The sequence below is a fragment of the Mustela lutreola genome, chromosome 15, assembly GCF_030435805.1.
Source record: "Mustela lutreola isolate mMusLut2 chromosome 15, mMusLut2.pri, whole genome shotgun sequence".
Taxonomy (NCBI): domain Eukaryota; kingdom Metazoa; phylum Chordata; class Mammalia; order Carnivora; family Mustelidae; genus Mustela; species Mustela lutreola.
Genome location: NC_081304.1, coordinates 52,633,550 through 52,705,638, shown reverse-complemented (window position 1 = coordinate 52,705,638; position 72,089 = coordinate 52,633,550). Strand labels below are relative to the sequence as shown.

The following is a 72,089-nucleotide window of genomic DNA, read 5'->3' as shown; positions in this document are numbered from 1 at the left end:
GTGCCTTGGGTGTGGCTTTTTTCCTTAGTGAGACTATGTCTCTGCCTCTTCTATCCATCTTAGTACTGTCCCTTATTATGGAAACTCTGTTCATCCAGTTTCTAGGTCCCCTTCAGAGGTAATTTTCCCATATGTAGTTGTAGATCATTGTGTCCATGGGTGGATGTAAGCTCAGGATCTCCATACACTGCCATCTTGAACCCTCCCTGGTCATCACTGTTATTATTATGTTCTCTGGGTTATGGTACTCTTGTCTAACTCATCTCATTCTTACGCAATTGTTCCATGAGGCACAATATTGTTCTACTTGGACATCCAGAAATTGTATGCTAACTTCCTTGTGTTCAGACACATCTGCATCGTTTTAGCTTGTGTTCCCCCTTGAAGTCAGAAATTCACTTACCTAAACTCCCTGAGGCTAGGATACAGACATGTGATTCACCAAAAAATACCACCAAAAATACTTACTCACAAGAGACTTTGGGATTTCATAATGCAAAGGCATCATTCATTTGAAAACTATTTCTGGTGCAGGTTGTGGAAGCAACATCTAACTTTCACAAGCTACATTTGTTCTAGAGTTTATACGCAATGCCCAGTTTTAAGTAAAACATTGAGGTCTCTATGTTCAGCAGGGATAGTAACAGTATCTCCATGAACACTGTTCTCATGTGGTTTAAACTGATAGTAATTACTGACTCAATACTCTTGTTCTCTAGCTCTCTTGAAGAATGAGTGAGGTAGCTAAATTTTACAAGTTGCATTGTGTTTCTCCCAAACTTTGTATTGTTGAAGGCTTTAACCCCCCAGTACCCCAGAATGTGATTTCATTTAAAGACAAGGCCTTTAAAGAGGTGACTAAGTTGAAATGAGGTCACCAGAGAGGCCCTTAATCCAATATGACTGGTTTCCTTATAAGAAGAAGAGATTAGGACACAGACACACTGAGAGAGAAGACCATTTGAAGACATGGAAAGAAAATGGCCATTTGCAAATCAAGGAAAGAGGTCTTTCTTGAGGAAATGAATCCTGCCAACACCTTGGGCTTGGACTTTCAGACTCCAAAAAAGTGAGAAAATAAATTTCTGTTGTTTAATTCACCGAGTACATAACAGTTTTTTATGGTAGCCTTAGCAAACCAATACACTGATATTGGTCAATATACTTATTTCCTACTTGAATTTACTAAAATTGGCTTGGTTGTTTGAAGCTAAGGACATCAAGCCTGTGTATTATAGAATTATAAAAATGGTTTCCACTTCTGACATGACCAAGTAAGCTCTTACTGAACCAATTCTCTTGCAGATTACAAGTATAAACTCCAAACAAATCAAACAAAAGTTAAAAATTAAAAACAACTCCAACTAAAGACACTGGAAAGCAACCCAAAGCAGACATATTCTGGAAGAAACTTAGCACTTGACAGGTGGGAACAGCACTGAATGTTTCCTATTTTTACAATTTCTAACCTGAAATTAGGCCCCAGTCTTTGCCATGCAGGAATGGCTAAAACTTTAATAGAAAATCTGCCGAGTTTTGGCCCAAAAAACTGAAAGAAAGTGTTTGAGGAAAACCCAAGCACTGGAAAGTGAGGAAGGAAACTTAGAAAGGACAGAGCCAGAGGAGGGAGGCCCAAGTTCTGTATATATAGTTGGATCACATTTCTGGATAATTCCCAAACCACACATGTATGGGACAGACTCCAAATAGCTTAGCTAAGGATAAAATAACAACCGAAATTTGAGCTGCTGCCCAAGAGATATAATTTGCAGTTTTAGTCCAACCAAATTAATTGCCCGCTAAAATAAATGGAAAGCAATCCTCTTCAGAGGAGTAGTTTAAAAATCCAGAGTCTATTTAATACAACACTTCTAATATCCAAAATACATTTCAAAATAATTTACGTATGAAAACAAATGTGACCTATTCTCAAGAGACAAAACAATCAATAGAGACTATTTCAGGATGACCCAGATGTTTGAGTTAAGATTTTAAACCATTATTAACTATGCTCTAGGAAGTAAATGAAAATATACTAACAATGCATGAAGAGATAGTAATTTTCAGCGGAGAAGGAACAGTAATAAAATATCTAAAGGGAAATTCTAGAACTAAAAAGAAAAATTTTGAAATAATTATATAACACATATATTAAAAACACAGAGACATATATGGGAATCTAAGATAACAAAGTAAGCAGCACCTTCCACAAGAGAATGTTCCCTTTCAGTCCAGATTGTTACCCAGAACCTAGGAGAGAACACCTTGGCTTATGACTTTCAAAGGCTGTCAGATACTTCGTGAGAGGGTGAATTGAAAAGATGAGCTAGGTCTACTGAATTCATTAGCAATAACTGCCTTATTTTGACAAGCTAGAACATTTTTTAAAAAGTGAACTTCTATCCCTACTATCATTTCATTTAAAAAGAGAAACTTAGAAATGAAAAGCATATGATTTCAGAATATATGACAGCCCCTCCCCATAAAGCAATAGTTGGCCATCTCACACCGATATGTCAGAAAGTAGGGAGGGATGGAGAAGAGGATTTATTTGAAAAAATACTCGTGCAATAAAATTACAAACTGAAGTGTTATTTAATGGCACTGCATCATATGTAACTGTTTTCTTATACAAATTTGAGATCTAGGGAGTTGGTTAAGTGTCTGCCTTTAGCTCAGGACATGATCCCAGGGTTCTGGGATCAAGTCTCAAGAGTCCTGCATGGGGCTTGTTGCTCAGCGAGGAGTCTGCTTCTCCCTCTGCCTGCCACTCCCCCTACTTATGTACACTCTATCTCTCTCTAAATAAAATCATAAAAAAGAAATTAAAATCTACATTTTACATTATCCTGTGTTTTGATACTTCATTTTTATTTCAAGCCCGTTAAAAATATGAAAATTCAATTTCACAATGTCTTTTTTCATGAAGCAAAATTCTTAATACCATTTCACTTAATTTATAATAGTCTAAGTTAACAAAATTTTCAAGAAAAAAAAAACTCAACTTTTTCTTAGGTCTCATTACTTATGGGATGGGAAGAAAGAAGTGATGGCAGTAATGATTCAGATGATACGGTCTGCAGGAATAGTGTTAAAGATACACCCCAGTCAGTGGCTTTACCCTCACGCTCCCATACAGCTCAGAGCCCTGGAGACTTATGTGAAGCCAAAGGAGTTAATTACCTTGGTGAGAATTTTGGTAAGGGTCAGCATGGGGGAATATTTAGTACCCACTGATCTAGTGTCCTGAGAAATATGACACACAGGTTCTGACTTGGTCTGTGAAATATAAACCTTGAGCTTGCATCCTAGAATTCAGCTGGGCCACCAGGGCTGGTTAAAACTAATGAATTAGCGTCCAAGGACTTTTGGCCGAAGAGTGCTTCCAACTTTACTCAGGGTCATCCCTGTGATCCGTCAATCTTCCCCTGCCTACCAGACCTGAAATTGAGGTTTTAATTTTCTAGCATCAGCCAGGCCCACTTTGCTCAAGAGGCCTACATTTAAAATTTGTATTGCACTAAACCTCCTGAAATGGATGATTGCTTAATTTGGGGAAGATATATATAAAAACTCTCCTAGGCTAGTCACCTGTAGCATTTATCTATTACCTCATCATTATCGTATCTTCTAATTCATGTCATCTAATTCTGATGATTTTCAGCACAAATCAAAGTGTTTACTGCCTTCATTTTTTAACTTTGATAGTGGTTTCATCCTTATGCAATCTCACATTGTTGCCATAACTCAACGTTTTATGGATGTGATGCCATCATGAATCTTATTAAAACACCAATGGGAAGATTTTGTTTTTTGAATTTCTCTTCATTCCACAGGGTAATTCTGTTTTGAAGGAGAGAATTACTTTGTGCCATATTGCTTCCTTTCTTGAACAGCTATATATTTTCAAATGACTGTGATTTATATGTGTTTTTTCCAACTTTTCAAAGGGTGTTGATCTAGTATACGGAGTAGAGATGGATTATTTTCAGAAATTGCTTTTTTAATATTTCTTGCCTTTCTGAGAGAAAGCAACTATTTAAATTTACTCCAGTGTCACTTTGCCAGATCAGAGACCCAGGAATATGAAGAAATAAGGGAATTTTATCCCTTAGTAATATAATTTCTCCTTTGTATTTGTTGTGGTAGCTGGAACTTATCTGACCAATAATCCTCAGCTCTCATTAATACATCTTCCTTTGTTAGGACCCATTTGTGGGAGCACCCATGCTTTATGACAGCCAGGACCCCTAACCAAGTACATGCTAGAAGTAAACACTATGGAGTATTTCCAGCTGTGTGATCTCCTGGGGGTGGAGGTGATGTTTACATCCTAACCCCTCCTTCCATGACCACAGCTTTCCAATCTCTTAACCTCTCTGGTCTAAATTAGAAGGCATTAAAGGATGCTTTCAACTATTTCTTAAAAAACCATTGCTTTTTGCATGTAAAACATATATTAGTTGAACATTATCTTCAGTTCACTGGATACTGAGCAAATGTGCTTCAAGGTTTATAGTATGTGGTTGCATGCTCCGTAGATACAAATTTTTCTTCATTTTTAAGTAAATTTGATAATCAAAAAAAAATCAAACTTAAGGATGGACATAAAGAGAAGTAAATATATGTAACCAAGTCTCTATATTTACTCAATTGCACATATGATTTTGTCTGACAGCACCCCTTTTTTAAGCAAAAAACACCTTCCTTTTTTTATCCATCTAGTTTAGTGGGTTAGCCCCATTCCCACTACTCCAGAAGTGAACACGTGACCCAGGCCTGATAATCAGTTTTCCAGTCCCCACCCTCATTGGTCCAGGGTGAATACATGACACAGTCCTGGCCTGGGTCCTCCTCAGAACTTGGCTTTATAGGAGTCAGGGGCTCTAAGGACCATACGTGCCATCTGGCACCCACATGGCAGGAATCTATTAAAAGGTTTCCAAGCAGGGGCACCTGGGTGGCTCAGTGGGTTAAAGCCTCTGCCTTTGGCTCAGGTCGTGATCCTGGGGTCCTGGGATTGAGCCCCACACTGGGCTCTCTACTCAGCAGGGAGCCTGCTTCCCCTTCTCTCTCTCTCTCTCTGCCTGCATCTCTGCCTACTCGTGATCTCTGTCTGTCAAATAAATAAATAAAATCTTAAAAAAAAAAAAAAGTTTCCAAGCAGAGGCAGGAATTTTCAGAAGATGGGGAGAGACAGAATCCTGATGATGTTGTTAAACCTGTGTTATCGTATGTGCCTGTGTTAGAAAAACTTTAGTCTTTTCTCCTGTGTTTCTCAACTCTCACACAAGTACTACACATACAATACTCCTGACACTAAATACAGGGGGGTTGGGGGGGGGGGTTTCTCTCCACCAAACAATTCTCTGAGATACCATCAAGGTGTCCTAGAATTTAACTTAATGTGACACTATCTACCCAGAAAGAGCATCAGATCCCACAGGTTAAGGGTTCAATCCCCCAAAACTGCCCCCTACTTCAGATGTTAATCACGAGTAATACATCTCCAGGTTACCAACAACTTCTGTTCAACTTGGCTACAAATCAGAGGTTCCCATGACCCCATTCTTGGTTTTGACTAATTTACCAGAGTGGCTCCCAGGCCACAGGAAAATACTAAATTATGTTCACCAATTTATTAAAGGACATAATAAAAGATACAGATGAACCAACAGGTGAAAAGATAAAAAAGGATGAATTCTGGGCTGGTACCAAGTGAAGGAGCTTCTGTCCCTGCGAAGTTGGGGTATATGGATATATTCACCAATCTGGAAGTTTTGCAAACCCCAGATTCTTGGGATTTTTATGGAGGCTTCCTCACCTAGGCAAGACCAATTATTCATTCCATTTCCAGTCCCTCCCTCCTCTCTGGAGAACAGGAGATGGGACTGAAAATTCTAGGCTTCCAATCAGAGTTTGGTTTTCCTGTGACCAGCCCCTACCTGGGGGCTACTCAGGAACCCTCCCACAGTCACCTTATTAAAACAGAAGATCCCCTATCATCCAGGAAACTATCAGTGTTTAGAAGCTCTGTGCCAGGAACTCAAGACAGATAATTCTCTATTATCTCATAGCGCCTGATGCCAGGTTTGCTTTCTTGGATTTTCCAGATACAAATGCTAACCAGTTCTCCCATCTTATTTAAGTTACTGTGAGATAGATTTCTGTCACTTCCATCCAAAGTAGCTCTGACAATTATATACTCTGACCTACCTACTTCTCTTATCATCACTAAATATTTTAGTAAAATAACCTTTTCATATTCCTCCTGCTTTATACAAACTATACAGCCTACTCCGTATTTCTTCCTCTATCAATTATTCACTAGGAACTGATAACAGAATCGTGAGAAGTAGAAGTCTGAATAAAATATTTACTGAGCACATATGTGCCAGGACTATGCTAGGCCCTTTTTATCAAGTAATCGATTTAATTTTTGCAATTCTCTTTTGTTTCTACATTTAATTCTTATAACCCCTCTTAAGATTGTTGATAGCATTTTCACTGCATTACGGAAACCCCCAGAGTCTCTACGCTGAGTTCTAAAGCCTGTTAGCCACCACCATGGGCCCTCCTTCCCTCCCCCACCACTTAACTACCTCACAGAAATGAGGATACAGTGAAATCAGATTAATACAACAGGGTATAGAACATTATGTTGTCACCTTTAGGCTTCAAGAAAACCCCCGATTTTCATCACATCTTTCATTTATTTTAAATAGACATGTTAAAAAAATTTTGCATTTTTAAACTTTAAACGTTGGGATATACCTAAAATTGGTCATACATTTCAACAGATTACTCTTCTTTTTCTTGAGAGGTTTTCATTCATCCAGGGTGTATCACACAGTAGAAGTATGTGAGGATTAAGGACACGAGGCAGTAAATCTCCTACTTAAACCAGACCATGCCATTTATTTAGTCTTTGGAGTGCTTCAGTCTGCCTGATGGGTTTCTCAGACAGCAGTCCATTGAGGCTAGACACAGGAGACTTGGTAGAATAGAGAGTAAGGATATCAGATTTGCCACCCCAAAATATCCATCTTTTGGTATATTGATTATTTTGTGCTGGAAGCTCTTGAAAAACTGAAGAAGCTTTCTCTTTCTCTTTCTCTAAGCTTTCTGCTTAAAGACAGATTCTCCAAAGGAACTCAGTGTCATAAATCGGTTCCCCCAGGAGCGTCATCACCCCAGCAAGACTGATTCTTATCACAGAAGAGGAGCCTGGAAGTTGACCCCACACTCAAAGTTTGTCCCAGATTTTCCCACCTCGTATCTGTAGTCCGTAGGGCCCATTCACCTTTCCTGGAAAATCACTTGCTCTCCCCTGGGAGGCCGACATCCTCCTTTCCTTCCTCTTTTAAGATGATATTGTTGAATAACAAAAATTCAACTGAGTTTATTTTAAAGATCCAGTTGGCCTTCCTAATCGATTCACGAATCAGGCAGCATACCATCTAGCAAGCAGAGGGGAGCTCCAAATGGCTACAGATGGGGAAAGGTTTTTAAAGGCAGGACAAGGAGGTCATAAACAGAAAAGAATCATTTCGGGTGAGGTCACCTTCCTTTGGGGACAAAAGGATTTTAACAGGTGGATTAGTTCATCTCCCACTGGGGCAAAGGGGAGGGCCCATGTGACAAATTACCTCCTTGGTGCTGATCAGAAAAATTCCTCACGGAATGGTAAGACTAGATTTCTGGAGGGGGTTGAAGCTATAGTTTGTTTAGGTATTAAGTCTTGGTTTACTGGTTTGGGGCCTTAACCTAAGTGACACCATTTTGGAGCATTTGGTTTTCTTTTCAACAGTATTTAAATCTGGTTTCTTACGTCACCTGAGTGAGTTACTTATTTCTCCCTGGTCTCTCTCACGTATACATGAGGTATATATCTTAATAAGTTTGTTTGCTTTTCTCTTGTTAATTTGTCTTTTATTTGGTGGTTGCAGCTAAGAACTCATAATGGTAGAGGGAAAATTATTTTTCCTCCCTGACAAGAATAAAACATCCCCTAGCCAGGGCAAATCTTTGGTCACCATTATCATACAAAGGGTTTCCTGGAAGTACAAGGAAACTGAGAACTCAGAAAAGGAAGGAAACAGAGAAAGAGAAAGAAAGACAGAAGACAATACACCTGCTAGATCAGTATAACTCAAGGGCAATCATGCATGCTATTTCCTTTTGTGCTCTCTATGCAATATTCTAATCAAAAAGAGACTACAAACTTGGACTTAGAGCACCTCAAACTTCTTTTATATAAAATATTATCTACATGTACAGATTCAGGATGTTACAAAGGAATAAAACATCAAATCCAATACATGAATGGAAAGCCTACCATTTTTCTAGCTTTATTCCATAAGGTGTCCATGACCGAGATATGCTTTATTAGGCATATTCCACGGTACAAGGCCTGACTTTATATCACTATTGACGCTTAAATTTCCGTATGATATTACTTTAGATTAATGTGTTTTCATTTATCTCATCTGATCTTCCCTGTTCTGTTGTGAGATAAGAAGAAAATTTGATTACCCTCCTTTTCCAGCTAACATGCCTAGAGTAGATCTTCAATAACTGTTTATTGAAAAGATAAAAATGAAGAGATTGCAATTCAGAGATTGTGTGTGTGCTCTGCCCCAGGTCACACTGGGCATGAAAGATGGAATCCATGTTTTCTGTTATCAAGCCAGGATATTTTGCTTGCAAATGATAGTCTATCCTCAGTCCCTACTGACCTGTCCTCCTGGCAAAGGATCAAAGTGAGCCCCAGATCACCAGTCCCAAGGTGAAAATTTCAGGAATCACACAAAAGAGCAAGTAAATTCTTTCACAGCTCTGAGCCCAAGTTATATTTTGGGTGGGGTGTGTGAAATGATGACTTTCGGCTGGATCACCAGGCAGAAAAGAGGGAGGGCAGGAGAAGTCTCTATTCTGGAGAGCTGGATCTCTTGATCTTCTGGAAGACAGTACTTTTAATTTTCATCAGTGCAAGACTATGTCCCAAACCAGAAGGGGTTTGCCTAATTCATCATGCTCCCTGGCCACACAATGGGACCCCTGACAAGCAGAACATTGGGGAGTGAGAGAAATGAACATCATGAATACTCATGAATTGCAAATGTTTCTTCCTTAAAGGATGGTCTCTTGCTTGGGACCATCTGCTTGATGTAACTGGGCCCGGGTCCTCCGGCTAGAAACATCTGCCACTTTAATAATTTCACCTCTTAATTAAAGCACAACCATAAGGGGGCCAAGCATGGCTATGACCTCGGACATATCAGACGTTAACCAAACAGAGTAGAGAAGGCATCTGCGTCAGTTTGGCATGAATGAGAACACATAGGTGTGTCGTCCATCCAGTGTATGTGTTCACTACTGAGATAGAACAAATCCAGGCAAATAAGTCCCCTTCCTCCGTTGACTTTGTGTATTACTTCAAAAATACCTTCATATTTAATTGCTCTTGGACTGGTAAGGCTTCCTGATCAGTTGTCTTTATGCTGTTCTGCCTTGAAGCATCTTGGTCAAGTAGTTAATGACTTACAAATAAACAGTGTAAAACACTAAGAGCTTTTTTTTTTTTTTTAAGGGAACACTGCACAAATCCTTTTGTACCACAAAGAATTCTTTTATAATGCAAATCGTCACCCTTTCATTGATCTATTTTGTACGTTCAGATTTTCATGTTAATTTCACATGCATCATTACAGAAATAATATGTGAAACACTCCAGCGCATACACAGTAAAGCACTAAACAAACAGTAGTGACACTATTATATCTCACTTTGGGATGGACCCACGTTACCTTGAACTTAGGTCAAATTGCAAGCATGCCACTAAGACTCTGGGTAAACACCTGTCTACCCCATTAGTCTATGGTCTCTATGAGCTGGACTGCTACATTGCTTTTATTTTGTTTCTCCTCTAGGTGTCTTATACTGAGTTCTATATCTTGGTAGTAGATGCTGCCAAAGTGATTAAGTCAGAAAGAGGACCCATCACTTGTACACCGTTCATTCATTCAACAAATACTTATTCAGCATCATTTTGTGCATCAGGAACGTAGCCATAAGACAAGGTAATGCCTTTGTAGAGCTTTATTCAAGTGGAGTAGAGAGAATTAAATATATAAATAAATAGACTGCTCAATAAAATACCAGTAATAAATACTACCTAAGAGGAAGAATGAAGCAAAAGATAGAGATGGAGAAGGTGTTTTAAATAGGTTTGGTCACAGAACCCCTCACTAAGGAGCTGAGAAGAATACTGAAGTGTGCCATGGGGATGTCACATAGACAAAACAGCAGGAGGAGGGGCCCTGAGATTGAAGTGTGTTTGGTATCTTTGAGGAACAGCAAGATGGGACATACTGGGTGGGACAGAAGGAGTAAAGGAGATGATGGTAGGAAGCGAGGTTTAAGAGGTAGGTAGGTACCAGAGCATGTCAAATCTTGTGGGTACCAGGGAAAGGATGAATGCCATGTCTCACTGGACCATGAAAGATAAGACTTGTTATATTCCTTTCAGTTCCTTTTATGAAGGAAAAGAATATGGTTGGATGATCATGAAACCCACAACAGTATTTAAGAGCCTCTAAAAAGCCATCAGAACGTCTAAAACTACCAATGCGTCCATGAAGATCTTAATAGCCCAGAATCCTCACTTGACACTTATAACTTGAAAAAATTCTGGTATTTTATATGATCCCAGCTCAAGGAAATGTTTGGCAACAAAGAGAATTAAAAATTCATTCAAATATTTACTTGGAGAAGTGTAAGGGAGATTAAGTGTGTACTGAAAGACTTCTTAATGCCCCTTAATGGGCAAGTGTGAGCCCATTTGCTCACACTTCACCACTCTTTTATTATAGGATCTCCTTTCCTGGCTTCCTCAGCTTTCTCCCTGCCAAATCTCACAAGCACCCTGAATTTAAGTAGAGACCGTACTGTGTCTCAGCAAAGAATTCCTTCACCTCCACACAGCCTCCTAGCAAGAATGCATCAATCCTGCCCCCCGAGAAGGTACTCTCCCTGCCTGCTGGCTATTTAATGTCTGCAAGGGCCACAGAGACCCAGAAGCTCCACACCCCAATCCTCCTTCTTTCGATACTTCCAGGAGAGTATAGTTCTTCTTCCCTTCCAACTGCTTTTCTCATGGGAATACCTTGTAGAGAATCTGGAACAGAAAATCATTCATTCCATTCCATGAAGGAGAAAAGAGTATGCTCAGAACCAGAAAGCAGCCTACCTAAAGAGTAAGACTACCTAAAGAGTAAAACTAAGATCTTCCTGTGCTTTCAATACAGCACTTTTTCTAGGATGGGTGAAATACACCGTATATGCTAGATGCCAGGCATGTATACCTGCACATCTCATGTGGTCTCCAACAGAGAAAAACACCCAGGCTCCAAAAGGATGATTTTACATTCCCAGTGACTCTCAGCTGCTATGTTGGGAGCTTGGATTGGAAGCCATGGCTCCTGAGGTCTAATCGAGTTCTCTTACATCTGGGCTTCTAATTTCAAGCCTGGTGTTCTCGTGCAAAGACAAAGGAAGGTATTCACTGTCTTCACACTGTCAAAACTGAGGCTCCTTTTTCCCCCCTGAGGGCAGAATTTGGGAAAACAGCATTGATTTCCTATTATCTGCTTTGTGAATCATCCATGTCACAGTTTATCTGTTTGGAGCTTATTTGTTTCTGTGAATGGAGAATTCAGCCATGACACCATAGTCAAAGGGTATGAAAGGGCTAAAGTGAAAAGCAAGCATCCCTACATACTTCACAATTATTGAGGTCCCTTACCTACCGATTTTTCCAGAAGTATTCTGTGTGTCTACAAATGATAGACTGATATATAGTGATAGATTACTAAACTGATTTCCATCTTGTGGTTTAACAAAACACATAATGTTTTCTATAATAGTGTGCCTTAGCTTTGTTTCATGTTAGGACACAAAGAGCTTTCTCATTCTTTGTGAATAGGGTGCCATTGTGTGAATGCACCACAACCATTTAACTGGTCTTCCACAGATGGACGCGTGTATTACTTTAATGACTTGACTGGTCCATATCTTGCTGCCATATTTATTTTCACAGCATTTCTCATATGGGCAACTACATCTAGCATATACCAAGTACTTTACATAGCTTGGAATTACTTCATCAGAAGTATTTTTGCATTTTAATAAATATTCAATTGCCAAATTGGCCAGGACCTATACCAATCTACACAGCAATCAGTGAAGTATGCGCAGGTAGCAACACTTTTGTCCTGAATTAAAAATCTTACTCCAGAGCAGACACCAAATTATTTTCTTAACCATGCTTAGGGAGGGTGATTTCACATTAAGCTTGAGAAAGAGCTAATCATTTTGGAAAAATCTACTGAAAAGTAAACATAAATGTGTATACTTTATAAAACATTAGTATTTATGAAGAAAGTGGCAAGGGTTGTACTATCTCATTCCTAAAGGACTCTCTAATTTTGGGCTTTTGAGAGGACATACATTAATAGATGACGTTTCTTCTTGCTAATGAGAGAAGGAGGGTGGAACATTTTTCAACTTTGATGAAAACTATAAAGCCACAAATCCAAGGACCTCAACGGGCCTAAGCACAAGAAACATAAACAAAACTATGAGCACATTATAATAAAATTGCTCAAAACCAGTAATAAAGAGAAAATGTTAAAAAAGTTGCCGGGGGTGGGTGGAGATATGTTACCTAAAGAGGGGCAAAGATAAGGCAGACAACAGAATTTTTGTAGGATACAGTGCAAGTGGGAAGACAATGGAGTGGCACCTTTAAAATAGTGAAAGAAACTGTCAACTTGGAAATCTATACTCAGAATAATCATCTTTTGAAAACAAAGTGAAATGAAAACTTTTGAAGGCACAGAAAAGCTGAAGGAATTCACTTCCAGCAGACAGGTGCTATGGAAATATTAAAGGAAGTTTTTCAATCGAAAAACAAACAAACAAAATTTTAAGAAGGGAGAGAAAAAAGAACAGTGCCAGATGGAAAACAGATCTACAAAAGATGAAGAGAACTAGAAATAGTAACTCTGTAAATAATATATAAATATAGAAGTTATTGGGGACCTGGATGGCTCAATCTGTTGGGTGGCTGCCTTTGACTTAGGTCATGATCCCAGCATCCTGGGATCAAGACCCACAATAGGCTCCCTGCTCAGTGGAGAGTCTGCTTCTCCTCCCTCTGTCACTCCCTCCTCTCGTGCTCTCTCTCCTTCTCAAATAAATCAAAATCTTCAAAAAATATATAGAAGATATTTTCTTTTTTTTTTTTTAAAGTTCTTTTTTTTTTTTTTTAAGATTTTATTTATTTATTTGACAGAGATCACAAGTAGGCAGAGAGGCAGGCAGAGAGAGAGGAGGAAGCAGGCTCCCTGCTGAGCAGAGAGCCTGATGTGGGACTCGATCTCAGGACTCTGAGATCATGACCTGAGCCGAAGGCAGTGGCTTAACCCACTGAGCCACCCAGGCGCCCTAGAAGATATTTTCTTATTATTTAAATATTTTTAAAAGATCATTGATGATTTCCATTCTAAGCAAAATGGTGTAGATTTACCTGTCCCTCTTCCTTCTCACATAGCACAACAGCAAATTCTGGAAATAACACAAAAGACAGCCAAAGGAGAATTCTGACAGGTAGAAAGAGAAAAGCAAACTGTGCAGAACCTAGTATTGGAGGAACAAGGTAGTGGCAGTTTCAGATGACCCATCCTCCCCAAAGCCCTTCACACAACAGAATAAGGCCATCCAGCATTTCCCAATACCCAACCTACAACAGAAGATATCCCAGGTAAGTTCATTTCTTCCCTGGATCAAAAGGGATTCCCAGTGACAACACAAGGAAGCTTAGCAGAACTGGCAGGAGAACAGATCAGAAGTCCCCAGTCCCCTAATAATAAGCTTCCAGCGTGGATACCATTCTTCCCTGTTGGACCTGATACTCTTCTCTCTCATCCATAGACATGGCATAACCAGGAATAGCAATAAAGGAGAACCAGCACAACAAATTTCCCAGCTCAAGGAACACTCTGCTTCCATGACAGTCCTGCAATACATCTCTAGCACCAAGACTCATTACTTGGCTAGCGGCAGTGGCAAAAGTTATCCCAACACAATAAGCACCAATGTCAGGAAGAGCTCTCTATTCCTGTGGATCACGGTCTTCTGCTTAAAGACATCTGGAAGGTCCTGCTCTGAGGAAGCATCTTCCAACCTGCCTGGCAAGAGTAACCAATGGAAGCCATAGAAGCATCAGATAAACATAACAAACCCAAGTGGCACTACAAAGCATGTGAAAATTAAATTGTGATTGGAACTTCAGCCCACAAAAATAGGTCAGGATCTATGAGCTGAAGCTAAACAGTGTGACTTCTTAACAAAATTTGAAAATTTACAGAGTCCCCTAACTTAACAGTCAACACCTGTCCAGGATAACAATACAAAAATCTATTGTCATACCAAGAATCAGGAGAATCACAACTTGAATGAGAAAAGACAATTGATACCAACACAGAGATAAATCAGATGTTGGAATTATGTAAACAAGAATTTTTAAGCAGAGATCATAAAAATGTTTCAACCAGCAAACACAAATCCTCTTATAACAGAAAAAGGGTGAAAATATTATCAGAGAAAGAGAAATGTTAAAAAAGGAACATGGAAATTGTAGAGCTTAGATATCTAATATCAGAAATAAAACTTGTTGATGGGATTGATAGTAGAGTGGAATGACAGAAAACAGAAACATCTAACTTGTAGACAGAATAATAGAATTAACACAGTCTGGGGGTACCTGGGTGGCTCAGTTAGTTGATCTTAGTCATGATCTCAGCTCATGTCCTGATCTAAGGGTCCTGAGTTCAAGCCCCATGTTGGGCTCCATGCTAGTCATTGAGCCTACTTTAAAAAAAAATAAGAAGAAGAGAAAGAAGGAGGAGGAGGAGGAGGAGGAGAAGGAGAAGGAGAAGAAGAAGAAGAAGGAGAAGGAGAAGGAGAAGGAGAAGGAGAAGGAGAAGAAGAAGAAGAAGAAGAAGAAGAAGGAGGAGGAGGAGGAGGAGGAGGAGGAGAAAAAGAATAATTTACACAATCTGAACAGCAAAGAAAATAATAATAATAATAATAATAACAAGCCTCAGGGACCTGTGGAACAATAACAGAATATCCAACATTTCTATCATTGGAGTATCAAAAGAAGACTAGAAAGAGAGGGGACTGAAAAACTATTTGAAGAAAAAAATGAGTGAAAACTTCCCAAATTTGGCAAAAGACATCGCCCTCAGATTCAAGAAGTAAAACAAACCACAAATAAGATAAACCCTAAGAAAGTCATACCAAGACACATTATAATTAAACTTCTGAAAATAAAAACCAAAAAAAAAAAAAAAAGGTTGAAATCACCCAAAAAGAAATGGTGCATTACCTTAGTATTGACTCAGATGTCAGCTGACTTCTTACCTGAAACCATAGAGAACAGAAGGAAGTAACATCTGGGACACTTGGGTGGCTCAGTCAGTTAAGCTTCTGCCTTCAGCTCAGATCATGATCCCAGGGTCCTGGAATCAAGCCTTGCATCAGGCTCCCTGCTCAGCAGACAGCTTGCTGCTTCCCCTGCTTGTGCTCGCTCTCTCTCATTCTCTCTCTGTCATCTGAATAAATAAAATCTTAAAGTGGTGCCTGGTGGCTCAGTCCATTAAGTGTCTGCCTTTGGCTCAAGTCATAATCCCAGGGTCCTGGGATCCAGTCCCACATTGGACTCCCTGAGCCGGGAGCCTGCTTCTCCTGCCAGCCACTACCCCTGCTTGTGCTCTTTCTTTCTCCCCATCTCTCTGTCAAATGAATAAATAAAATCTTAAAAAAAAAAAAAAAGGAAGTGACATTTTTTAGGTACTGGATGGCAAGAACTGCCAACAACAGATTCTATAACCAGCAAAACTACCCACAATGAAGGGACAAAAAGAAGTTCTCAGACAAAGGAAAATTAGCAGAATGTGTTTCTGGCAGACCTACCCTTAAAGAGTGGAAAAAGGAATTCTGCCAACAGAAAAGAAGTGACAAAATAAGGAATTTTAAAGCACCTGGAAAGAAGATTAAAAACAACAACAACAAAAAAAAAATGGTTAAACGTGGGTATATATAACACACTGTTCTTCTCATCATGAGTTTTATAAATTATTTTTGATGACTGAAACAAAAATTATAACATCATCTGATATTCCATATTTTTTAATGGGGTAGGTAAAAGGACCTAAATAAAAGTAAAGACTCCACATATCATTCAAGTGGTGAGATGTTGATATCAGTTTATATCAGTAAAAAGTCATATATGCGACTTTCAATACCCAGAGAATACACTAAAAAAAAAAATACATAGATATAAAAACACTATAATAAGTATCCAAATCAACTGGCATCAGAGTCTCAAAGAAATATTTGCACACCATGTTTATTGCAGCATTATTGACAATAGCTAAGATGTGGAAGCAACCCATGTCCCTCATGAATAAGCAAAATGTGGTACAGGCAAATGACGAAATATTATTCAACCTTCAAAGGGAAGGAAAATCTGACATAGGTTACAACATGGATGAACCTTGAGGAAACTATGACAAGTGAAATAAGCCAGTTATAAGAAAGTAAGTACTGTGTGTTATCATTTACATGGGATACTCAAAGTAGTCCAATTCACAGAAACAGAAAGTAGGATGGTGGTTCCCAGAAGTTGGGGAGAGGGGAGAATGGAGAGTGATTGTTTAATAGATATGAAGTTTTAGATTTACAAGATGAAAAGAGTTCTGGAGATGGATGATAGTAATGGTTGACCAACATTATGAATGGATGCCATACTGCTGAACTGTATACTTTTTTTTTAAGATTTTATTTATTTATTTGAGAGAGAAACAGTGAGAGAGAGCATGAGCGAGGAGAAGGTCAGAGGGAGAAGCAGACTCCCCATGGAGCTGGGAGCCTGATGCGGAACTTGATTCTGGAACTCCAGGATCATGACCTGAGCCGAAGGCAGTAGTCCAACCAACTGAGCCACCCAGGGGTCCCTGAACTGTACACTTAAAAGCAGCTAAGATGGTAAATTTTATGTGTATTTTACCACAATAAAAATTGGGGAGAAACACTGTGAAAGATTATTGTTTAGACAGATACACTAACAATATAATGTGAGGTTGATAATATATGTAAAAATATAATGGATAACAAGAATAGCACAGAAGTTGGAAGGAGTGAAATTTGAGGATACAATTACAAAGTTCTTATACTATACATGAAAAGCATAATATTAATTTAAGTTGGAATATTTTAAGTTGAAACCCTAAAGCACTAAAATATGAAACAAAGAGCTGTAACATATGCCCACAAAGGATATAAAACCCTGTGATAGTTTTTGATGGGTCAGTTTGGCTGAACTGAACTCCAAGGACAAGAGGTAGACTAGCAGTCATTTTGTGACATGTACATACCTCTCCCAGTGTCCAGTCAAACATCGATGGCATGCTGCAGTGAGGGAATTTTGCAGATATAATTGATGTCCTTAATCAGTTTGCTTTAAGTAAAAGAGATTATCTTGGTGGGCCTGATTTAATCAGTGGAAACCCCTTGAAGGCTTAGGCAGTCCCTAAGCCAGTTACTAACAAGAGTTGACCCTACAACTGTTCTCTGTTTTCTTGATTTTCCCTTCTTAATTGCCTGCAGACAACAGCTTTGGCACATGTCCATGGGGCTCTAGGCTACTCATGATCTCTTCTTGACTGCCAGACTCATGGACTTCAGAGCTGCTTAAATAGGCCCCATAATTATCTAAACCAGTTCCCTGTAATAAGTGTCAATCATCTATCTATCTACATCTATCTATCAATCTATCATCTGTTCATATGCATGTCTCCTACTGGTTCTGCTTCTTTGGTTGAACTCTGAATGATACAAATGGAACCATTAAAAAATATTTGGTTAATCCCCCCAAAAGCAAACTTTTTCTTAAATGACCAGATAGTAAATATTTTAGTGTTATAGATATATAATTTCCATACCAATTACTCACCCTTCACATAGTAGTAAGAAAGCAGCCATATATAATACATGAACAAATAAATTAGACTGTGTACCCATAAAAATTTATTTGCAAAACACATGACTGGCCTGCAGTCTGTAGTTTGCCAATACCTGCTCTAGGATAGGTAGAGTTACCTGGAAGAGAGGGAACACAAGGAACCAACACTGGGAATGAGAAGGCTAACAGCCTGCATTACATCATGAAGATAATAAAAGGAAATTAAGGAAAGGTGTAAACAAATTTATAAATTTGATAAACTGCATAATGTTAAAGTTGTGACCAAGTGCTCCTTGAAAAACACACGCTACCAAACTCATTCAAAAATAGAAATCTTAATAAGTCTATAAATATTTTAAGAAATTGTATTTGTAGTTAAAAGCTTTCTCTGAAAGACATCTTTAGGCCCAGAAAGTTTCGATGATGAAAACTTATTATGTATTTAAAGAGTAAATAACACTAATTCTATACAAACTCTCCAGAAAATTGCAAAGTAATGTCCACTTCCTACCTCATTCCTTGAGTCCAACATTATTTGAATACCAAAACCAGACAAAGACATTATAAAGAAATGAAAACTATACACCAATATTCCTCATGTAAAAATTCCAAGGACTATTTTATCAAATTAAATAAATAATATAAATCAGGATTAGTATATTTTTTTCCCAAGAATTCAGGGTTAGTTTAATATTTGCAAGCCAATCAATGTAATCTTCCATATTAACAAATAAAAATAAAAAAAAACATACAATTCTCTTGATAGTTGCTCAAAAGCATTTGATAAAATCCAACATGGATTCTTGCTTTAAAAACAAAACCAATTACCACTGCCGCCACCACCAAACAAAACAATAGAAAACAAAACTCTAGCAGAGTAGGAACTGAAGGAAATTTCCTTAACCTGATAAAAGACATCAAAGAAAGATGTGTAACTTTCATCATCCTTAATGGTAAAAGACTGAATTCTTCTCTCCTATGCTTAGTAATAAGCCAAGGACGTGTGCTCTCACCACTTCTATTCAACATTGTCCCAGAGGTTCTAGCCAGTGCACTAAGACCAGAAAAAGAAATACAAGGCATCAAAGTCAGAAATGAAGATGTAAAACAGTATTTATTCACAGATTACATGATTGTTTACATAGACAACTTGAGGGAAACTATGAAAGAAGCTACTAGAATTTATTAGTGAGCTTAGCAAGGTTGGAAAGTATACGTGACAAACGATTTAATTGTATTCTCATATACTAAATTTTTGGAAATTGAAACAAAAAAACAAATACCATTTACAATACCAAAAACTGTGAAACACCTAGGGATAACTGACAAAATGTGTATAAAACTAAAAAGCATCTTACTAAATAGAGAGATGCACTTGTTCATGAGCTAGGAGACTCAATTTTGTTAAGATATCAGCTATCCCCAAATTTGCCTATATATTCAATACAACCCTCATCAAAACCCCACAGGTGATTGCAAGTGGTGTCTGCTGGTGTGTGTGTGTGTGTGTGTGTGCGCGCGCGCGCGTGTGTTGGGGTTAGGGGCAATCTTGGGGTCTTAACCTGCAGGATCTGATGCTACCCCTGGGTAGGTAGTGTCAGAATTGAGTTAATTGTAGGACACCCGACTGGTGTTGCAGAGAATTGTTTGGTGTGGAGTAACCCTACATTTGGTGACCAGAAGTGTCAGAATGTGTTCTGTATAAGTAGTAAAGGAGACTCACAGGAAAGAAGTATATAGTAGAGAAGAACTAGGTTTTCCCCACACAGGAGAGGGGAAATGAGTGTGGTTTTTTGTTTTTTGGGTGTTTTTTTTTATACATTCTAATATTTATATGATGGTATCTCATTGTGCTTTTAATTTGCACCCTCAAATGAGGGTTGTCAAGCATATTTTATGTGCTGGTTTCCAATCAGTGTATCTTTTTTTTTTTAATTTTTGAGTTTTTATTTCAGTTCCAGTAGGTAAATATACAGTGCAATATTAGTTTCAGGAATAGAATTTAGTGATTCATCACTTATATATGACACTCAGTGCTCATCATAACAAGTGCCCTCCTTAATACTCATTACCTGTTTAACCCACTCCTCTCTTCCTCCCTGCTAGAAACTCTCTGTTCTCTATAGTTAAAAGTCTGTTTATGGTTTGCCTCTCTCCTTTTTCATTGGTTTGGTGCTTAAATTCCATATATAAGTAATATCATATGCTGTTTGTCTTTCTCTGACTGACTGATTTCACTTAGCTTAATACTCTCAAGCTCCATCTGTTGTTATAAATGCCAAGATTTCATCCTTTTTGATGGCTGGGCAATATTCCGTTGCATGTATATACCATGACTTCTTTATCCATTCATCTGTCAATGGACATTTGGGCTCTTTCCATAATTTGACTATTGTTGATAATACTGCTATGAACAATGGAGTGCATGTACCCCTTTAAATCATTATTTTTGTGTTCTTTGGGTAAGGACCTAGTAGCACAATTGTTGGGTCATAGGGTAGTTCTATTTTTAACTTTCTGAAGAACCTCCATATTGTTTTCCAGAGTGGCTGCACCAGCTTGCATTCCCACCAACAGCGCAAGAGGGCTCCCCCTTCTCTGCATCCTTACCAACATCTGTGTAGAATCTATAAATATTTGGTCCTAGTCTGTGCTTTGCCTCTCCATTCTCCTAACAGTGTCTTTTAAAGAGCAGAAGTTTTTAATTTTGGTAAAACCCCATTGATCAATTTTTTTCATTTTTGCAACACAGAATGGCAGTTTCTTAAAATGTTAAACTTAACACTGACCAAAGGAATCAGTCATTTTATTCCTAGATATTTGCCCAAGAGAAAAGGAAACATATGTTCATTCAAAGACTTTGTACACAAATGTCCACAGCAGCTTTATTTGTAGTAGTCCCAAAATGGAAACAACTTAATGCCCACTAACGACTGAATGGATGAACAAAATGTGTTAGTCACACAAGGGAATACTTACTTGTTCACAGTAAAAAGGAATGAACTATTGGTACAATCAAAAAATATATTTTTAAATACTTTCAAAAGTCTACAATGAGACAGATGAAACTAATTTCAAAAATGTATTATATTTAACCCAATATATCTAAAATGTTCTCATTTCAACATATAATAACTACATATAAACACTTTGGTTAAATCACTGTAAATTAATTATAACTCAATAAGCTTAAAAATTCACTTCCTCATCTCATTAGCCACATTTCCAGGGCTTGATAGCCACCAGGGGCTAATGGCTATTGTGAGGAGAGTGCAGGTCTAGACCACTCAAGAATACTTTAAAGTTTCTCTGTGGTCAGTATCTGCAAAAATCAAAGGTCAACTTAATCTTTCAAACACTTTCAACCCACCTACAGACCCACCTACAACAAATGACTGGAGTTCCCGTTTAGAGCAGCAAAAAGGGAGAGAGTCATCTCTTCTCCCCTCTCCATGACTTAACATTGCATTTTTAGGAAGAGATGCAAGTGGCATTTCGAGAACAGGTCAATGTATCCAACTGGTCCTAGTCCTTTTGACCCATTCTTCCTCATCCCTGGAAGCCTCCAAGTTCCCTGAAAAGAGTTTATTTTTGCAACCTTGGGTTCCCCTAGCCTCCCCACCTCTCATTCTAAGAGGGGTGCAAAAATATCTACAAAAAATATCTCAGGTCCCCTGGGTGGCTCAGTTGGCATCTGATTTTGGCTCAGGTTATGATGTCAGAGTCCTGGGGCTGAGCCTCAAGTTGGGCTCTTCACTCAGCATGGAGTCTGCTTGTCCCTCTGCCCCTGCCCCACCCATGCTCTCTCTTTCTCTCTCTCTCTCTCAAATAATAAATAAAATCTTAAAAAAAAAAAAAAATCTCAGGACTCAACAACCCCTCCTCTTGCAAACCCTGTTCTGTTCTTTTCCCTACAGATGTCTGGCACTTCCTTCCATCTAAAGGGCAGACTATATAAAAGGGTATAGGAGAAAAAGAGCACGGCCAATTTTTAAAAATAAGCTTTTACAACAGCAAACTTTTCTCTTGCAGAATCAGAAGTGTGAGTGACTCTGGAGAAATCCAGTAAATAGAGGCTAGAGTAAGATAATCCATTAAGCCCAGATCACTTGAATTAAAATATAAACCTTAAAGTCGAGAGTTATGCTTATTTCTTTAGTTTTTAGTAGATGAGTACTGATAAGATTACATTGTTGTACATACAACGACAAGGGCTTTTTCCCTCTCATTTTTCCCTAATTAAAAAATATATATATATATTTTTTCACTTCAAGGCACCAGGAAATATATATATATATATATATATATATATATAATAAATAAAATAAAAATTTAAAAAAAAAATATATATATATATATGCCTTGAAGTGAGAATGATCCTTGGAGCTGCTTTGTTGGCTTGGTCAAGGGGGCTCGCTCTATGGGTTTCATTTTGTAAGACATTTTCTTCAATAATTAAAGGAGATTTTTGTGTCCATTCTCCCAACCATGTCCATTCCCACCCCCCTGAAACACAAATCCGTCGAGGGTTTGGGGAGGAGGAGAAAAATGGCACGGTACTCTTTAATTCCCACTGATACTCCATAAACAAAATATGCCCAGGCTATGAAATGGCCTGGGCATATTTTGTAAAATTATATATGTATATTTTGTAAAATTATATATGTATTAAGTATAACGATTGCCTAATTATGAGCTCTGCCATTGCTAGTAAGCTGGTAAGGGTGAAGTAGAGCTGGTAGGAATTTGGGAAGGAATTAGAGGTCTGAAATGAAGGAATTTAGGACACCAAAGACAAACCACATCTAACAAGATTAACGATAACAGTGATACCTGACATACATTAGGCACCTGTCATTTGCCAAGATTATGTCACTTAAACTCAACTCTGTGAAGTAAATACTGTTACTGTCTTGGAAAGGTTGGACAACATGTCCCACTTGTATGGTGAGTGAGGGCAAGACCCTGGGTCTGAATGTAGGGTCCTGATTCTAAACCCCAGGAACCCCCTGATTCTGAAACCCTAATCCTAACCCTAATCTCCACTTCTTTGGGCTGCCTCTGAGTCTGCATGGCTCTTAATGGCAACTCTGATCAGTCCCTAAAACAGGTCACTTCGAGAAAGAAAAGAACAAGTATGTACCATTGTTTGGCATTATAGAGACAACCACAGGATTGAATTTAGGATGAGTAGGCATTCTTTTCCTCTTAACTCAGAGAAATCACGAAGGAGCCACTTTGATTTTGTTCCCCAGACAGTGTTTAGAATGCTTAATCACCCAAGAGAAAGGATAAGCCCCAGGCTGAGGCTTTACCGCCAGTCCTCACCAAGGATGGGTCCTGCCCCTCACTTTACTCATTTGAGGCTTTGTCTGAAAACTGCATGATGATTAAGGTTTGGGTGATTCCAAAGTGCATAACAATCACCCATTCAAAGCCTCTTAGTGTGTTAATAAGTATATATCCAGACTCCTGGGTGGCTCAGCCGGTTGAGCCACCCAACTTTTGGTTTCGGCTCAGGTCACGACCTCAGGGTAATAGAATCGAGTCTTGCATAGGGCTCCAGGCTGGAGGGAAGTGTGCTTGGTATTCTCTCTCTCTCTCTCTCTCTCTGCTCTGTCTTTCCCCAGTTCATGCACTCTCTAACTCTCTCTAAAATAAATATATAAATCTTTAAAAATATATATATATATACATGTATCATTTAACTGCAAAATAAGTGCAGTAAGACCAACAAGCCCCCAGGACAGATGGACAGGTCCTAAATACTCCATGCTTTATGGTCAATCACCAGGCATCAAATCCAGAATCCAGAATGCTGGGGGATTCCTGACCTGGGGTCTAGACATAGAAAGAGTAATCTGGTTCATTTCAAATGAAAAAACAAAATAATTTTGTGTTCAATGTGCAAATAGAGCTGGGGTGGAAAAAATATGAAAACAAATCCTATTCAAAATCTTTAGGGTGTGAGTTTTGAAGAAGGTAGAAGAACTACGTATGAAGAAAATGGTCCCTCCTTGTATTACCCAAGCAAGGGCTCCCTCTACTGGAAATCGATTTTGAAACTGGTAAAATTGTAACTGATTCCTTGAAATGGTGAAACAAGAAAAGCACTCATAATTTAAACTTTCAAGACTGACATCACCTGTCTACCTAGGTAATGATAGCTTTTCACATTCTTTTGAAGCCAAGGCACTGATTTAGTAAAAGAATATTCATTTGCTTTAGGGTGAATAAGAGGAATACAGAAAGATGCTATAAATCTTAGGAAAATGCTCCTTAAAAATGTTTGTTGTTGTTGTTGATATTCTTAATTTGGCAGAGCTATAAAATCATTCTGGGAAATACCTAATGGAGCCCAAAGGAACAAAATGACTGAAAGGCATAATTTTTCACTCAACACCCTCATGGGCAATGAAGGAAATGTTTTTTTGGCTGCAGTCCATATGAGATGTGGACTTACTGTATATTTCTCAGAGGTTTAGGTCTTGACTAATGGTGTAGGCACCCCAAGGTGATTGCTATACATCTCCAACTCTTAAACCTCCATGCCTGCCCAATACAGACCAGCACATTGAAGGTTTTATATATACATCAGCCTCTGATGTAGTCATAAAGCACAGGCACTTTAAAATCATATGTTGCCTACTTCTTGGCTCCATTTGGAATTTTTTTATTAAAAGGACCAATACAAATTCCAGACAATATCCATTGGATATTGTAAACATGTAGAGTTAAATTTTGGAATCCACTTACTAGATTGTGAATGACTGAGTCTAAAAGACATTATCAAGGGGCACCTGGGTGGTTCAGTTGGTCAAGTACCTGCCTTTGGCTCAGGTCCTGGGATCACATGGGGCTCCTTGCTCAATGGGGAGCCTGCCTCTCCTTCTCCCTCTGCCACTCCCCCTGCTTGTACTCTCTGGCTCTATCTTTCTGTCAGATAAATAAATAAAATCTTAAAAAAAAAAAAAAGTCATTACTGATTGTGTCAAATCAATAGGTCAGTCAACTGTACATTGTCTTACAATTCCCAGCAGTCATTTGCACAAAAGTATACACACCATGAACATGGCAAAATGCATAGAAAGCCAGTCTTCCCATATAGTGAGCAACAAAACAAACTGACATTCTCTCTGGACAGACTGAGTTCATACCATGTTTTCATCCTACACACACACACAACACTCATGCACTCTGACCAGTTGAACAACCCTGAACATCCCAAAGTGAAAAATCACAATGCAATTCAAAAAAGTCACTGAGTACCTTCTGTCAATTCCATGAGAAATTTGTAAGCAAGCAAAGTCGAAAAGACTATAAAAGGAAAGAGGGTAAGAAGTGCTCACAGAAAAATAACATTTTTGAGTGTGAGTTAAGGAGTTTATTCATTTTCACATTGAACTGGAGACCCATGACTCTATTAACAATTTGATTTTGGTTACAAAACAGTTTTGTTGTGGAGAAATGTTCTCCCTCACAAAGAATATAGACTTGTTCCCCTACATCTATTATAATAGATAATAAACAAAAACGTGAAAAGTTGAAATGAATAGACTATATTAAAATACTGTTTTATAGCCAGCTTTTTTCATTTTATAATGTATTCTGATTGTTCGTTTTTATAAATATTCTTCTATTACAACATTTCATTTTTAATAGCTGATATTCTAGCTTATGGATGTGTCATAATTATTTACACTGTTTCTTATTTTTCTAAGTTTTCTACTATAAATACATGTCAAATTAATATCTTTGACCCTAAATCTGCACACAGCTTTGATTATTCTTTTAAGAGTAAAATCCATACTGTAGGATTACCAGGGCAAAGGATATTTTCATATGTAATAATTTTGATATATATTAGCAAATTGCCTCCCAGAGAAGCTGTACCAGTTTATGATTCTATACTAACTTCTCTTTTCCAGCTTTGTAGGTCAAAAAAAGGGGGTAAGGATTTTTTTTTTTTTTTTTTTTTTTTTTTGAGAGAGAGAGAGGGAGGAAAGGCAGGGGTAGGAACAGAGGGAGAGAGAGAATCTCAAGCAAGCTCCACAGCCAGTGCAGAACCCCACAAAGGGCTCAATCTCATGATCCTGATGTCATGACCTGAGCCAAAATCAAGAGTTGGACACTTAACTGATTGAGCCACCCAGGCACCCCTAACTTTTATTTTTTTATTCATATTTAGCATTTTTATTACTTCTTATTTACAAATTATGTGCTTATAACATTCACCCATTTTGGTGTGTTTATTTCTTAGCTACTGGCAAGAAATTTTTGTATGCAACATCAAAAATAAGAACCCATTGACATGTGTTAGAAACATTTTCCCATTCATTTACTCATGCAACAAATATTTAGTAAGTGCCTACTATGTGCAAAGATATATACTAAACCCCATAAGTAAAATGAGAAAAAATCAGTAGTCTTTAAAGGATGAAAAAATATGCCTGCTCATAGGATCCTAAGATTCCACAATGAACACCAGCAGACAACAGTATATCTAACATTATGGGGAGAAATCTGTGAACCACACATTTTCTATACAGCCAATTTATGTATTCTGTTATTCACAGCTTCAGAAAACACTGTGCCCATGTCCCCTTGAAAAGTTAGTTGAAGATGTCCTCCAACAAACCATAAAGTGAACCTCATTGATGAATTCAAGAATGGGGAAGGCATGGTATAAAAATATTGGGTGAGCTCAAAAACCGTGAGAACAGTCACAAATAATTACTGATACAGTTTCAAAATTACAAAAATCAACTTCCAAAAAACCCTCCAGAGCAATAATTGTTAAAAATAATAAGCAAGATTAAGCATCCCAACACCTAGGAAGAGATCATTGTAAAGAATACGTAGTCTACACCAAGAGGGGCTATTAAAAGATGCTAAATGGTGGGCGCCTAGGTGGCTCAGTCCATTAAGTGAACAACTCTTGATGTTGGCTTAGGTCATGATCTCAGGGTAGTGGGGTTGAACCTCACATGAGGCTTCCCACTGAGCATGGAGTTTGCTTGGGACTTTCTGTCTCCCTCTCCTTCTGCCCCTCCCCACACACCCCCTACCCTACTTGTGCACACACGTATCCACAGATTCCCTTGCTTTCTCTCAAATAAATAAATAAAATCTTAATTAAAAAAAGATGCTAGATATTAAAGATAAAGTAAAGTCATGTGCAAAGGTTATTTTGAAGGACTAAAACTAAAAGGAAGTAGGATGGAAATGCTCTATTCATACAAAATAGAATCCAATGCAAAAAAAAAATTTGATTAGGACAAATAGGGTTGTGTTATATTCTAAAGAGTATAATTCAGATGGAGATATAACTGTAATACTTCTTTATACAGCAAATGTTAGAGTATCAATGTAAATAAAGCTAGAAATTATTAGAAATCTGAGGAAGAATTGGCAAAAATAAATAAGAAACTGAGTGAATGAAAACAAGAAGTGAAAAGCAAGAAAAATAAGAATCCTCTTGAATTAGAAAAAACTATGTCAGATTGATCAAAAAATATATTTTTTAAGAAAATAAGAGAGGGAAACCACCACCACAACTAATCAAAGAAAAGAAAACACACATGTGTAAAATTAAGACAGTTGATACAGGCTGTTTTAAATTTTTATTAGAAAAGCCTGTCTCACCTTAAAAAGTAAATTAGAAAATCTGAAGAAAATAGACAATTCCTAGAAAATGTATAAATCATCAAAATGAATGAAGAGTTCAAACACTGAAATAGGAAACAAATTGGGAAACAGAAATTTAAGGAAGAATGCAGAGTGCTATTCCATAACTGGTAGGATCTCTTCACAAGAGCCAGAGAATTTTTGCTGTTGAGTACATCTCATCTTCAAAAAAAACCCAGTAACACCTATACTACAGAAGTCCCATAAGGAAACATAATATTCTTCATTCCTGTGACAGCCCTTACATAGCCCTAAGATTAAAACTTATTGAAGAAAGCACATAAGGAACTTAAAAATCAATTTAATTTATAAATATGAACACCAAAAAAGCCTTGATAAAATGCTATTAAAATCTGTCAAGATGGGAGAGGAGCAGGTGAGGCAGAGGAGTAGGTGACTAAATTTCATCTGGTCCCAGGAATTCAGCTAAACAGTTATCAAACCATTCTGAACACCTATGAACTCAACAGGAGATCGAAAAGAAAAGCAGCGATTCTATCAACAGAAAAACAACCACTTTCTGGAAGGCAGGACATGGGGAGAAGTGAATCAATCAGAGGTAATATTTGGGAACATAGACCACAGGGAGAGGGGCCAACTCCTGGCAAGTGACAGAGCAGCAGAGCGCAAAATCAGAACTTGTACAAGTCTGCTCTGCAGAGGGATGTCACTCCAGAGGCTAAACAGGGGGTGGAGCCCTCGTGGGGACAGTTTGGTCTCAGGACCCACCAGGTCACAGAAAGACGGGGGGTATCTGAGTGTGGCAGAGCTCCCAGGTATCAGAGCAGGAAAGCCAGCAGCAGAGACAAAGCTGAGGGGCAGCTCTCAGCTCCAGGTTACCTTAAACCATGATCCAAGGCACAGCCTGGCTACTACCCTTTGAGCAGTGACCCCACAAGTGGCAGATCCAGGAGCCTCACCTTCCTCTTCGGGAGGAGCGGCGTGGGATCGCAATGCAGGAAGCAGCTGGGTTTGGAGACTCCAAATGGGGCCAGGCGCCGGAGATAGAAATGCTTGGTCACAGGCCGGTTGAGGACAGAGTGTGGCTGAATACCAGGGAGATAGGAGGGATTGACTGCTTTTCTTCGAGGGCACACTGAGGAGTGGGGCCCCAAGCTCTTGGCTCCTCTAGCCAGAGATTGGGAGGCCACTATCTTCATTCCTGTCCTCCAAAGCAGTAGGGAAAGAATTCAGGGGACAAAAGCTCCTGATAGCAAACCCAAGCAGATTGCTCAGCCTGGCCGCTGGTAAGGTGGTGCAGTTCCCCTTCAGGCAAAGACATTTGAGAATCACGGCAGCAGGCCCCTCCCCCAGAAGACCAGCAAGAACATCCAGCCAAGACCAAGTTCACCCATCAGTGAGAACAGCAGAACTCCAGCGCTAGGGGAAAGCAATACATGGAATTCATGCCTTTTCCCCCATGATTCTTTAGTCTTTCAAAGTTAAATGTTCTTAATTTTCATTATTTTTTCTCTTTTTCTACTTTTTTTGAATTTTTCCTCTTTCCTATTTTAACCAATTTTAACTATTTTATCATACATAAGGCTGATGAATCACAGACCTGTACCCCTGAAACAAATAATACATGATATGTTAATTTTAAAAAATTGGGGGGGTGGGTTTTTTTCTACCTTTAATTACTATGATAAATCCTAAAAATAGTTTTCTTAGTACTGACTTGTCCATTTTTATTAATGGAATAAAAGCTACCTTTTCACTATTCATTTGACAAATTGTTTTGACAGATTTATTTTTAATTAACATGTAATGTATTATTTGTTTCATGGGTACAGGTCTGAGATTCTTCAGTCTTGCATAATTCACAGCACTCACCACAGCACATACCCTCCCTGATGTCCAACACCCAGCCACCCCATCCCTCCCACCCCTCTCCCCTACAGTAACCCTCAGGGTTTTTTTCTGAGATTAATAGTCTCTTATGGTTTGTCTCCCTCTCTGGTTTTGTCTTGTTTCATTTTTCCCTCTCTTCCCCTATGATCCTCTGTCTTGTTTCTCAAATTCCTCATATCAGGGAGATCATATGATAATTGTCTTTCTCTGATTGAGTTATTTCATGTAGCATAATACCCTCTAGTTCCATCCACATCATTGCAAATGTCAAGATTTCTCCTTTTTGATGGCTGCATAATATTCCACTATATATGTTTATACCACATCTTCTTTATCCATTCATCTGTCAATGGACATCTAGGCTCTTTCCATAGTTTGGCTATTGTGGACATTGCTGCCATAAACATTCAGGTGCACATGCCCCTTCAGATCACTACATTTGTATCTTTAGAGTAAATACCCAGTAGTGTGATTGCTGGGTCATAGAGTAGCTCTATTTTCAACTTTTTGAGGAGCCTCCATACTGTTTTCCAGAGTGGCTGCACCAGCTTGCATTCCCACCAGCAATGTAGAAGGATTCCCTTTTCTCCATATCCTCACCAACATCTGTTGTTTCCTGACTTGTTAATTTTAGCAGAGTGTACTAAAATTCTGACTGGTGTGAGGTGGTATCTCACTGAAGAAAAACCAGGGTTCTTGATAAAGACTGAAAATATTTAGTAACATTTAATATAAATTCTTGGTTAAAATTCCTATTGAGAATCAAGAAATATGTACTTATTGAAATAAATTATCTTTAAATAAATTAACAATAAGCACTAGCATTCTCATTAAATTCAGAAAAAAATAAAATGATGTCTACTTCACAGCTCTTATCTGGCCTGTTCTGAAAGTTTTAGATGATCAATAATGTGATCAAAGATCTAAGAACTATAAATACAGGAAGGGAAAAAGAGGCACATTATCTCATTTTTCTATTTTTGCCTATGCACTGATTACCTGTGTGAAAAGTCAAGATAACCAATTGAGAAATGTTGAAAATAATAAGACAGTTCTGCAAGGGAACCAAGTATAAAACTGGTTAAGAAAATCCAGTAGTTTGGGGTACCTGGGTGGCTCGGTTGGTTAAAGTCTCTGCCTTCACCTCAGGTCATGATGTCAGGGTGCTGGTATTCAGTCCTGCATCGGGCTCTCTGCTCAGCGGGGAGCCTGCTTCCCCCTCTCTCTCTGCCTGCCTCTCTGCCTACTTGTGATTTCTCTCTCTGTTAAATAAATAAATAAAATCTTTTAAAAAAAAAAGAAAGAAAGAGAAGAAAAGTCAGTAGTTTTCCAAAATGTCCACAAAAAACAACAATAAAATACAGTGGAATTAAAATAATTCACAAAAATCAGAAAACATGTAATTGTGTAAAAAAATAGAATTCATATAAAAATGTAGGATCAGTATAAAGAAAGCAAAATATGTTATTAAAGTATAAACTAAGAACTGAATGATTAGCATTCACTCATACTCTGCACTTTGTTGGGGAGAAAAATTTCTCCCTCTAACCGAGGTCTTCCAGCAGAACTAAGAATTAAATTTAGATGAGATGGGTTAACAATAGATGAAAAACCCGAAGTTTTATTACACATGCCTGGAGGTCCAATGATGACACTGATACCTAAAGAAATGACAAAAGCAGACAGCTTTTATACATTTGAGGCAAAGACACAGTAAGTTTGTGAGAAATGTATAGAACAAGGAAAACAGGTATAGGGAGTTTCATTAAGGAACATCATTAAGGAATTCTAATGCAGAATTTGGGCTGAGTTAGTAGATTAGCAAAAAAGTAACAAAGTTTGTTTTTACAGATTTCTTAGCTTTTAAAGTCTCTATCTCTGATGGTAAGGATGTCTTTTCCTTAATGGAGGGAGGGAGCTTTTCACATGGGAGGTGTATTTCCTGCTTTCAGGGTGACAGAGAAGGGTCTGCGTGTCCTTCCTCTATGGGCTATTGTTTAAGTAACTTCTACTAAAAATAATCAGTATGCCAGGGCCACCTAGGTGGCAAAGTCCATCAAACATCCGACTCTTGATTTTGGCTCAAGCTGTGATCTCAGTGTCCTGAGATTGAGCCCCATGTCTGGCTCTGAGCTCAGCATGGAGTCTGCTTGAGATCCTCTCTCCTCTCCCTCTGCCCCTCCTGCTTGTGCATGCTCTTTCTCTCCCTCAAATCAATAAATAAATCTTTAAAACAATAAAATAAAAGAATCAACAGGACGAAGTGGCACATTTGGGGGCAGCCTGGCTGGCCTTGGTCCCTACGACCTGCGTGGGATAATAGCGATTTTCTCCCAACTAAAATTTATAAATTTAACATAAACTCTTTCAAAGTAAATAATCGTTTTCAAAATAAAAGGGCCTTCATGTACAGCAGCTTCTAGCAGCCCCATTCTCCTGGATGCAAACTACTGAAAAATCTGGATAAAATTTTTCAAAATCTGTTCGAAAGCATTGTTGTGACACCAAGGCCACCAGGATTTGAGCCAGGAGATCAGAGAAAATAAAACCCAGTGAGGTGCACCCACCACTAATTCTGAATTTCCCCTTAAGAGGTTTGCAAACTAATAAGCAGCAGACCAAGAGATTGAAAAGCTGTCTAAAAGCAGATGCTAAGGGCAGAAAGACTAAGCCATTCTCAGCACTTTGAAGAATTGCAGACAACTGGAGTTTAGCGTTTACTAAGATGTGAGGGTACAAGACCCTGGAGAGAAAAGAAATGGGAACAAGGACTCCCACATCTTAAACTGCTATCCCCACTCTGTGCACTTGACATTCTGTAAATGGTCCACACCCTGAGCCTGAGCCCACAGGCAGAAAGCAGCTAAGAGGATGGTTTCTGATCCAAACTCCATTTGTATCAATTCCTGAGATTAAAATGTTTCTCAGAAGAGCTCCAGGATGGAAAATAAGTGTCATCCAAACAATCCCCTGGGGAAACCCGAGATTCTGTTAGTGAAGAAATATGTTAACTGTCCATCTTCAACATCCTGTCTTGCTTTTTAGTGCTCGGAAGGAATAAGATTCTTGTCCTTTTTTTTTTTTTTTTTTTTTTTTTTTTTAGAGAATCTTTTTTTTTTTTTTAAGATTTTATTTATTTGACAGAGAGAGATCACAAGTAGGCAGAGAGGCAGGCAGAGAGAGAGAGGAGAAAGCCGGCTCTCCATGGAGCAGAGAGCTCGATGTGGGGCTCGATCCCAGGACACTGGCATCATAACCTGAGCTGAAGGCAGAGGTTTTAACCCACTGAGCCACCCAGGCACCCAAGAATCTTGTCCCTTAAAAAAAAAAAAAACCACGAAAATAAAAGCTGTATTACTTTTCAAACAGGAAGAACAGACTTAATGAGAGATCTACCAACAGCTGGGACAGACAGTGGTCTCTTTTCTTTCCTATTAACAGTTTTATTGATATATAATTATCCTAGAATACAACTGACCCACTACAGTGTACAATTCCTTGGTTTTTCGTATATTCAATTCTGTGGAAAGACAGTCCATTTTAGAACATTTTCATCACCCCAAGAGGAAACATGGTACCTGGGAGTTATTCCAACCCTACCCCATTACATTCTCATCCCCCCTTCCCCGGTCTTAAAGAGTCACTGATCTTTCTGTCTCTGTAGCTTTCCCCACTCTGGACTTTTGAAGAAATTGACTTATATAGTTTATAGTCTTTTGTGACTGACTTCTTTCATCCCATATAAGGTCTCCAAGGTTCGCCTGTGTTGTAGCATATAGCAGAACATCGTATCTTTGTGTGAACAAATAGCATTCCGGCAGGTGGGTATAAGACTTATTGCTTATCCATTCATCAGGGAATGGACATTTGGGCTGTTTCCACATTTTGGCTGTTATAAATAATACTGCTATAAACACCCATGTATTTATATGTCTGCCTTTTGTGTGTTGATGTCTCTCAGGTATATTCCAGGGACAGAAATCACTAGGTCATATGGTAACTCTATCTTTAATCCTTTGAGGAAATGATAGGATGTTTTCCAAACCAGTTGCACCATTTACATTGCTGCCATCAGTCTATGAGGCTACAATTTCTCTACAGGCTCACCAGCATGTGTCATTAGCAGGCTTTTTGGTTTTAGCTAACCTAGTAGGGGTGAATTGGTATCTCATTGTGGTTTTGATTTTCATTTCCTCAATGACTTACAATGCTAGGCATTTGAGTGTGGAGTATTTGCTTGCCATTTATATTTTGTCCTTGGACAAATTTCTTTTCTTTTTTTTTTTAAGATTTTATTTATTTATTTGACTGATCACAAGGAGGCAGAGAGGCAGACAGAGAGAGCAGGGAGGAAGCATGCTCCCCACTGAGCAGAGAGCCTGATTTGGGGCTCAATCCCAGAACCCTGAGATCATGACCTGAGCCGAAGGCAGAGGCTTTAACCCACTGAGCCATCCAGGTACCCCCCTTGGACAAATTTCTATTCACTCATATTTTAATTGGTTTATTTGTCTTTTTATTATTGAATATAAGGGTTCTTTATAAATACATTCTGGATACAGGCTCCATATCAGATATATGACTTGCAAATATTTTCTTCTATCCAGTGGTTTGTCTTTTCATTTTTTGATAATGTCCTTTGAAACACAATAGTTTTTCATTTTGATGACATCCGATTTATTGATTTTTTTTTCTTTTGTTGCTGGTGATTTTGGTGTCATATCTAAAACTCTTTGCCAAGATCAAGGTCATGAAGATTATTCCTAAATTTTCTCCCCTACTAAGAGTTTTGTAGTTTTAGATCTTTAATTTAGGTCTTTCACCCATATTGAGTTAATTTTTTATGCACTGTTGGAGTGCCTGGGTGGCTTAGTCATTTAAGGCTCTGAACAGCCTTCAGAGCAAGGTCATGATCCCAGGGTCTGGGCATTGAGCCCTGCATCAGGCTCCCTGTTCAACTGGGAGCCTCCTTCTCTCTCTCCCTCTGCCTACTTGTGCTCTCTCTCTCTCTTTCTCTCTGTTTGTCAAATAAATAAATAAAATATTTTTTTAATTTTTTATGTGCTGTTAAATAAAAGTCCAACTTAATTATTTGTATGTGGATAGTTAGTTGTTCAAGCACTGTTTGTTGAAAAGACCATTCTTTTCCCCAGTAGGTGGTATGAGCGCCCTTGTCAAAATTCAGTTGATCATAGAACATGGTCAAATATATGTGAGCTTATGATATATGATCATAGAAATGTGGGTTTACTTCTAGACTTTCAACCTGATTCCATTGATCAATATGTCTATTTTGGGGCTAGTAATGACTATCTTGATTACCACTGCTTGTGTAGTAAGTTTTAAAATCAGGAAGTGAGAATTCCTCTTACCATTTTCTTTTGCAAGATTATTTTGGTTATTTTGGATTTCCAGTCATTCCATTTGAATTTTAGAAAGAGCTTATGAGTTTCTATAAGGAAATCAGCTGGGATTCTGATGGTAATTGTCCTGAAAATGCAGAACAATTTAGGAGCATTCCCATCTTAACAATGTTAAATTATCTGATCCATGAACATGGGATATCTTTTCAATTATTTAGATCTTTTTCAATGTCTTCATTGATGTTCTATAATTCTCAAACTATAAACTTTTGCACTTTTTTTGTTAAATTTATTCTTCAGCATCTTATCCTTTTTTGGGTGCTATTCTAGGTGGAATTGTTTTCTTATTTTTATTGTTTAATTATTCATTGAAAATATAGAAATACAATCAATTTTTATACATTGGAATTGTGTCCTGCCAATACCATGCCATGAATTTTCTGAATTCATGAATTAGTTCTAAATTTTTTATTGGATTACTTAGGATTTTCTATATACAAGATCATTTATCTGTGAATAGAGATAGTTTTAGTCTTCCATTTTAATCATGGTGCAATTTTTTTTACCTAATTTGCCTAACTGTCCTAACTAGAACCTCCAAGTTAATGTTAAATAGAGATTATAAGCACAGACACCTCTGTCTTGTTCTTGATTTTAGAGGAAAAGTATTCAATAATTTAGCAATAAATACGATGTTAGTTGTGGGTTTTTTTTTTTTTTTTTATAGATGTCCTTTATGAGGTTGAGGATATTTTCTTATTCCTAGTTTTTTGGGTGTTTTGTCATAAAAGAGCATTGGATTTTGTCAAATGCTTTTTCTGAGTCTATTGATTGGTGTGTCATGATTTTTGCCTTATTGTGCTTTTCAACAACGTAATTTCCATTTGTCCTTTTTCATAATTTCCATATTTTTATTTATATTCTTTATCTGATGCAACATTGTTATCATACCTTCAGTATCATACCTTCAGTTACTTCTTTAATCATGATTTCCTTTGTTGTGTGAATATGTTTACAATGACTGCTTTAAAGCCTTTTTCTGATAAATCTGACACTGGCCTCATTCATAGATAGTTTTTCTTTCTTTTTTTTTAAAAAAGATTTTATTTATTTATTTGACAGACAGAGATCATAAGTAGGCAGAGAAGCAGTCAGAGAGAGAGAGGAGAAAGCAGGCTCCCTGCTAAGCAGAGAGCCCAATACGGGGCTCGATCCCAGAACCCTGGGATCATGACCTGAACGGAGGGCAGAGGCTTTAACCCACTGAGCCACCCAGGCGCCCCTCATAGATAAGTTTTTCTACTTTTTTCTAGTGTATGGGTAGTACTTCCTGTTTCTCTGCATGCCTCATATTTTTTTTGTTGAAAACTAGATATTTTAGATAATTTATTGTAGATGAGATATTTTAGATAATATATTGTCCCTACTCAGGAGTTTGTTACTGTTTAATTATAGGCACATCTCAGAAATACAATGTGTTCAGTTCCAGACCACCACAATAAAACAAATGTCACAGTAAAGCAAGTCAAATGTTTTTTCTTTGTTTCACTGTGCATATAAAAACTGTGTTTACCCTGTACTGTAGTCTACTAAGTGTGTGACGACATCATGTTTGAAAAACCTAATGTATATACTTTAATTTAAAATACTTGTTTTCTGGGTGTAGTGCATAAACAATGAATTCTGGAACACTGAAATTTAGAAAATAAATAGAAATTCTTTTAAAAAATTAAAAAAAAAATACCTGGTTGCTAAAACATGTTATCATCTGAGGTTTCAGCAAGTCATAAGCACTGGTCACAGATCACCATAAAAAAATATAATTGTGAAAAAGATTGAAATTTTGCTAAAATTACCAAAATGTGACACAAAGATGCAAAGTGAGCAAATACTATTGGAAAAATGGCGCCAATAGACTTGGTCAATGCTCTATGCCACAAAGCTTCAGTTTTTAAAAAATACAAGATCTGCACAATAAAACGAGGTATGCTTGTATTTGGTAACTAACTAGATCTTTTTTTTTTTTTTTTTTTTTGGCTTGTTTGGAGGTTCTAGCAGAGGAGCACAGCTACTCGTATACCCTTGACGGAAGAACGGTCCTCTCCTCTATCAGGGAAGGTCGCCCTCTTTGACCAAGCGCGCAGCTTCAGGAGGGACGCACGTGGAGCAGTGAGGGAGAAAGGGGACACCCGCATAGCCAGCCAGATCGGCCAAATCAACCCTGGCGATCAATGGGGTGACAGATATCGCAGCCAGATCGCCCTCACGTCCATAACTAGATCATTTTAGTGAGGCGTCTGTCTTTCCTCCCAGCAGTGCTCAGCCTCCGATGTTGTTCCTCAGAGAGGCACCGCTTTGGAACCCTCACTCTCATCCTGGGATGACAGGGATTCAGCAGGCTTTTCTTACTCTCTTTCCCAGATCATGTCACACTGTTAGACCCCATTAATTTATTGCTGGTTTCTCTATTGTTTTCAATAATGCCCTGAGTCATAAATTGATCTACCGATTAATCCAGTCCCATTCCAACTCTTTGGAAGGAACAGTTTCTGAAGCCAGGGTGTGATTTTTTTGTTCTGATCCCAGAGGGTTCCTCCTACCCAGACTATTCCCTTGTTCTCTCCTGCAAACCAGGCGGCCAGCATTTTAGCCTGTATCTTGAATCTCCTCCCAACTGCCTTCCCTCAGCACTTCCACCATCCTTGAAAGTATCTTGTGGCCTGAACTTCTTCACTCTCTGGAGTAGGTGTGGTTTGCTCCTGGGAAAGAGAGGAGAAACTATCTTTTTGTGGATGTTCCTCCACCCAGGCAAAAATTTCTGAGCCAGGGCTCAGTGAGGAGGGTGTAGGTACACAGCAAAATATGATGCATAATTCTGAAAGCATGAAACCAAGCTCATTAAAAATAATGAGGTATATGCTGATGTAGAAAGATCTCCAATGTATGTTATTAAATGAAAAGAACACCATGGTAGTAGTAACTTGGTCCCTTTGGGGCACATTTTTCAAATACTTAGATGGGTGTATATATGTGGTCATGGTCTTTTTATGTGGAAGACATCATAAGCCATGTCTTATGGGTTATCTTTGGCAAGAGACTATGGGGAGGTAGGAAAGAGGTTTTCCCATGTTATTTTCCCCTCCAGATGTCTCTAGGATGTTATGATCCTAGATATGTATTACTTTTTTTTTTTTTTTTTAATGCCAAGAGCATTTCCCAGGTGGGGACATTTGGGCCACTTTTGGTTTTCTGCTTTATTCTTATGTATATAAATTTCTAAATGTTAGGTCAATGTTATACAGGAAGGTTTGTGAAATGAAAGTGTACTTTTCAATGTATAAGCTTGTGAAGTGACACTCCTAGTTTTCCCAATCACCTATGTCTCACGTGCACCTGGTGGCCATCTTGTCACCCAACCCTGTCTATGCAAGTCACAAGCAGAATTAGCCCATCACTACTGAAAACGAAGAAAGGGGGAAGCCCTCCTGTCAGAGCTGTCCAAAGACCCAAGAGCATGAGGTTCCTGAAGGTGGGTTCATTCATACCCTTGCTCCTCAAAGTGTGGTCCGTGGAATGGCAGCATCAGCGTCACTTAGGCACAAATCAGAAATGAAGAACCTCAGTCCCCATCCCAGACCTATGGAACCAGATCTGCATTTGGAGGATTCCCAGGTGATTCATAACCACAGTGAAGTCTAAAAAACATTTCACAGGCTCCTGGTTTATCATCCCCCACTATGCACTGGGATCACCTGCAGGGTCCTTTAAATCTGTTGAGGCGGGGTGGGTCCCAGGACAGACAGAAAGAATCCACATCTCTGGGGTAGCCCTTGCATGGGAGACTCTAATGTGGGGGCCTGGGATTTCGAATTCCCCGGAACAATCAATATCTCTTTTCAATACACCTCGAACATCGCATCTGTCATAATCACTGATTTACAGAGGGTTTTCTGTCTACTGCTCACTACACTAATAAGCACTTTATATTTTCCGTCGCTTTTTAATCTCTACAATCCCATAAATTGGGCATTGGCATGTCCATCTTATAGATGAGAAAATGAAATCTTAGAGTTGGTCTGACCCCAGTCTTCTGCAGCTGGTAAGGGAGAGAGGGCAGGTTCAAATCCAAGGAGCCTAATCAGTTTGTCCTTCATTACGATATAGTTGTGTGCCTGTGCCTCTCACAAAAATATTACCCTTTGTGATCCTAGGGGCCCCTGGGTGGCTCAGTTAGTTAAGCATCTGACTCTTGGTTTAAGCTCTGGGTCCTGGGATCCAAGCCAGTGTTGGGCTCCATGCTCAGCATGGAATCTGCTTGAGATTCTCTGTCTCTCCCTCTGTCCCTCTCTCCACTCATGCTCTTTCTCTCTAAAATAAATAAATTATATCTTTAAAAAAATATATGTGATCATTTCTTGACCTCTGGTGCCTAGTTCAGTGTCGGTGCTTAATGAGTATCAGAGCAACGCCGAGTGGATCGTAAGCTTGATGTTTTGCACGTGTGCGATATAACATCGATGGGTAAAAATATCCACAGGTGAGACACAGCCCAGAACCCCGGAGCTAGATGACATGGTCAGCCCGTGCCCTCCCTCAGGACCCCATCAGGAACTTAGGTGATGCCTACTAATGTTTTGTTTTGTTTTTTTAAAGATTTTATTTATTTATTTGACAGAGCGAGATCATAAGTAGGTAGAGAGGCAGGCAGAGAGAGAAGAGGAGGAAGCAGGCTCCCCGCCGAGCAGAGAACCCGATGCGGGACTTGATCCCAGGACCCTGAGATCATGACCTGAGCCGAAGGCAGAGGCCCAACCCACTGAGCCACCCAGGCGCCCAATGCCTACTAATGTTTTATCTGAAAGTCTGGCCTCCAGTCATCATCCAGTGATTCCTTCATCTGACCTCCCCCTTCTTTTAGAGGATAGGGGTGTGCACAGCCCATGCCAACATTTCCCATATGTTAGGTGAATGCATGACATGCTTCCACAGTCCCCTGTGCAGTTCATCAGAGAAGAGAGCGCGGGAGAGAGGGTTGAGTTAATGAACACTCAAGTCCCTTCCAGCCCATTTACAGTTTGTTTCAGCTGCGATTCCTCGTCCTCCCCAAAGAGCAGACATCTGCACAGGCTTACAGAAGGCACGATGTGCTCCCTGTCACCTGCAAGAAAGCCAAAAGCCAACCTAGACCATGAGCCCAATCTTGGTTTCCGCCAAAGCATCTCTTTCCTCCACTCTGAAAGGCAACCCCCACCCCCAAGCCAAGGTCCAAAAAAAACTCCAAGAGAGATCAGTGAGTTACTCTGATGTTTATTTTAATGCATCTTAGTCCACACAGTTGGTATAAAATCAGAAAAAAAGCACAGGCAAAAAAAAAAAAAAAAAAGGTCTGGAGTCTTAGCATCAGAAGGGCACCATATTTACATCTACAGTTGGTGGCCAGTACAAGTCATTGCCAGACAGTCCTTGGAGGCAGAGAACAGTCTAGACCCAGCTGAGCCCTGGAAACGCACAGTCCCGGGCGGGGTGGGGGTGGAGGAGGGTCTAGAGCTTGTCCCGATGCTCCGACCGTAAGAAGAATGTGGGAGCGATAAAGGCTGTGTTTATTATTTATCTATTATTGGAATAACTGCAGCCTAGCTAGGTACAAAAGCAGTTATAAACCATTTATATTACAGAGAATTATTTATTCAGGTCTCCATTCTACTTTATGTTGTAAAACCGTTAATTGAATTTCCAGTGAGTGGTTTAGATGATTAGTGATACTAAGGAATGGTAGATATATAGCACCATTTCATGGGTTTCTTGTCACCGATTTCTCATCTCGATATGTGACCGAGACACCCACCGTCAAGGGCAAGCATTCCGAGGCCACAAGCTGTGTTTTTGCCAAGGGCTCCAGTTTGGGGGTTTCCCGCACGTGAGCGTGAGGCTTCGCACGGGGTTGTGCGCAGCGCCCGTCTCTGTGGGAGAAGCACGGGGCCACCCACAATTTAAGGGTTTTGGCCATTCAGGGTTTCTACCCACACTTTGGTTTTCTCAATGAGGTGGAGCGGAAGGGAGGTATCTTCTTTCTGATAAAAGGGAAGGGGCAAGACGGAGTTATTTCATGACTGGGCAAAACAAAAAGAACGAAAAACAGAGAACGGAAAATACTGAGCTCGATTACACGGTTAGGATGTCAAGTTCCTTAGCTACTTCTTTAAGATTCAACACAAGGCTGATGGTCAACATAAAAAGCAAACAATACTATGTACATATATGTAAAAAGTGTTATAAATAGGTTTTATAAACCATAGATATTATATACATCTTCAGTCAACACTAACCCCCCCCTTTCAACTGCTTTCTGTTTGGTTTGGTTTGAGTTTGGGTTTTTGGGCTAGCTCTTTTTTTTTTTTTTTTTTTTTTTTTTTTCTGGTTTCTGGTTTCCTTCCTCCCCTCCCCTAGGTATGCTCAGTGCCTCAGACCAGCTGTCTGGGCGCCTCATTCGCGTTTCCGCAAGATCACGTATATGACGCCGCTGAGAAGGGCCAGGGGGAAGGCCACCCAGGCCAGGATGTAGGCAAAGCCATAGGAGTACTCCGAGTTGAAATGCCATTCCGGGTGCCTCACCGTGTAGATGGAGGCCGCGCTCATTACGCACAGACCTGGGGAAAGATAGAGGCAAGTGCGGTGAGGGAGAGGTCACGGCGAGGGGTCCCCGGTCCAACACCCCCAGTGCGGATCCCACACTGGGGGTGTACCTGCCCACACCACTCCCTGCTCTTGACTCACACACACTCACAGACACTCACACACACACAAACACACACACACCGGGTTGCCCAGTTGTTGGCTGACAACACAGAGAGAGAAGTATATCTGATTCGGGAAGGAACCCACTGCCAGGTTGAGAGGAGGAGTTCAAAGATCTAGAAACACAAAAAGTAATCTGTTCTCTGGTTCCGATCTATGTTGACCTAGACCAGCATCTCCACGGTCCCTTGTCATTTTTTCTGCCCCGTCTCTGTTCCTTTAACTGTCACCAATTCCTAGTCGACAGCAAGAATTTGGGTTGTAGGATAAACCTGCCTAGCTCTTTCCAAGGAAGGCTGGGAAGTCGGCTCCCAGGGTGGGAGCCCTCGGGACCCTGTGAACTGCTCTGCAAGTGGGCCGTGATGCCATCTGAACCAGAAAAGTGAAATGACACTCTGCCACCTGAGTGGCGTGAGGGCCAGAGCACGGGGCTCCAGGCAGAACACAGGGCCCCTTAGCAGGACTGCATTGTATCAGATCGAGTGATCAATGCCTATGGGCATCGCTAGGCTTACAAAGGAATATAGAGGAACAAGAAGAGGACGAGGAAGGACAGGATATGACCAGGAGGCAGAGAGAGGAGGAAACTATCGTTGTGCTTGGTCCCTTCCAACAGTTCCTGGTGCCTCAAGGTTGGGTCTGAACCCCAAAGAGGAGAGGAAGGTTATTGAATACACAGATAAATCAGGAGAACTTTCCCCTGCCTACGTCTGCACCCTTCTGGCGTGGGAAGGACAAGAAAAAGCTCTACCTAGGAGCTCTTGAAGCAGGCAAATTCAAGAGTGATGGTCTATGCCCACAGTGGCAGTCTGCATCCCCCTGAAGGGAGGGGGTCTGGTGATGCCAGCACCCCAGCCCGGAGCTGCACAAAGCCTGCCCTGTTCCCTCTGTTCCCTCCTGAAAACATGGTCTGTGAGAGGCTCTGAGTGGCTTTATTATAAATCCAGCATGCTCTGCGGGATTCCTGTGGTTCCAAAGCTCCCAGTGCCCCAGACCACCTACATCTAACCTCACTGCTATTCAGGCTGCTGTTCCAAGGGACACTGCAACTTTGTTTCAACAAAGTGCATAAGTGGGACTATGTTACATTCACGACCCTGATAAGACTGTCCTTCTCCAAGTCAGAGGAGAAAACTCCCACTCCGCTGGCCCCCGCTAAGAAAGCCACACAATGGTCCTGGAACTACAGTGGGATGCGATCCAGGATCCACTACCTACAGAAAGTTCCAGAGACAGCCAAGATGCCTGCTTGGTGGGGGGGCGGGGGGGGGGCGGGGACCAGAGCAGGCAAACTGTCATTCGGGGAAGACAGCCGTTTTGATCTGTCAGGAACACGCTTTATTTGCCCTGAGGCCCGTGATACCCAATTCCCATCCCCCATGGCCCCCAAGGTCACCTCAGCCAAGTGCAGATTCGCATCTTTAAGAAAGATTGTGGTTGTCTCTTGGGAGAATGTTGTCCAGACAACATTCGAGAGTTTCTCCCTATCAGGGCGGCTGGACCTACCTAACGAGGGCAGGGCTGTGCAAAGAGAAATGTGACCGAGGGAACAGAGTGTGAGAAGGCCAGGCCGATGCCTATCACGCTGGCCAGGCTTCCAAATGGGCCATGCGCCTAACTAGCCGCCTCCTGAAAAAAGGCCACGAGAGCTGTGCAGACCAGCCGTGCCTGGATTTCACTGGGAAGGAGTGAGCATTCCATCTGTGACCAAGAGGGACCGAGGGAGGCAGGATTCACAAGCATAGCGACTAAGCAGATGGCCTAGTTTACATGAAATTTGCCTGAGGAACATCTCAGAGGCAGAGGAATTTGCACTTTGCCAGGATTTGCAGTGAGCTGAGCTAACTCACAAAGCCGTGCTTTGTAATTACTGTCGTCAGGAGACTGATGTTTTAGGGGATATGTTATTACAAGGCTGTCTGTCTGTACAGCCCTGGGATATAGGGTAGTTGATGCCACACGACAGTCCCGAAACATTTGTCCCGGTAAGTGGGTGGTAACTGGCTTCCTCACCCACCGGTAGGTGGGGGCGTGGCGATGAAGGTCCCCCACGGGAAAGGTTGCTGTCACATCAGCAAGCTTTGTGCCTTCCTTCCCCACAGACAAGCCATCTGTGCTCTGGGAGTGACAGGGACCTCCTGATAGGCACCTGAGTCCTGAAGGGCAGTCAGCTATCAGTGGGGGCCACTAACCCTGTCCAGACAACATTCGCGAGTTTCTCCCTACCAGGGTGGCTGGCTCTGGAACCAGCTCCCTAAAGCCCCCTTGAAGAGGAGGCCTCAAGTCGCCTTCATAGCAACAGCAACCACGGGTGAGCAATCAGAGCCCCACACCTTCAGACGGGAGCAACCAAGGGGCCAAAGACAAAGCAAGAAATGGCAGGAGGTCTCGAAACTTCCTTATTTCCATTGTGTTTGGCTCTGAACACATGTATTGAGCACCTACTGTGTGCAGGCACTGTTCTGGCTACTGAGGGCACCACGATGGATAAGACATGGCCCCTAGTTTCAGGGGGGACTGTCATTCAGGAGCAGACATGCCCGCAGAAACTTCCAATATGGCCTGACATGATTTCAAGAGAGGGAGAGAGAAATGCATCAGATGATGTCCTGAGAGGATGGACAGGCACAGAGTCCAAACTGGGGGGCCCAGGGAAGCCTGATGGGGGGAGACGGTGCTTGACCCGAGTCTAGAGGGTGTGGAAGAGTTAGGCAGGGGAAGCAGGTCCTGACAAGAATCCCCCAGGACACAGAGAGGGCAGCGTGAGGGGAGGCGGGAGAGCCCTGAGTGGCACATTGAGGAAGTTGTGGTGGGAAGACCGTCCTCAGCCGGGGGGAAGCATGATCTGCGGTGGGTTTCAGAAAGGTCACTCTGGGAGAAGTGTGGGAAAGGGATTTCGGGGTGGCAATGAGAGGGGACAGGAAGGCGCCCAAGTTGGCTTTTGCACAATGGCTGTGGTGTCAGTCAGGATAAGAAGAGAACAGAAATGGACACAACTTCCACACAGGAATGGACTGGATCTGGGTTAAGGGAGACAGGGGACCCAGCCTGGCATGGCCCCCTGATGAGCTAACTTAGCTCACTGGGAAAACAGGGATGTCTGAAGGGCTACAGGATAATGGCTGGGAGGAACAAGCCATCAACAGAATCGAAAGGAGCAGAGGAACTCAGGGAGTTAGATCAGTGACCTCCGCAGAAGCCAGAGGGAACCTGGCTAGAAAGTAAACGGGGGGTACAAGGAGCCTCGTGGCGCTGGTTGGAAGAGTGAGCGCCTTCGAGTTCTGCACCCCCCCCCCCCCGCCCCCGGTTCTGAGGGTCTTGAGGTAGGGCAGGAAGAGGCTGGAAGCTCCCTTCCTCTGAAAGTGCTGGGCTCTCTGTCTGTCAACGCAGAACCTTCTCTACCCTGCTGGCCCAGCTTCCGATTTCAGCATCCAAGCGACTCTCACCACCTCGAAAGCTGCCGACCGCATTCCCGGATTCCGACCTGGGCACCGCGAATGCAACGTCTAGAACGGTTCACCCCGATGGGGGCGGTTCCTAAACGTGACATCTGGCTGCTGCTGCCCTTGACCCCTTTGGAATAGGGAGCGCCCTGTGCTGTTCTATTCATCCCCCAAAGTCTTTCGTTCTAAAGCCCTACATCTGTATCCGTCTGTTTGACAGAAGAAACAGAGCAAACAGAACCACTCACTCAGGGGGTCTCCTTTTACCGTCTTCTCTGTTCTTCACGCTAATCACAATATATAGTAACAACACATGTGACCCGCGTTTGATTCTGCCAGTTGGAGAACAATTGCCAGACGGAGTACAATTATCCAGTCATCCAACAAGCGGCTTATTCAGGGCTTTCTATGTGGCGTGCCCGGAGCCCGGTGCTGGGTCTCGAGTCGTTAAATAGAAATCCAAACAGGGGCTCTGTCTTTCAGGTCTGTATCTCTGTGAATTTCCTGATGCTTTCTCATGGAGCGTAACCCAGCCCAGCGGGCCTGGGGTCAGGGTCAGCACTGCCTGAGAACATGGGTACTGGTTCTGAAGACAAAAAAGACTGCAAAATCCAGAGAGAGGACAGGAATGGCTCTTCTCTAAGAAGGCGGTTTACAAGAATCGATGGTCCAGGAATGGGATGCGTGGTGGGCAGAGAAATTCCTAGAAGACCTTACAGTGAGATTAGGGATGGTATGATGGCCACACCAACAGTTCCCAACCCTGGATGAACATCAGAACCACCCAGGGCACAGTCCCACCCAAGACCTCTCCAGGGATGAAGCCTGAGAGCTGGTGTGTTTGTCAAAGCTCTTTTTAAAAAGGTGATTCTTTAAAAAAAAAGAGTTACTATTTATTTATTTGAGAGAGAGAGGGAAGGAGATAGCGTGTGTGCATGAGCAGGGGGAGGGACAAAGGAAAAGGGAGAGGAAGAAAATCTCAAGCAGACTCCCCGCTGAGCACAGAGCCTGACACGAGGCTCCATCCCACGACCCTGAGGTCAGGACCCGAGCTGGAACCACGAGTCAGATGCTCAACGAACTGAGCCACCCAGGTGACACCCCTAAAAAGAGGATGCTGATGCACAGCTAAGATGGAAAAACAATGAACTAGATGGAGCCTCTTGACCCGTCTCCAGGAAGCAGCCAACCCAAGAAGTATGTAATCAAGTGTGAGACTTGTGGCTTATTCTGAAAAGCAGAAGGCGATGAGGCAGCAAAGCAGGTGGACGGATAAGCACCCACAGAGGTATAATCTAGAGCAAGCAGAGACGGCTCCTAAAGCTACAGTCAGTCCCGACAGCCCCCCACACCTTATACCTGCCTTTCCCGCATGCTCAGGTGTGATCTATGAAGACCACAGCTGGGCCCTCCAAAGGGATGCTAGGCAGGGGCAGAGCAGCCCAAAACAGCCGCCTGGGAGAGACCAGTGGCTTCCACTTAAAATACTTCAGTGCAGGGTGCCCGGGTGCCTCTGCTGGCTAAGCATCTGCCTTTGGCTCAGGTCATGATCCAGAGTCCTGGGATTGAGCCCCAAGTCAGGCTCCCTGCTCAGTGGGGAGTCTGCTTGTGTGTGCTCTCTCTCTCTCAAATAAAAATCTTTTAAAAATATAATAAAAAATAAAATAAAATGCTTTGGTGCTTTGAAGAAGTATGGAAATCTCTAAGGGAAGACCCTTTCTCTTTTAGTCCTCCACTTGAGTGGCAAGACCCTTCAGAGCAAGATCAAATGCAACTTTCTGGAGAGCCTGGGGTTACCAGAGGATCCTTTCAGCTCACGTGAACTGGCACTCACAGTTAGGAACAGAACATTCTTCAGGCTTATAAATTATGACCACTCCTGTGGCTCGACACAGCTAATTCAAGACAACTTCCTATTTGAATAGGGGCTGCCAGGCTGCCAAACTGATAAACTGAAAATTGGGTCCCATGAGAGATAAGAAGCTACATTCAAAGGGGAAAAATGAAGAACAAATCATGTGCTTTTAGATTTTTTTTAAAGCAGAATTCTAACGGGCTTACACTGAGTTCAGAGGAGAGCCAGAACAGGACGGGTTAGCAAATCCATGCTGAAGAAGCAGAGTTTCTGCCTTGGGTGTTGGGTTCTGTGGCAGTTTTGGTGGATTCAGCATCTCTAATGAGAAGGAAGTTCCTAACTAAATATAGAGTTCTTGTGGAATGAGGGGAAGTGGAGGCATATGTTGTTCTTGCGTGAGCTGAATGACCCTGGCGGCTCATGATCCTCTCCTGGTTTCAATTTATCAGTAAAGTAACACATTTGATGAAAGTTCTGTTTCCTAAATCTGGATTGTTTTATCTTGAGGACACATCCACTGATGCAAAAGTATGATCATCATTTGATTTGATATCGAACTGTAAATAACAAGCCAAAAAAGAAATCCCAGAATATTTTCTAGTTTTGTGTATTATTTCTGGAAGCAGAGTGACTAATGATAGCTCTGCTTCTTACATACCTAGGAATGATATCTTACTCCATAATCTGTGAGTTACCAAAATTGGCAACACTCCAGGAGCCTTCCTTGGTATAATAAAACTATGCAAGTAGCAAAGCACTCTTCGGTTTTGAAATCCTCAAATGGTACATACTGAAATGCTGTATTTAAGGATTTAATGAGAAGGAGCTGTCCAGTCTAATTCCTTCTGCTGGGAAAGGGTAAACTCTCCAGCTTCTAGAAAAAGGTCATCAGCATTCAGCTTCAGGCTGTGCCTTACCATATAGCTATGTGTAAGCCATTGTATCCACATATCCATCCATCCATCCATCCATCCATCCATCCAGGACATGTAGGCTGTTACAACCTTCCAATGATGCTTCCGGGGAAAGGATGGTGATTCAGCACCATGGACATTCCAAAAACCAACTAAGAGATAGCATAGCCCTTTGCCTACTCAGCCAGATACTAGAACATCCCATAGGACATGGATGTATTCTGGTATATATGGAGTTTATGACTTATTAGCATGGACTCTAGGAGCCACCACCTCATCTGCCCCTACTTCTCTCCAGTGTTTGCTGACTCAGTCAACTGGGAGTCAACAGGCAGAAAGATAAAGAGTCAATGGAAAAAGACACTGCTCAGGATATAGAGACCAAGTTGGAAGACATCACCCTGTATAACAGGAGCTTCTCAGACTCTGCATACTGTACATATGGATAACCTGTCCAGTGGGGGGACATGAAGGCAATTTAAGGAAGAGACAAAGGAAACCTCTCATGTGTCATCATGGCCCCATGTTGGAAATGATGGCACATTACACGGAGGTGTCAAAATGAAGACACCTGAGGATGACAACAGTAAATCAAAAGCCCACCAGAACCCTGGAGGGGGAATAAAGGAGAGTAAGAAACACAGCTTAGAGGAAGGACACAAGAGCTCAGCAGCACATCGAGACCACTTTCCACGCCGAAGCAAGGACAGCTCCTTGGGGGATAACATGTACGGGGCTACACCCTCAAGACTGGCCTTGGCTCTACTCATATTCTTGGCATTCGCCTCTGGTTCTGGGTCCAGAGTATAGTTTCATTCCTGGTGACAGGTCTGGCTGGGTTAGGGACCTTCCCACCAGAGCCCCTAAGTCTTATTTCCTATGGATCTCGTTCCATGGCATAGGGGAGAGTTCCCAAACTCTAAGGTGTAGGTACACACACACACACACACACACACATCTGTATTTCACATAAACCATCCAAGGTTTATGTAAAAGACTCACAAACATCTGTCCTTCCGGGGCCATGTCCCTCTACGGACTCATCATTCCCCAGCCTTGCACAGGCAGTCTCCAAATGAACTGGATATCATCTCCAACTTACCAGCAAGGATCTGGAAGACTCCAGTGATGTAAAACCGGCCCCCTTTGGTGAGGGTGAAGAGCTGGCAGAAGAACAGGAACAGGGACAGGACACTGAAGATGATGGACAGGATCATGGTGGCCTGGACAGACTGCAGCCATTCTGGGAGGGGAGAGACATCAGGTTAAGAAAAGCCAGCCAGGACCAGGGGAGAAGCTGTGCCATGAGGAACATGGCACCTGGTGCACCATGACCCCTGAAAACCACAGTCCTCCCAGGTGACAGAAGCCTTTTTTCTATGAGCAGAACTCAAACCATTCACTTGTATAATAAGGGCTGCAGGAAAACAGCTCTAATCCCACTACTAGGAGTTAAACTCAAGTTAAAATATATTGAACTCCTTCCCAGTCTTTTTGCCAAATGAGTTACTCCCATATAAGTACGCAGGTTGAAGAGGGTCCGAGCCCCGCCCACTGCCTTCTCTCTTCTTGCCCTCAAGGGGTTTTCAAAGGCTTGCTTCTTGGATCCCCTATATTCCAAGAATAATTTAAAACCACTGTTCAAAATATCAACATCCCCCCAAGGAGAGTTTGGGATCGTGAGGATGGCTGAGAAGAACAGACACTATTGATGCCAAAACCAATTTTGTAGTAAATTGGAAGAAAACGATAGTAGAGAAGAGCGTGCTATGAACATCCACTTGTTCAGCCAAGCCATGTCTTGGTCAAGCTTAACCCCAGTCGTGAGCCTCCGCTCAGAGCGGTCTGTGCTCGGTCATGCCACCAGATGGGACGCCGGGCTCTACTTCCACAGCTTCACTGAACTGCGCCCATTCCCACCCTTACCCCTCCTGCCCCAAGACTGGATCAAATCCCCAAGCTTCCTACTGAAGTTCAGGCAGGAAAGGGAATTCTGTAGCTGACCGTCTGCCGCAAGAGAATGTCATCTTGGGAGGGAGGAGAGAAGACGACACAGCCTGGGCTCAGCCCTACAGAGGGAACCTATGGCGTCCACCTAGGAGAGCCGCATTTGGCTTTGTCCACCTGTCACTCACGTCCTTTCCTCCAAGTGCCAACCATTGGGGGAAGGTGTTACTTTAAGCAAGGCGAAGCAACTGGAGAAGGAGAAGCCACAGGGTTCCAACCTCTCAGCCCAGTAACTGGGTGGTGTGTAAAAACTTCAAGAATCACATCCATGCTTCACACAGTACTCCAAGCTATGAAATCCACATGGCTTATACTCAGTCCCAGAACACGATGAATGTCGTTTGAGTCACAAGGAAATCATGGCAGAGTTTTAAGGGCGCTGGGGGTGGTTAACTGAAGAAATGTCGGAGATCCACCAGTCCAGCCCCTTTGTACTGACAGAGATTTCCGGAGATGTTCTGAGGAGCCCAGCTGGCACGGCCAATCTGGGAGGCCCCGGATTCCAGTCTAGTATTCTTTCTACCATGACAGAACATTTGCTTCTTTTACGTTTTCAATGTCTTGGTCAATTAAGGTAAGAAAATGATGTCCCGGGTTATGAGCTATCTTGACTTCACTTTTTATATAGCTCTTAATTTAATCTGTTTGTCTTTCTCCAGCCTAGTAATTCCTCTAAGGGAGCAGTCTGCAATAAAGCTAATGTTGCTGTAATGTTATTTTTTCCAAGGTAAACCAGTTATCCAGCACTCTGGTAGGTGAGGCTGGAAACAAAGATAACATGAGACCCAAATCCAGAACGAAAACAGTGACTGAGTTTTTTTTACTAGGAAACATTCTTCTGGGTACACTCTCCCAGGCAGTGTGGCTGGTGCAGATGAAAACCTGGATTTCCTCCTCCAATTCTGAAACCTTTACCTGACTCTACCTCTCCTACCACTAACAACAGACCTCACATTTAGAAAAAACTCATAATCTTTGACGCTAAATCTACAGGAATAGGAATTTCCTTAGACTTAGAAATGCAACTAAAGCCTTCTTGAAACTTCTTTTACCAATAATTTGAACTTGAGTCCCAACCCCACTACAATGGAGTTATTTTGCCATAAGGTGTCAAATTATATCAGAATTAGGGGCTCAGGGAAATTTTTATTCAGTGAATATGTATTTGTTTAACACTTACTATTTTGAGGCCAACGCTATGGTTAGTTCTGGGGATACAAGGCTGAAGAAGCTTTTCAACCATAAGTACAATAAAACACATACATGAAGACAATAAGTCGAACTACATCATCAATCACAATATATGTAAATGGGTTCAAGTCACTCGTTAGAAGATGAAGAATTTCACCTTCAATGACATAATTCCCATTGATAGTCTGATACAAGAGATACACCTTAAACAAACAACAGTCAAAAAATCAAAAGATTTTAAGAAGAGGTGCCAGGCAATAGTAATAAAAAAAAAGTAAATATAGCAATAATGGCATCAAACAACACAGAATTTAAATTGCAAAAGATGAAAAGAGCCAGAGAGGGATACTTCATAGTGAGGAAAGACCCAACTGACTATGAAGAAAAGATAGTTATAAACCTTTATGCCTATAAAATAGCATGGCTCAGAGGCACCTGGGTAGCTCAGTGGGTTAAGCCTCTGCCTTCGGCTCAGGTCATGATCCCAGGGTCCTGGGATCGAACCCCGCATCGGGCTCTCTGCTCAGTGGGGAGCCTGCTTCCCCACTCTCTCTGACTGCCTCTCTGCCTACTTGTGATCTCAATCTCTCTCTCTCTGTTAAATAAATAAATACAAATTTTTTAAAAATAGCATGGCTCAGAAAAGGTATAAAGTAAAAGATAATTGGGAGATGAGAAGAAATTGACAAAGTCACAGTCATAGTGAAAGTCATTAGCATACCTCTCTCAGGAAAAACAAATCAAGTAACTGAAAAAAATACAGAGCAGAGAGATTACTGGTAACAGAATTAACCATTTCAACTTAGTAGCTATACAGAAAATTTGTGTCCATATAACAAAGACCGCAAATTATTTTTTAAATGTATAAGGAACAGTCTTAAACATTATGTATTAGGTGACAAGTAAATCTCCATGAATCTCAAAGGAAGCAAAAGTGATACAGGCATAAACTGAGGCAAACAGAAAGTAGGAATGAAAAACAAATTGGTGAAAAAAAGATTGGAAATTTAAAAATAGTATTTGGACAAAGAAATCAAGATGAAAACTAAAACTTTGCTCAGCAGGATTGGGATTGAGAGAGTAGTAAATGTCAAATCTGTGGGCAGTGGTCCAAGCCATACTCAGTGGAAAATGCACGCCCTTGGAGCATTTACTAAAAATCACAAATACTGGCAAAGAATGAACTAAACTTTCCACTTAAGAAGTTAAAAAAGAAATAATTAAATGAAGCCAAAATGAACTGACTCATTACTGAGGAGCGCAATTGTTAATAAAATTTAAAAAGGACAAAAATACAATTAATTAAAGACTCATGTTCTTTGGTGCGGGGCTCAGAAAGGCAGACACATTTTAATAAAGCACATAAAAGAAGTGCTAAAGACATAGAGACATACTATCTTCCCAGATAGAAACACTCGAAGTCTTAAAGATGCCGCTTTCTCCCAACATAATGTACAAATTCAATGCAAACCTAAAATATATCTCAACTGGAACTTGTCAAATGCTTTAAAAACTTATCTGAGGGGCACCTGGGTGGCTCAGTCAGTTAAGGGTCTGCCTTTGGCTCAGGTCATGATCTCAGGGTCCTGGGATCGAGCCCCGCATCGGGCTCTCTGCTCGCTAGGGAGCCGGCTTCCCCTTCTCTCTCTCTGCCTGCCTCTCTGCCTACTTGTGATCTCTGTCAAGTAAATAAATACAATCTTAAAAAAAAAAAAAAGAATAGCCAATAAACATATGTAATGGTGTTCAACCTCATTAATATCCAAGAAAATGCAAGGAAAATCCACAAGGAATGTGATGCCAAAGTTTATCTATCACACTGGCAAAAATCAAAAAGGTTCTTAAGGTCAACCGAGTACATGTATGAGATACCCCTGAACATTCAGATGAATGATATATAATCAACCTTCTGTGACTGGCAATTTGGCAGAATATATTTAAATTGTTAGATGCCAATAACAGGACTCCACCATTTAATCACTACACTGTGGATAAATACTTAAACATACCCCAAAGAGACATGAATAGGATTGCTCATTATACCATCACCCCCATGAGTGGCAATAAATTAGGGTCAATCCCTCCAATGGAATATTTTTGCAACCACTAGAGTCATGAGTTAGATCTCCAAGACATCGAAAGGACTAAGGTGTCCACACAACGTGATGTCATTATGGAAATACACACCAAAAAGCTTTATAAATAGGGGTGTGTGTGTGTGTGTTCACTGGAAAGAGCCAAAGCCACGCCAACTGATACCCACGGCCACCCCCAGGATCTGGAGCTAGAATGGAGGAGAGTTTGGCCTCTGCTCAAAGACCAAATCTGCACCGTCAGATTTATTTTTAATAAGGAGAATACTTTCCTGTAACATTTGAATAATTAAAACTAACTTAAAAGATCCCAAGGCAAAGCAGCACAGCAGGCCACAAGAAGGTATCCAAAATTCAAAGAACACTTGGAAAACTGGACAGGACTGGTCTTCTACCTGCAGAGAGTAAAGGGACTTCTTCCCTCGGATGCTCTCAGATGGGGAGCTGGGGAGAGAGCCAACGGGGCCAGCAGGGAGCAGCCTCCATTCCAGCCCTGACAGGCTGGCTGAAGGTGCATAGGATTATTCAGAAGGAAGCCCACCATGTCCTGAGGAGATTCGGAAGTGCGGAGGACATTTCTCCGGATCCAGAATCCTTCATCCGGATGGGACTCGACCAGGAGAGCAGGAATCCCCACTCGGGGCATGGTAGGTGTTTGATCCTGTATGAGGACACGCCAAGCCCGACTGCTGGGCAGCCCAGGAGATGGCTCTGCCACCCTCTTCTGCTGACCACCAGCTTCACTTCTCAGTTACCATGTGTTTGGCCTTGGATTTCTCTTCTCTGATATGACACACCAACTATCTTGCAGGGCTACCGCAATGATCAAGAGAACTGATAGGAAAGCTCTGCCCAGGGATGATATGGGTCCCCCCCCACCCCGTTTAAAAAGCTGATGTGGAGGACGAGGGCAAATAAGCATGTACGGACTGTTCCAGGGTATGGTTTCTGGGGTACCTCTGGCTGGGTCACTCTGGTAATGAAAAATGGGGACCATAATGTTCCCATAAGCTATATGACTAGGGGACCAACCAGAACTCCAAATGCATTTGCCAGTATTTGCAAATTATCTGGAAAGAGGCAGACTGTGACTCTTTTAGGCTTTGCAAGCCAAAGGTAGGGTCTCTGGGGCCATACTCAGTTTTGGCATCTTAGCACAAAATTGGTCTCAGTCACTATGTAAATGAATGGGTGGGGCCTCTCATCCAGTAACATCTGACTTACAAAATCAGGCCTTGGGCCAGACTCGGCCTGCAGGGTGTAATGGCCAACCTCTGCTGTCACAAAGCAAGTCAGATGTACGGGATGTCATTATTAAGGGTAGCGAGACAACGGATGTAAGGGACAGAGGTCTCAATGACAAAGCTGTTTTATAGGAAGCAAACTTCACATGACACCAACACTCCAAGGGGCAAATCTGAGCTCCTACCTGAGCCCCAGGGCAGGACGACGCTGTCTCTCCAACTGCAAATTTCCGATGACTCGCTGAGCCAGTAATGAGCACCCCTGGTCATCCCCCAGGCCCAGCGCAGTGGCTGGCCCCAAGTGGACACCTGGGTGAATACTTGGGGAATTCCCCCTGGCAACGTTTTCATCTCCAACCTTGGTGCAGAGCCTAGGAATTAAGAGCCCTGAAACTCTCTGCAGGCGTGGTTTTAATGAGATTGCCAGGTCCAGGAGGTGCTGACAGCTCTCTGACATGGGCCGCGGGTGCAGGCAGACCCTGCTCCCCCCGCAGATAAGGGCAAGCTTGAGTTACCCTATGATCAAAGCTCGCCTCAAGGTCAGATTCCTGCTGCCGTGGCAGCTAAGCGGTAAAGGAAGGACATCTGCCCCCACAGCTGTATTCTTAGCCCAGGGGCCTGCAGTCCAGTGGGTTATGGGCTCAGAGAGGATGAAGCACTTTGAAATGTACCAGAGCATCCGGGACCTTCCGCGTCCGTCCTTCATCGTGGGCACAGAGCCAAGTGCCCCACCCATCCTCCTTGCCCCGCAGGGAGTCCCGCTGGGCTCTGAGCGACTCCTAAAAGCTTTCTGACTCTGTCAACAAAAGAACCGGTTTTCTTGGAAGGGAGAGGAAGGACAGGGGCGGGAAAGTCACCGCAGACATCCGGGAGGCCAGGAGAGAAGAAAGCCTCCAAGAAAGAGGCCATCAGAGGGGATGAGTCCCAACTCCAAGAGATCGATGGGATTGCACAGGTGCATAACACTGGGCTGCTTTCAAAAGCATGTGACCAAAAATAATAATAATAATGATGATGAAAAAAAAAAAAAAAAACAACACACAGGCTCAACAAGGCTTGGCTCCCCACCCTCAAACCTTCCCCTTCCCCTACCATCACAGTGCCATTTTCCTTACATGGCATTCCAGGAATAGGTGACCTGCCAAGAGGCCTCCATCCTCAACAATGTGGCTTTTGCCCTTGGGCTTTGCCCACCAGCCGGAGCACATGCAGAGCCCAGCCTGGGTCCCCCACCCCAGTGGGTGGGGAGGCTTCAGTTTCATCCCCATTCAGACCAGCCAACGGCTTTGAAAGGACGTTCAGGTCTCAGGCTGGAAGCAAGCTGAGTGTAGCCTCTCAGCCCACAGACAGCCGCCTGGAGCTCAAGAGATGAATGAGGAAGGCCACCAGGGAGAAAAATTTTTCAACACATAGTCATGGGAGGGGGCATGTTAACCAGAGCAAAATCCACAGAAAGAAACTGCAGGTCAAGGTGTTTCAGCTAAATCTGAATTAACCGTACTCCTGATTAACAGGCTTAGTCGTAGACACAAGGAGGAGTCTTTCAGAGCCTAACTTGCATCTGTGGTTTGACACCAAAAAAGGCTTATTCTGCTGACTAATCCTGGGGCTTGAAAGGGGAATATAATATAGCACAGAAAGTACCTGAAAATAGGAAGCTGTTGGAGGCTTCCCTTATTTTCCAGTTGGAAAACGCTAGTAACCTGAGGATCAGGTTAGGCTAGGCCGTGTTTCTCAAAGAATTGTTACGGGACCCAAGGGCTGAATAAAAAAACAAAAAGAGAGGAGATGGGTTCCACGGCCAAGTCCATTAACCTCCTTCCGTGGATGTGAATTATAACGTGTAATGAAACACAGTAAAGGGGAAAGGAATTCTTGCCATATGAGAAGCCTTCTTAACTTTAGAATTTTCGTGTTTTTCAAACTGACTCAACAGAAAACCTTTTTTTTTTTTTTTTTTTTAAGAACAGGCCTTTTGGAAATAAAATCTTAAAAAAAAAAAAAAAAAAAAAGAAGAGGAACAAGAAAAAGAAGAACAGGCCTCTTGGAACCACTGGGTTTGGCCAGAAAAATGGCCTTCGAGGACCAAAAGCCATTGTTTATGAACTGTATTATTCAAGAGAGCACAGAGGGTGAGCGGGAATGGCTGCGTTGTTCTCGGGATCTTTGGGTTTGAAAGGCATTCCCCACATAATAATCACCAGAAGCCCCCTCTCCTTCCAATCCTGGAATTATTTTCAGAAAAGCCAAGCATCATGGTGATTAAGACTTAGAGTGGGCACAGTAACCACCGCCCCTTCCCTTCCCCTAGCACAACACCCTACTCTCCCCTGCACAGCTACTGACATCCTACCTAATTTCCAAGGCCCGTCTCAGAGGCCACCCCCACTCAGGACCTGATGTGGTAGGTGCCAACTCTAGGCCCGACCTGCATGCTCGCTCTGCTAGGCAACCCAGACACCGTCCCAGGTTCTCAGGTCGTTAGAGGCGGGCCCAGGGCAAAAAAAAAAAAAAAAAAAGCAAGGAGTCCTGAGGTCTACTGCACTGGGCTTTCCACCACAATACACAGAGGTTACTGAGAGGTTGAATAATACGTTTGAAATCTGATGAATTAAACGAGCCTGCTTTCTTTAGCTTTCGAAGTCACCGCAGCTAGGGAGGGAGGAGCGAGACTGGTGTGGCAAGGTAATGAGGTCCCCATTCTCCGTTCATCTACGTGGTAGTCAAACCACCACCCCAGGTTCCGAGGGGTAGGAAGCGGCTCATGCCCGTTCTCTAGAGGCAGAACGTGACATAGCTGGGATTTCTGAGGAATCTAGCCAGTCCGGGAGAAGCCACGGAAGGAAGGAGGCATCACCCAGACAAGCGGAGAGCCTCGAAGACAAAACTGGGGTCTCTGAATATTTGAAGTCAGCCTAGGGACGCTTCAGAAGTTTAAAACCAGGCAACCTGGTCAAACCCCAGTCCAGCCCATCAGGCAGGAAGGAAACCGTCGGAAATGAGCAGACCTAAGAGGGGACAGACTTGGGTCTAACAGAGACACCACTTATGACAATGACTCACGGCTCCCCTTCTGTATCACTGGCCACTCTTTCCCAGTCCCTTTGGCTAACTCCTTTCCGTACCCCGTTTAATCACTGGGATATCCCAACACTCAGCTCTAGACCCTGTGCCTTTCTTCCTGCCCTCCCCTCTCCCGCCTCACCCCCCACCCCCTACTCCTCCAGTCAGCACACTCAGCCAACACTGGCCTCTTTCCATTACCTCCTGGAATATTCTTCCTGTGGTTCTTCCCATGACCAGTCCTTCCTGTCTCCAGCCACAAAACCGGAAGGGAAAAAGCCTTCCATAACCAGTTCCCCTGACCCTGGCGACTTTCTATGTCATCATTCTGTCTCCTTCAGAATCCTTTCCTCTCTCTGCCCCTGAGTATTTATTGTATACTCTGGGTGTCCCCCTAAAAGTCACCGTGAGCCCCACTAGAGCAGAGACTCAGTCCTTCTTGTTCAGCTCTACGGCGTCAGTTTGTGGATGCGCTCAACATATTTGAGGAATATAAATGAAAGGGACTGTGGTGTTAGCTCTTTAAAAATGAAAGAGGTAGGGGTGCCTGGGTGGCTCAGTGGGGTAAAGCCTCTGCCTTCAGCTCAGGTCATGATCCCAGGGTCCTGGGATCGAGCCCCACATCGGGCTCTCTGCTCAGTGGGGAGCCTGCTTCCCTTCCTCTGTGTCTGCCTGCCTCTCTGCCTACTTGTAATCTCTGTCTGTCAAATAAATAAATAAAATCTTAAAAAAAAAAAAAATGAAAGAGGCTCTCTTGAAAGGTAGTGAGGTCCCCGTCACTGGTAGGATGAACATGGGACGGGCGTAGCAGAAAGGTGTCTGAAGCAAGGTGCAGCGGGAAAGAGGGATGGACTTGATGACCTCCCAGGTCCCTGCCAACATTGGGAGTCTACGTGTGTGTCCACAACAACACACCCAGGAGGCTTTGTGCCAGACATCCCTCTCTCGGGCCCTGAAAACCAACACCCACAACCTCAGCCCCATTACGGCCAATCCCTGCTCCTGAAATATAAGAGATGCTTTCTTGACTCTGCTGGATCCTGGAAATGCAATTTAAATTTCTGAAAGAGCAAAGACCGTGAGCCTCAAGGGCCGTGTGGTTCAGACCCAGATTTGAACACGCATGCAGGGCGAACTCCTGGACGTTGGCGTCTGATGAGAAACTTCGAGGCTTGAAACATGAGCATTCTGACACCGCATCCCCTTCCTTGCCCCTCCCTTGCCTGCCAGGGCCTCGGCAACCCACAGGGGCCTGTAAAATCAAGAGCCGTTACTTGGGCAGAGATTGTGGGTTGGCCCAGAGAGCCGGGAAGATTTTAAATTGCAAAACATGAGCCCATAAATGCAGAGGGTCTCCTGTGTTCTCTCCAAACTGACCAAGAGCTGAGCCACAGACAAGGAAATGGTCTGATGCCCTTGCCGAAATGAGAAGGCCACCAAATGGATGTAAAAAAGAGAGAGAGAGAGAGAAATCTGGAATCAGGGAAGACACAGACAAGTGACCACCGAGGTGGCGCTGGATGTTCTGGGGACAGACTGAAAGAGAGCCTGGTTTTTTCCATCACACTTTTGTGTTCAGAATGAAATGAAAAGAATTCAAGAATGCATACGTTTTATGTGCCTAACACCTCCGGATGGTCAGTTCCGTTCTGAGACAAAGAAGGACTTTTTAAGTGGGGGCAGGGCATGGGGGGATGGGTTTTAGGAAAGATCATGTCTCTGCAACCAATGAAGAGCTAGCCAAGCAAAGGGCCGGCAAGTCAGGTCTGAGCCCTTCCAGCTCCCGGAGCCCCAAGCAGCCCACAGCCCGACTCCAGAACTCTGATTCATTCTGCTACCCACCAGGTCCATGCAGATAAAACAAAGCGTTGGGAGAATGCCTGTGTGCACTGGGACCTAAAATGTGCACAATATGGAGTATTCAAAACAAAAAGCATTAGTTCGGTCAACGCAAGACACATTTTGCCAAACTTTCTGGGTCAGTAGATTTTAAACTCACGCATGGCGTAAGGGCTCCAAGGAGACAGGCACCTTCGGGACTTGGGGAGAAGGTTGGTGCATCGCCCCTGCTCCCCAGATCCCAGCCGGAGCTGCTCAGATCTCATTAATTTGAAAACCAAGGCTCTAGGAACTGGCCTCCTCTGTCTCCGGATGGATGTAGCTTATACAGACGCCACCCCCACGGGTCCTGCCTGCCTCACCCCAAGGCTCCGCTTTCTTACTCAAAACAGAAAGAAACTATTTGTTACTGGATCCTAATTTCCTACCAGGAAATAACATTTATAGCTATTTTGAAAATTAGATGGGAAATGGATAGATCCCTATGGGATTTCGTGTGAAAGTAAAAGATCTCAATGAGAAAGATGGGCAAAGCAGCAGAGGAAAAGAAAGCAACGTTGAGTAAGAATCTCTTGTCTCGGGACAATGGCCAGACATGCATCAGTGCTTTTCTACCATGCAAAGTTTCTGATGTGTTCTGCCTTACAGATGATCTGGACTGCTGCTCCAACTTGGAAAAAAATGGACCGAGATGCACGTAAAACACAGCAGGTCTAAATGGACAGTAAAAGGTAGAAATGCACCCGAATGTACCAAACTGCTTACTAGGCTCTGGAACGAGCTACAGGCCAGCATGCTATTCTACCCTTCGCCTCTGTCTTCCCGCTATCTTGTCTGCCCTCTGTCCCTCAATGCTGCCAGGCCCCTTCCTTGCCCAGAGAGCCTGCGCTGGTTGGCCCCTCTGCCTGGAACCTTCTCCAGATGTTCATACGGCTGACTCCTGGTCATCCCCAAGGGGGGGTCACTCCTGCAAGAGGCTCCCTTCCCCACCCCAATCCCTCATGACACATTAGTCTGTTTCGTTCTCTTTATAGTTCCCTTCCCTGCCCCAAATTATCCAAGTTTCTTGGTTGTTCATTTCACCCAGTAAAATGCAGGCTCTTGTTCACTCTGACATCCTCAGTGTCTACAGTGGTATCTGGTAGAGGACAGGCACCCACAGAATAGCTGTACACAAAGAACAGAGGAGGGGAGAAAGGGAAAGACCTGAGATGGGAAGTTTATGATCAAGAAAGTTCCAAGATGAGAAGAAGAAATAAGCAGTGAGGTTTCACGGGAATAGATCATTCAGGTAGTTTCCTATGATATTGGGGAGAGATCTCCATCTGAGGATTAAGACCAAGGAGAGGACTCTGAAATTCTTCAAATCCAGAGTCATAGGCATGGCTTTGTATTTTTAAAATTATCACCCTGGAGTCAATGTGAAAACTTAGTTACAAAGAAACAAGCAAGGTGAAGTGTTTGGGGGCCTTCTCTGTGGCCCTGATAAGTCCTAGAGGCATGGTGACCTTCAAGGGAATAGCCAGTGGCCAGGGCAGGGGAGGCGGGCAGGGGGTAGCTATGAGGGAGCTATAAGGGTGCTATGAGGAGGAAGGAGGGAACACATCCAGGCCGGCTGCAGACACGAGCCGAGTTCACTAAAATCCTAGAAACTGGGGTGCCTGGGTGGCTCAGTGGGTTAAGCCTCTGCCTTCAGCTCAGGTCATGATCTCAGGGTCCTGGGATCGAGGCCCGCATCGGGCTCTCTGCTCAGCGGGGAGCCTGCTTCCCCCTCTCTCTCTGCCTGCCTCTCTGCCTACTTGTGATCTTTCTCTCTGTCAAATAAATAAATAAAATCTTATAAAATAAAATAAAATAAAATCCTAGAAACTGTCAAAGAGGTAGGTTTGGTGGAGGAAGGTACACACTGACTAGTTCAGGGGTGCCTCTGAGACATCCCTGTGGAAATGTCTGGTAAATGGCTGGCTATGCAGGTCTGGAGTTCACAAGAGATGGAGGCTGGAAAAAAACAAACATCCCAAAGACGTCATGAAACAATAAGTCTAAAGACTTAATGACTGGAGACAGAGAGAAACAGAGGGAAGTCTAAGGGTTATACACTTTCCGACATGGGGCTTTGTCAGAAAGGCAGGATGGTGGATGGAACCCAGGACAGAGGAGAGATGAAATATTTGAAAAATCCTAAAACAATGGAGGTCTGCTCAGAAACTGCAAAGGACCCAGCAGAACTATGGTAAAACAGTAGGACCGAGTATAGAGCGGGGGGGATGGTCAAAGCCCTGGAGAGATGTGTTTCAAACCAGGCTTAGTGGGAGATGCTTCCTATGAAATTTCTAGGAATTGGGAAGCCATGCATCCCACGAGGCCAGATGACTATATTCCCGGTCTCCCTTCTTAACTAGGTGTGGCTGCATGACTAAGTTCCCATAAAAGATAGAAAGAGAAGTATGTCGTCCATCTGGAGATACTTCATGAAAAGGGAAGGGCACACATTCGTCTCCTCTTTTCTCCACTCTGCTGTCTGAAGCATATATTAGATGGCTGGAGCTCCAGCAGCCCTTTAGTCTAGGAGGATGAGGACCAAATGAAAGAGAGGGCAAAGAAAGGAGCTAGAAAGTGCCTGGGCCTCTGACAATTTCATAAAGTGCCATAAACGATCTTATTTAAACCACTGCTTCTTGAAGATGCTCTGTTACGTACAGCCAATCTTAATCCTAACCAGAATGCTAGCCAACTGGTCCGACAAATGCCCTGCATTGCTGCCCCCTTGCTGGCGGTCACGTCATTGCCTGGACAGGGAACATCGTCCTCCTTGCCTGTATTTATTTAAATCCGGCCCATCCTCTGAAGGATGGATCAAATCCCACCTCCCACGCGAGACTCCCCTTCCACTTCCTCCCCTGAACTCTGGCGCTGCCTGCCTGCCCCCACTCCTTGGGCATCTGGCCTCTGCCGCCTTCACAGTGATTCACCCCTGCACACGTATCCCCTGGATCCTCAAAGAGGCGCAGGGCCATCGAGGGCAAGGCCCCCAGTTTCCGAGGCCTTCTATTCTCTGGGCCTGGGAAGCATTCCATGCCAGGCATTGGATGCCAGGTCCTGTTGGCATCCACCCTAGGAAGCCTCTTTCACTTCCACCTACAGCCAGGTTCAGGATGAAGCCAGAAAGTTTGTAGATGCATTCAGAAAATAGAAGAAGCTCAAGTCCAAACAACCCCAGCTTATTTAAGGGTGTCCCCAGATTCCCTCAAAACATCGGAAAAGACAGACGTGGAAGAAAACCCATTCTTCGGTGCCCCCCCCCAGCCTCCCTACCGCAAAGCAACCACATGGATTTGGAGCCCACAAGAGAGACCCCAAAGTTATTGTAAAGGAACCCAAGGAAAAAGCTTGGCACATAAAGAGCCAATTAAGAGACGAAAGGTGTCCTAATGAAAGTAACACTGGTCCCTCTATAAGTTGGGAGAAAAGCCATTTATAATCGTGGCAGGTGCAGCATAAAGGGTCGATAACAGGCCCACCGTGAAGACCACTCTTTTCCCCAGTTTGAGCACGGTTTAGACGGCTGCTCCTCTGCCCCCTTCCGGCTCTAAGAGTCTAGGATTCCATGCCAACCCCACATGGTCCCGCGCCACTAAGGGAAGGGCGCCTGTGGACACGCCCCACCCCTCAGGGAAAGCCACCTTTTCGGGCCGCATCATCACTTGTGGCCACCAGGTGTCAGTAGCGAGCGAGGCACCGCCCATCCTGAGGCTTGGGGAACTTGAGCCCGACCCTGAAGCGGGGTAGACAAGGGATGCAGTGGCTTTGGGGACAAGAAGGGCTATGGCCACATTCTCAGGCACGCATGAGTATTTCATCCATTTGCCTGGTTGCCAACTCACCCTGCAAACTCACTATGCACCCTCTGGGATGTTTTCAATGCTCTATCTTTCACACGCTCCGAGAAAAGATTCAGGGCTGCTCGCATCAGTAAGGACAGAGGTCTTTCTTTTCTTCCCTTCCCCCACCCAAGAAAGTGACAACATAAACCAGGGTTTTCTACTCCTCACCTAGCCTCCCCACAGAAACTACCAAATAACGGTTCTAGCACTTTCTCTTTATACGGAGGTTGGAGATGTTTGGTTTGTAATGCTTTGGCGACAGCTGGGGTATTATCGGGTGCTGGGCCCACAGGACGCAAAGCCCAGCCAAGAACCTGCACTGTGCAAAGCCAGAACGAAGGCTCCCTTCACTGCCTGCTTTATTGCCCTGGGTCTAAACTGGTTTCTCTCATCAGTTGTAGCATCTTCAACAGGGAAACTGGATCATGAGGGACAGTCATTCAGCAGCAATGAGAGCCGTACTTCATTGGTCTTTTAAAACCCAGGATGTCCAGAAAGCTCTCTCTGCCCATCCTACTAGGATGTCCCTCTCCAGGCTGAGGGCACCTCCTTTGAAACAGGAGACTGTGCCAAGCCACGCCCACTATATCCTCAAAGCCAAGCACTACAGCCCCTCCCAGGGGCCATGATGCCACTAAACAGCGCCTAGCTGCCCAAAAGAATGCACTCTCTTTACCTTGGCCTCTCCACATCCAGACACAGGACTCCCTGATCCCCTGTAATGCTCTCTCTGAGTACTTAAGGTGTCTAGTGGGTGTTTCGCAGCCAATTATCCCCTTCACTTGATTCCAAATATGCCTGGTTTCAAATATCTCACAAGCGATGGGGGGGGGGGGGGGGACACGGCGGGGCGGGGGGGAACAGAGAAGAGACAAAATCCTCTGGATGAAGGACCCTCCCAGAATTTAGCATTCTGCAAATAGCTTGGAGTCCCCATCTTGCCACAAGGAAAGACTCTAAGGTTTTGATGCTAAATGGCAGGAGTGAGACCCACGACCTAGAAAAGCAGTCTTGTAAATGGAGGACCAAATGCTGGACCAACAACTACCTTTGGGACCATCACTGAAAAAGGCAGAAGCAAGAAATTTCTGGATAGAGACAGCAACCACCAAAGATGCTGGTTGGGGCCAAAGTCCCAATGGGGTTAGCCTAAAGTCTTGCCATTGAGCTAACTTATCTGTATCTGAGTTATTTTGTTTACAAGGAGCATTACATCAAGTGATAAGGGGGAGCTCTAGGGCATCTTTCCAGGCAGAGATAATGTACAACATAACCAGGATCTTGGCCTAGCCAGGGAAACTGCTATCTCTCTCCTTTAATCTTGGATTCCTGGTCCCCATTGCATTCTGCCCCACCCCAGCAAAATGGAGCTGTGTCTTCTAAGAACAAGTGTTTCCAGGTCTGGACTGAGAAACACAGCACCCGCAGATCTGGACAAGCAAAACCCCAGTCTCACCGTTCGCGGATGATGAGTAGCAGTGGAGGACGTTGCCCGAGGAAGAGGTGCTACAGTTCTGCCACAGGTCGGTTGCGTGTCCATTGCCCACGACCCATTGCTAGGAAGAACCAGACATGATCAATCAGACAAGCTGGGGAGGAGCGAAGGGAAGGGGAGGGTGAAGACCAAGGGAAAGCAAGAGCAGCCTCATCCACCCACCCATCTCTCTAGCCTGCCCCCTGCCCTGCCTGCTGCGCCTGGCCAGAGGCCACAGTCATGCGGGGGTGGGGGAAATGAGAGAGATGGGGGCTGGCTCAGACATGGTGCTGCCAGAGGGCAGTGTTTGTAAGTGAAAAGCACTTTGTTTTTTAAAAAAAGTAGCACATGCGTGTGAGCTAGTATGTGCAGAAATATGTACCATAGAAGAACAAGGCTCGGACTCAGCCCAGGACACCTACATTCAAACCAGCTCCCCTCCCTGATCTCCTGAGTGTCAGCAGCCCCAAAACCACCACCCCTCGGAGACTGTCTCCTTACCCATAATTCCTACTAATCCAACAAGATTAATTAAGACATTGTAAAGACGCTTATAAATGATAGCACAACCCACAAGTCCCCAACATCAATATTTCTCCTTCCGACATAATTCTCTCTCAACCTTTCAACCAGAGGGGAAAAATCGCATGCCTGGACTTTGCCCCTACCTAAAAAAGTTAAAGCCACAGTCACCTCACTGCCTGAAGTCTCAAATCGAATGTGCTAGATGTCTGATGGGTGTGTGACATCAGTTATACCCTGATGACCTGTTCCTATACTGGAGGCTTAATAGAGGAAGGCTCTGGGTCCCCATCATAAAGCAGACCCAGGACTGTGAATTCTTTTTTTGGAGGAGCCCATGTTAACCTTCCAATATCCAGCCCTCCAGGGGTGTTTTATGAACTTAGCTGTCCAGCTGACCTGTGGCATGTGAAGTAAAACAAAACTTCATTAATACTCTGCTTCCTTACTCCATGAATCTACAGCGAGGGATGGGGGGGAAATGCTACGCAATCTCATCAAAGGAAAGACGGAGAACTCTGGCTCTGTACCGACATTATCCGGAGGCCTGCGCAGCTAACCTGGACCAACGATTGCTTCCTTCCTACCCCTGACTCTGCTCCGGTTTTCTCAAAACAACTGAAAGGGAGCGGATTGCCAGAAACTGCAAAACGCCCCGCGGGGACGTCTGAGACTTTACGTTGTCTCAGGGCGCTGAACTAGAGGGAGCCAGGCAGGAATCGTCGCCCGGGGGAGGCCGGAGCCTTGGGACAAGGGTGGGGGGAAGAGTGGGACAGGGGTTGGGGGGAGAGAAGGGCATGGGTGGGGAGGAGAGGGGAGCTCGGGGTGCCCCTCCCGCCGCCCGCCGGGCACTCACGCTGACAATGGTGGAGACGAACAGCAGCACCAGCACCGCGACGTGGAGGACGATGATACCCAGCAACAGGAGGAGCATTGTGGCGGCAAGTTGGGCTCAGCGGAGTTCCTGCCTGCCAGGAAAGAGAGCCGAGGCTGGACGTGAGGCCGAACCAACCGGCGCGAGCGAGCGACGGAGGAGGAGCGCGCGGAGGGAGGGTCCCAGCGCCGGCGGAATGCAGGGGGCTGGCACCGCGCCCGCCCGCCCGCCCGCCCGCCTGGCCCGGCCCGGCTCGGCCCGGCCCGGGCGCCTGCACGCCTCCCGGGGGCCGGCCGAGAGAGGGCAGCAGCCGACCGCAGCATCCCCGCCCGGCAGCCGCGGGGCCTGCCTGCGACAAAAAATCCCTTTGCTTTGGGAACAAAACAAGGGGTACGCACGTCTAAGTCATCCCGGGAAGAGAGGTTTTCCCCGAAGGACGAGCGGAGGCCGCGGCACATGTCCACCCACTCGGGGTTGCCTGCGAGCCCAACCCCACGTGGGGAAGGGGACAGAAGAAGAGTCTGCCCCTTTTCCTACGGAGGAGGAGGTGGAGGGTCAGGGGATAGGCGCCCAGATTTCTGCCGGAGGCCTGGGGACACTGGCGGCACGCTGTGAGGGAGAGCGCGTGGCGGGAAGCTGGTTGCCCAGACCCGGCGCGCTCCGCATTCCGTTAGTTTCCGAGTTTCCACCCGCTTCTGCCAGCGCTGGGGAGCCGTCCTGGCCCCAGCTCCGCCTGGCATCGACACGGGCGGCTCCGGAGAGGAGGCGCAGACCGGGGGAGTGTGGGCAGGAAAGAGTGGCCCAGAGAGTGGCCCGACCCTGCGCTTCCCGCCCACCGCGCGCTTCCCCAGGCGGCCCCGGCGGGCCGGGCCCAGCGCTCCCGGGCTGGCCACTTGCCGATCGCCGGGGTCCCGGCCGCGCCCCCGGCATGCACAGCCGAGACGCAATCCGGTCCAGCCTCTGCGTTCCGGGACGCGCGCCCAGGAGCCTGCATGGAGGGGGCCAGACGTCCGGTGGGAGGGAGAGGCGGAGGACGCAGGGTTGAGTCCCAGGAGAACCGCAGCCTACCAGAGCTGGCAGGACATCTCGGAGCAGTTGTGCGGTCCTAGTCCCTCATTTTTACAGACCTTGGGGAACTGAAGACCCGTGTGACCCGTTAGAGGATACGTATGGCTGTGAAAACCCTGCTGCACTTGGGGGGACTGTTTCAGCACAGGGCCTTGGGCCAGAGAGACGACATTTCAATAACTCCGTTTTTAAAGTACCCAGAGTACCAGGCCCCTCCGCTGCGCTCCGTTAGCAATACATTCAAAAGAGCCCTGGAATGTCCGGGAAGAAGAAAGCCCGGTATCCCGAGGTCTCCCAGAAGGTTTAAATTAAATCCAGTGGCTCCTAGAGCCAGAGAGGGGCAGAGAAGGCTAATCGGAAAGAGGTTTGTGGCTAGAAATTGGGGGACCACAGGGGTCCAGCAGCCCTCTCCCAAGGTGTCCACCGCAGGGACCAATTTTCCAATGAGTCCTCAAGTAGGCGCTTCTCCAGCGAGACGAAAGCTGCTCAGTCCCTGCCCCACATTCCGGACACCAACACTCGGCCCCTTATGATTTATGTACCATAAGGCAGGCCACGCCGAATCCCTGCAAGTCCCGTAAGAACTATGCAAGATAGACCGTAAGACGTGTCTGTCTGTCTGAGCTCAGAAAGACACCTCGAAGACCCAGCCAGCCCAAAGCCCGCGCCTGCTCCGCGCCTTCTGGCACCATCGACGGAAGAAGCCCACGTCTCTCCTCCATCTCATCCACTTTCCCCTACCAAAGCACTTACAGCCCAAAGGGGATGGCTGTCCCTGATCCTCAAAGTTGCCTCCGGCACAAACTCTCGGTGCGTTTGCTCTGCTGCTGGCGTCCCCGAAGACAGCTGCGCTGCGGGGCTGCGCGCGCGAAGCGAGGGGCCAGAGGGAGGCTCCCGGCGTTCCCCTTTAACGGGAACAACGCCCTGTCTGCGTCGCTGCAGTAGGGTGTGTCCCTGGGTCAGCGTGTGCAGGGGGGCGGGCCTCAGGGAGGAGAGAGGGCAGGAGGGAGGGCAGGCAGGAGACAGTTACTCGGCCTTCAATCCGCCCCAGGAGAAAGTCGATCCCTGCAAAACCGCTGCGACTTTTACTCGCAACTAGGCGCAGCTGAGCGTTCTCACCTCCGCTTCCTCTGGCTCCCCGAGTTCCTGGAACCAAGTGCAGGCCAATAAACTGGTCCCTCCGCCCCCTCAGCCACGTGGGAAGAGCCCTCCCAAGGTCGCCCCCGCCGGTGCCCAGCGCTGGGCTTCTGGGCGCGCGCAGGCGGACTGCGCCCACGCTGGGGGCCAAGGCTGGATTCCTCTCCTCCAGGAAGGGGGGAGCAGGCACTTAAGCGCTGGAAGGCCTCTCTCTCCTCTAGGGTGCGGGCGCGCCTGACCTGCCCTGGCATTTTACCGGGGCACACCTGCCCCGCGCCCGCGTGCCCGCGCTGTCAGTGTCTGCACTTAGGTGGTGTGCCGGGTTCCGAGGACACAGGGGGAGCCACTGGCGGGCCCTGCTTGGGTGAGAATTAGCGGGAGGAGGGAGAGTCCCGCCGTCCACAGAACAGCATCCCTGGGTGCGGGATGGGGGCGGTGCGGTGGGAAGGGGGTCTGACTCCTCCTAACCTGGGCAAAACCAGACCACAAGTGGGTAAGCTCCTGGCCAGGCTCCCAGCCTCGGCTGGCATCCCGGCCATAGGGTGGGGAGTTGGCCATTGGAGGTCGGGGAAGAACAGCCAGGGAAATCCGCTGATTCATAGTCGCCTGAACGTGGTCCGCCCAGCGTCATGGGGAGAGAGGCTAGCCCTTCTGGGCGTGGCACAGGTGGGCCCTAGTGAGTCTCTCCCATTCGAGACTCTTGATGCACCAACAAGGAGACTTAATGTGGATTCTAAATGTCTTTGCTTACTAATGCAGCCCTTTCACACCCACGGGCACACACACTCCTGCTAGTGTCCTGTGTCATAAAACCTTATCGCTTTAAATGAGTCAAACGGTTCCATAAGACTTTACTCTTTGAATGTAGCTGCTTGGGGTAGCTGATGGCATATTCTTATCTTTAAGTAAAAGTACATTATCTGAAATAGTCTTAAAACAATGGTTTTTTTAAAATTTTTATATTATGAGGCTAAAAAGAAGGTAACATGTAAAAATTTCACTCAACGCCCATTACGTGGCAGGAACTTTAACAGGACTTTACATGCGCCCTGGGAGAGGGGGGTATGGGGCAATGCTTAGGGACTCTGGTTCTGGGCTCAGACAAACCTGATTACTCAGGATTGTGAACTTGAGCCAGTAGGTGAAGTTGGATGAGCTTCTGCTTTCCCATCCCCAAGCAGATCTGGTACTGCCTATTTTATGGGGGTGAGTAAAAGGAATGAAGTGTGTGAAGCACTTAGCATAATGCCTAGAACATAGGGACCAGGACTCAGTAAATTGTCACCATGGTTATTATTATATCATCTTTAGCCCTCAAGGCAAGGCAGACACACAGCCCCCTCCACCAAGCTAAAATAGCTTAGAAATCCCACAGGTCTGAAGTTCATATGCAAGTAGAAAAACCAACAAGAGGAATATCACTGTGTTCTCTCCTCCTGGGTCATTTTATAGGTCAGCAGTGCCCCAGGAATCATGGCCTCTCTTTATACCATTCAGACTTTTATTTTATTTATTTAACCAACATTTATGCGGTCACTTTGTCCCGAGGACTATTCTAAGCACTTCACAAATATTAGCATATTGAACTCGGGATTTTCTTTCTCTTCCTTTTTTTGTTCCCAATAACCTTTTTCGTGAAGTATATACATCTAGAAAAGCACACACATTGTAAAGCATGGCATGTTTCCTTCCTCTTCCCTGAACCCAATATTTTAGTCAATGAGCAGGTAGTACCGCGTGGTGGGTTTCAGAGCATGTGAACCGGAATCCTTTGGTCCAGCCCTTACTGCCTCTCGCCTGCCTCCTGCCTGTCCGGTTCCCAGGGCAGAAAAGGAAACACTGCCTGGGGCTTGGCTATACCCAAGGACCAGTCAGTGCTTTGCTACAGGTGGAAACTTCTCCCTGACCTGCTTCCCAACCCGAGGTCTCCCTGCCAGCTGTGTGTACAGAGCTGTTTCCCATCAGGGAAATAGCATCGGGCCCCCTTTCTCCCTTCACATCTGGAAGGGCTGGTCTTTCTAGATGCTCTCAGATAGTCCTTCTCACCTCCCCAGCCGGAGTATACAGCCAGTTCCTCATCAGGGATTTAAAACATCCTCTAATTTTCTGTCAGTTCCAACACAATGCACCATCTCCACTGCAATCCCTTCCAGTCGTGGTTTGCAGCGAGTGGGGGATCAGGCAGCTCTCCCAGAAGCATAAGCACATACTATCCAGAGGGACAGTTTGCCAAGAAGACTCACCAGGCCAAACGGTGTAACCCCTTCCTCCACGCGGATTTCTTTGCAGTCAAACACAAGGGACGCCAAGGCAAGGCCCTCCCCACAGGGCGACGGAGAGACGGGCAGGCAGACTCTAAGCCCCACTGCTTGCAACCAGGATCCCCGAGATGTTTCCTGGTGGTGCTCCTTGTAACTGAAGCCAGACCAGGCGTCTTTCCAGTTTATTCAGGGGCTGGTCCAATGCTGGGATATGTCATGGTGGCCTGAGAGCTTCTCAGCCTCTACTACTTAAAGAGACAGCGTCCAGTTTTGTATACTTGCCAAAACATAGTGATCCCAAGGGGCCCCCCGGAGCATGGAGAACCTGGGCTCAACAGGGAAAGGACTTGGGATATGCCTGCAACCTGGGAAGCCAAGCCTGCTCCCACTTGTGCCAGCCTGTGTGCCAGCTCCCAGCACCCCACCTCTCACCCCTCCGGGGAATTCTGCAAGGAGGAAATCCACCATGCAAAGGGTCGGTGTGCATCGTGTCATATGTGTTACCTGCAGAATGAGTCTCATTTTTAATCAACATCATGGTTTGCAGGAGCCCCAACATTGCACACAGATAATGCTGACCTTCCTGAGATAATCCTATTCAAGTAAACAAGTCTCTGATGAAGCTCTTCCAGCCCGTCCGGCAGGACAGGCTAGATTGCTGATTGCAAAAGTCGCAAAGAGGCAGACACACGAAGGTGCCGTCTTCTTCGGGCTCTTTGCACTGTTCCTTCAGGCTCTCAGAAAGTGTCCTGCATCTCTAGCAAGTTCTCCTGGGTAGAAACACTGAGACAAGGACACTTGGTTGTTTTGAAGGAGTCTCTTGGAATTCTGGCAATTTCCCCACCCCTTATGTCCGGGGAGGGCGAGGCCCCTTGTAGTGCTCTGTAGAGTTTGGGGAAGCCTTTCTCTGTCACAAACACTTTATGTTTCATTGGGCTCCGCAGGCAGAAGGGGGTCCCAAAGGCCCTCTCCCCATTCTGCTCCCAGCCAGGATCTCTCCGGTCCCGGTGAAACAGTGTAACCCAGCCTTGGGTCCCATTAGATCTGACTGCTCATTAAAACGACAGAGAGTTTTGCATACGGCCTGGCCTGGGCCTGTGTACAGAGCGACTGAGTCAGTGGCTTGAGATGCAGCTCAGGTGTGGGCCATTTTTTACATTCCTCGAAATGTTCCTGTGTCCAGCCAGACTGTCACAAGGTGTCAGGTGGTCCCCGGTGTCCTTCTAGCTGCTTTCCCTCGTGGAGCCCAGATGGAAGTGAGGCCCAGTGTGAGCTGTAGGGTTAGACAAGTTATGGTTCAGTCTTACCAGGTAACACAGGGGTGTGTGTGTCTATCTAGGGTGTGTGTGTGAGAGAGAGAGAGAAAGAGAGACAGACAGACAGAGAGTTGCTCCCTCAATCCTCCCCGACACAGAGGGTGAGGGAGTGCCCAG

General features: G+C 43.8%; 1 protein-coding gene across 2 annotated transcripts; it reads right to left on the bottom strand.

Annotated features, from left to right (window-relative positions):
• Nucleotides 1-40,283: 40,283 nt before the first annotated feature.
• Nucleotides 40,284-70,825, bottom strand: PMP22 (peripheral myelin protein 22). Of its 2 annotated transcripts, none has more exons than XM_059148078.1 (5): nt 70,639-70,825; nt 66,173-66,284; nt 64,777-64,876; nt 49,102-49,242; nt 40,284-41,639 (listed from the first exon to the last, which is right to left on the bottom strand). In XM_059148078.1, the coding sequence occupies exons 2-5, from the start codon at nt 66,248-66,250 to the stop codon at nt 41,476-41,478; spliced, it is 483 nt and encodes a 160-aa protein (XP_059004061.1). In that variant the 5' UTR covers nt 66,251-66,284; nt 70,639-70,825; the 3' UTR covers nt 40,284-41,475. The 2 variants fall into 2 exon arrangements, with proteins under 2 accessions (XP_059004061.1, XP_059004063.1); XM_059148080.1 differs by lacking the exon at nt 70,639-70,825 and adding an exon at nt 68,012-68,186.
• Nucleotides 70,826-72,089: the final 1,264 nt, after the last annotated feature.

Excerpts from the sequence above, each read along its gene's own strand:
- PMP22 (XM_059148078.1), bottom strand. The coding sequence starts at position 66,250 with ATGCTCCTCCTGTTGCTGGGTATCATCGTCCTCCACGTCGCGGTGCTG. Across the intron at positions 64,877-66,172 it reads TCGTCTCCACCATTGTCAGC|CAATGGGTCGTGGGCAATGG; the intron begins GTGAGTGCCCGG and ends GGTTCTTCCTAG. Across the intron at positions 49,243-64,776 it reads CTACTCATCATCCGCGAACG|AATGGCTGCAGTCTGTCCAG; the intron begins GTGAGACTGGGG and ends CTCCCCTCCCAG.